This window comes from Triticum urartu, chromosome 1, assembly GCF_003073215.2.
Source record: "Triticum urartu cultivar G1812 chromosome 1, Tu2.1, whole genome shotgun sequence".
Lineage (NCBI taxonomy): Eukaryota > Viridiplantae > Streptophyta > Magnoliopsida > Poales > Poaceae > Triticum > Triticum urartu.
In genome coordinates this window covers 547,911,303-547,983,391 of record NC_053022.1, presented here as the reverse complement: position 1 = coordinate 547,983,391, position 72,089 = coordinate 547,911,303, and the positions used below count along the sequence as shown (strand labels likewise).

At 44.9% G+C, this 72,089-nt stretch overlaps 3 protein-coding genes across 3 annotated transcripts; all 3 read right to left on the bottom strand.

The window, feature by feature from the left end:
- Positions 1 to 5,991: 5,991 nt before the first annotated feature.
- On the bottom strand, positions 5,992 to 9,362 carry LOC125528820 (ubiquitin-conjugating enzyme E2 36-like). Its single transcript, XM_048693259.1, has 8 exons — positions 9,203 to 9,362; positions 9,066 to 9,093; positions 8,887 to 8,973; positions 7,745 to 7,803; positions 6,867 to 6,908; positions 6,719 to 6,792; positions 6,386 to 6,483; positions 5,992 to 6,239 (listed from the first exon to the last, which is right to left on the bottom strand). Exons 1-8 carry the CDS (start codon positions 9,236 to 9,238, stop codon positions 6,202 to 6,204), a joined length of 462 nt encoding a protein of 153 aa, XP_048549216.1. The 5' UTR covers positions 9,239 to 9,362; the 3' UTR covers positions 5,992 to 6,201.
- Positions 9,363 to 26,281: 16,919 nt separating this feature from the next.
- LOC125533109 (trihelix transcription factor ASIL2-like) lies at positions 26,282 to 27,473 on the bottom strand. Its single transcript, XM_048696880.1, has one exon. The coding sequence runs from the start codon at positions 27,471 to 27,473 to the stop codon at positions 26,547 to 26,549; it is 927 nt and encodes a 308-aa protein (XP_048552837.1). The 3' UTR covers positions 26,282 to 26,546.
- Positions 27,474 to 29,033: 1,560 nt separating this feature from the next.
- LOC125528809 (trihelix transcription factor ASIL2-like) lies at positions 29,034 to 30,924 on the bottom strand. Its single transcript, XM_048693249.1, has one exon. The coding sequence runs from the start codon at positions 30,328 to 30,330 to the stop codon at positions 29,278 to 29,280; it is 1,053 nt and encodes a 350-aa protein (XP_048549206.1). The 5' UTR covers positions 30,331 to 30,924; the 3' UTR covers positions 29,034 to 29,277.
- Positions 30,925 to 72,089: the final 41,165 nt, after the last annotated feature.

The following is a 72,089-nucleotide window of genomic DNA, read 5'->3' as shown; positions in this document are numbered from 1 at the left end:
TATGGTGTTAAGGGATGAGAGAGGTGCCATCATCTTCTCTTCCTGTAGGCAATTGTTTCACTGTCGAGACGCGCTCGAAGCTGAGCTATGTGCATGCATGAAAGGTCTATCATTTTCTATCCAGAGAAGCGACTTGCCAGTGCAGGTTGAGATGGACTCCCTAATAACAGTAAAATTAATTCAAGCTTCAGATATTGATAGATCGGTCTACTCGTCCATCATCAAGGAGATTAGATATCTTTTGTTCCTTCGTGATTTTTGTATTACTCATGTTAATACTCCCTCCGTCCCGAAAAACATGTCGCAGTGACATTTTTACGAAAACCCCCTCTGCGAATTCCCGACACAACCCGCGGTCCCTGGTCGTCTCCCTCGCAGCCTCACTCGTCTCCCCTGTGCGCCGGAGCCCTCCCTCTCGGCTCCCCCCGCGCTGGAGCTCCCCTGCTCGGCTCCCCTGCGCATCGCCGGAGCGTTGCTTCCCTCTCCTTGTTCCCTTGCTCGTTCCCCATGGTGAACCACGGGAAGGAGAAGGCTCGATTTTTTTTTCTTGATCTGCTCTCCGACGGCGGCGGCCTTCCCCGAGCTTGGCCAGCTGGAGCTGTCCCTTCCCGTCGTCAATCTGCTCTCCGCGACGCCTCCTGCTTTCCCGGACCATCCACTCTCGCTCAGCCGCGACTCCCTCCCTGGAGCAGCCGTTCCCGCCCAACCCAAAGCCGCCGGTCGGAGCTACGCCGCAGCACGCTCCCTCCCCCCTCTTCTTGGGGACCGGATTGTGGCCGAGGAGGAGCTTGTCCTTGTCGCCCAGCAGCTCCCGCTCCAACGGGCTCGTTCACAAGTCCGGCAGCACCAGCCGCTCTTCCCTCTTCCGGTCCGCCCTCCTCCCTCCCCTCCCCTCCCGTGGCATGCTCTATTCTGTTATCTTCCTTCTTTCTTTGTCCTGATGATTTTTACTGACGGAGTTGTACACATAGGCGACCCAAATCCAACATTTTAGTAAGATTTGTACTGTCTCAAAATTCATCCATGAACTCTGACTCTGAAATTAGTACTGTCTCAAAGTTCAATAAGATTTGCTCATTGTTGCGCAGTACTGAATCATGGATTATATTGTGGCTCTGCAGGTCTAGCCCATCGACGACGACGGCTCCTCCTCATGCTCATCGGACTCGTGCACAAGTGCTCTGCAAGTCTGCATTGGGTAAAGTCTGAATTTTTCATTTTTACTACCGTCAAAATTCAGTTGTCAAAGAAAGTGCCATCAACATGTCAATGGCCATGCTAGACAGAGTTCTTATTCATGTCTAGGCAGAGTTCTTATTTATAACAAAACTGGATGTCTAGACAGAGTTCTTATTCATGTCTAATTGTGTTGACAGAGTTCAATGTACTCTGTCAATAGAATCAAAACTGATTTATTACCTTCCCATATGAACTTTACTGAAAAAATCAGTCACCATTCTGAATTTTGACAGTACTCTACAAACTGCTTCTGGGCAGGAAGCAGATACAGTTTTTCTTGGTGGGCGTGGTTTTGGAACAGCCATGTCTTCTCTAATTTTGACAGTGCTTGAGTTTAGAGTATGGTTATACTTTTGCTTAGGGTAAGTTAACACGTCTCTTTCTACAATTTTTAAATGCTTCTTGTCAGGAAGGGAATTATGTTTGTAAGGATAGTGTATTTTGCAAAGGCTTTTGTACTTGCTGTTTTGCTTGACTCCATCAATCCTCAAAGATTTCTTGTTTCTTTGGAGTTTCAGATACTAGATGTCTGTCTTGTTAGTGCATGCAGTTTCAGATAATAGATGAACTGAGAGAGAGAGAGAGCATAGGTGATCTTTAATAATAACAGTAAAAAAGGAAAATCTATCTTCTGCAATGTGTGTAAGCTGGTTATTGCCGGCCGGTGATATTTGTTGAAGAATAGAACGTGAGAGGTCATTCCCAACACGGGTCGATATCAAGGAGGGGCTATCTCCATCTATCTGTGGAGCTGGATACAGATGGGAGATGGCAAAATCATTTTGGTTAGGCGTCAAGTCAACATCGGTAATGTCGTTGGATGAATGCAGAGCAGAACAGTGTAGACATGCACGCACATATTCAGTTAAACTTGGACATGACTGCAGCCCATTTAAACTTGGACTACAGATATTGGATGGATCCATTTAAATTGATAGAAAACTGAATATTCACTGTAGTCTCAGTTAACTGAATTTTCTGAAGCCATTTTCCTGCTCACAAGTTGACAGAAAACTGTTTGAAACAAATTTTGACAGTAGCAATAACCTATCTTTGGAGTAAGTCATTTTATTTAGTAAAGTATAGAAAGTATTATTTCTTGCAAATTATTGTGTGATTATTCTGGAGATGGTCTTTAAGTGTTCCTATCTAGACTTCTTATTTTAGGCTTTAAGCTGATCCATTCCATGAGATATGCTAGATTTTAGCATCTGTATTGATGAACCTTTGATGAAACTAAGAAAAACTGGAAGTGTCCTTGATAGCATGAAATGGACCTCTTAACTAAATAAAACCAATTATTGACACGTAGTATTTAGGACAATCCATGAGGTTTTCTTAGATGCAAAAAAGTTCTGTTTGTTGTGTGCATCACAAATTTAGTTTTAGTTCCAGTGAAGTTTCCTGTCCTTTAGGTTTATTCTTATCAGAAACAAATTCAACTAACCAAATTAGCTGTTGCCTATCATTTTGGTATTGCCTAGGTGACTGGGTATATAATGGAAATAAACTGAAAAAGAAGAAAAAAAATGCATTCTTCTTATAAATGAGTGTAGCTGCAAATGTTAGACATACTCCGCCAAGTACAGTAGTGTGCATATGTTTGAAACATCTTGGAAAATATGCAGAGTAGCTGTTGATGTTGATCTCCAGCATGTATGCAGAGTAGTTGTTTACTGAATTTTAGGAGTAAACTGACTGAAGCAAATTTTAGAATAACTGAATTTTCAGCCAAGTTTGTTTCTGAACAGTACTGACATGGAGCGGTGTAGTGGCCATGTATAGTAGTGTAGTGGCCCTGCAGTGATCAAAATTTTCAGATTATTCTGATTAATTCAAATTAATCCAAATAAATTCCAACAAGGAGTTTATATACAAGGATTAGACAAGGCATACAACATGCATTTGTGTAACCAACATGCATGCATTTGAATTTGAATGATTCAAATAACTGAATTTATATGTACTCCACTTTATACCCAAGCTTTCATTAAGTAATTTATGTTTGTTTATTTTTGTTTTTTCTCTGCAGGAAATACTTTGGCATGGAGTACATTGTGGCTCTGAAATCATTTCTGAAGCAGTGAGATCTGAAGTTTATGCTAGAATTGAAGTGTTTGTTTCCTAACTATAGGTATGCTCATCCAGAGAAGTGTTTTCAGAAACTTGTCCATATTCTCCTTTTTCAGTTAGTTTTTCCCACAATTTGGGAAGGAGCAACAGTCAGCAGTCTTAACGTTTTAATATGTCTGAAACAATTACTCCCAAAGGAAACAAACACTTCAATTTATCATCATTTTGGAAAGAACCATGGTAAATGTTTGATCATGCTTTTTTCCGTTAGTTTTTCCCACATTTTGGAAAGAACCATGCACAAAGGAAACAAACACTTCATTTGATCATCATTGGAGTATTTGCAAACAAGGCAATTGCATAAATTTACTCAAGGCCTTGCTATTAATTGAAAGCTTTTAGTTAACAGTAAATCAATTTCACAAATTGTCAGGTAGCAGTACTCTGATGGAGTACCTTCTTCAGAGTGCAAATAGCACCAGCAGCAGCAGTCACGGCGGGAGTCAACAGCAACAACAGCAACACGGCACGGATCAGCAACAGAAGCACAGGCAAAGGAGCAGTAGCATCAACACGGGAAGAGGAGCAGCAGCACGGGTTAGCTCCACCGGCGGCAGGGGAGAAACAGAGGAGAAACAAGATGCAGCAGCACGGGCTAGCACCACCGGCGGGCACGCAGGCAGAGAAGGAGCACCACGGCGACGCGTGGGAGCTCGACGAGGACTCGCGGGAGACCACGGAGGACGCGCGCGAGCTCCTGTCCACCGGATCGTGGAGGCCGGCTCCGACAATGCCCGTAGGTGGATCACGGCGGGAGGGATCGCGGTGGCGCATGGGAGGCAGCTCAAGGTGGACTCGCAGGAGCACGAGGAGGACTCGCGGGAGCTCGAGGACGATGAGAGGGAGCTCCTGCTCCACCGGATCGTGGTTGAAATTCCAGCGACGCCCGCAGGTAATCGCCGCGGGATGGGATCGTGGCGGGCGGTGGCGAAGTAAGTACTTGGCGACAGCGGCGGCGTTGAAGGTACGTGGCGACGGAGGCGGAACACTTCCTGGTGGGCTGCAAATCGCGCAGCTTGGCGGCGCCGGCCCCTGGAGACACACGGGCGACGGCGGAGGAAGAAGACAGGGTGGAGAGGCTTGTTTGTAATTGTTTTGAAACTACGAGGGCTTTTTTATAAAACTGGCAATGAACTACACCTGCGACGTGTTTTTCAGGACGGAGGGAGTAGTAGCTAAAATAAAGTTAGTGATAGTTTAGCATATTTTGCTCGTAGCGAGGGTAGAACCATGACTTGGCTTAGTTCGGGACCTCCAAATGCTTTGGAGTTGGCTGCGATGGATTGTAAGGACTTGATGCTTTGAGTAATACAAATTTCTACCCGCAAAAAAAAAAACTGTCCATTAGGAAGCATATGCACCCAAGAGCCAAAACGACCCTCCCCTCCGTTTGTTTTTCCTTAGACTTGCATCCTTGTTTGCTGAAGTTTCAGTAGCAATAACTACATATTCAATAATATTAAAACCCAACCTATATATACATATGCCAATCAAACAGGGTGCGTCCGACTAGGCTGGCCCGTATAGTGAACATACTATAGACTTGTTTTTCTTTTTTCTCTGTATATTTTGTTTTTTATTTTCTTTCAACAATGCTTTTTCAAAAATTGAGAAGTATTTGTGAAATACTTTCAAGAAAAGAACATGTTCTAAAACTGTGAACACTATTTAAACCTATTGTGATTATCTTTTAAAAAATCTGAACATTTTGGTATGAAGTCCAAATAGTTTTTTTAATCGATTTTCCTAAGAAACCCAGATTTATTTTAAATTTATGGATATTTATTGATAAAATAAAAACATCCTAATATATTTTAGTAATAAATGGGGTCTTTATCAATGAAGAATAAAGCCCATTTGAAGAATGAACCAATATATTTTAGTAATTTTCACTCCTTTATAGCTGTTTTTCTTTTTCAAGGGCTACCCCAGGCTTGACCTTTGTACAAAACTGTTTAAGTAAATAGAAAAAATATACTATTAGGAAGAAACTCCAAATGTTTCCGGTCAAAAAAGATATGCACATTGCATAAACAATGTTTGCTCCTTACTTAGAAAAACTCAAATGACAAGTGTCACACGTGTGGCACAGAGCAATCCCGCCCTGACATTTTTTTACAACTAAAGTTGCTTTCCAAAAGGACAAAACAAACCCAAAAAAACCTGTTCGGAATTGCCATGTGTTCATGCCACACGTGTGGCACTTCCTAGAAAAATAATATTGTTTGCAACAGATATGCTTTTTCTTTTCGCATATGATGTCTTACCTGGGTTTGATCTACAATCTTCATAAGAACGTGCAAAAAGTATGACAGGGACACCACTCCCCACCTTACCTAATTCAGAACCAATCTTACTCATTGAGATTCATACATTAACCATTTGATTTGGAAAATCATAAGTATGTGCAGTTCAACACACCAAAAAGGAAAGGAAAAAAAAAAGCAACCAAAGCAACTGGAGATTGAAAAAAAATGAACATTGCTAAAAAAATCCAAAAGAAAACCAAATCATCAAAGGTTTGGGGGAGAAATGCAAACAGAGAGCCACTATTATCATTTGGAGAGATTACATAATCGGATCATAACAGATATTTTTAATTGGAGAAACAATTGAAGATGAACGAGAAACAGAGCGTGTTCTATAAGCAGCAAGTTATGAAGCGTGCCAGAACACGCACCACAAATACAACCACCAACTAGAAATGATGCCGCTCTGGATACATTCGTCCATCGCAAATCATTTCAAGTGTGTTTTTATCAAGCAAATGGTTTTCGATTAGGCCCAACTATGACACGGTGTTATTACATCCATAACAGCGTTAGCTTGTCATGCGCCACTGGCATACATACGAGTCCATTCCTTCGCTGCAAAGTGCAGAAATGATATGTTAAGATATCACGAAAATCAGAAATGGAGGAAAACGGCATGTCAGGTGGGTATCAAGAAAATGGATAGTGGAGCATAAAACACAGTTTCAGCGTGTAGCTTTATTGACAGCGTCTCCACGTACCTGTCTCAACAGCTTCAGCTTCATTGGATTTCCAGTGTTTTGCGACGTTTTCTGAGAGAGGATCATCTGGGTTTGGGGCGCTCAGCAGTGCCTGAATGCTGCAGACGAAATATTGTCAAGTGGCAGTGAAGTAGTACACTAACATCGTCGACAATAGAAATACCAGAAACATCCCTCTGGAAATACGATAGTATGATATTTACCATGAAGGCATGATATGTCAACTACCACAAAACTGCTCCCTCCGTCCCATAATGTAAGATGTTTTTTGACACACATCATGGGACGGATGGAGTACTTGGCAAAGGTGCAATGGAAGTCAGCAGTGGTTACCTAAGAAGAACAGTGCGTATCTGAAGAGCTGGACTCCACTTGTCCTTTAGGATGTCGAGGCATATTCTACCAAGCTGCAGTTTACATCCATCAGAAATGAGATGCTCTTTTTCAAAATGGTGTTCCGCTAATAATATCAGTTGCATACCTTGTCAATGTTGGGATGGTATATTTTTGTGAGAAACCTAACCTGCATCAGGAACAACCAAAGAATGATGTCCATCAGAAAGCCTCACACAACAGTGACAACAAATAGAAAAGATTGCAGAAAAGAGACAATACTTCGCAAACCACAACTAGATTCTCAGCTACACGGGTACCTCTTATTTAACATGATAGCAACTGGCATTCTGAGATGTTACTCGTTATATTACGATTCACATGTACAGAGAGTTCCATATAACACTGCCAAATAAGTAAAGTGATGAACACTGTACAGAGGATGAACGAAGTGAACAGAAAGACAAATTTACTGGTATTGAAATTACAAGAATTAGCAGGATGCTACTACTGACTATCGCCGTATTCCTGGTCACCATGATGGTGTGCAAGTCAAAGAATAGAACATCTCAAGAACAAGCAATGGCACCACGCAACAGATGTAAATAACATACATGAATGAAACAAGATAGAAACATAGCAGGAAGATTCGCATAGTGATGTCACATTCCAACTTCATTGTGTATTATGGTTGTTGGAATAACTATGCAGCATAGTTCTTTACTACAACAGAAACAATTTTCTCAGTTCAGTTAGCCACGGGCATAAGTACGAAGGAGACCAGGCAAAGGAGAAGGAGATGGCAGCCCATTCCTATTATCGAATTTTAGTGCCATACAAACTTTGCCAAGATCACCGTGATAGAATTCGAAAATAGTGATTCGCGATGACGACTATGAAACAACCGAAATTTACATCAAGAACTTCACCAAGACAAGCACATCCATGATCCATCACAGTACTATAAGTTTCAACTAATAGCTCTTTAAACCAAAACTAACTTATTCTCGATAAATAAAAGTTTACTTTAGGAGCAGCCATCGGATATTCCTCGGGTAAGAAAAGTTCAAGCTTGAAGACTCCACCTGTCCAAGACATGGCAGAAGAAACAAAATCAGGACACCAGATATAGACGAATAAGGAAAAGAAATGTTTGCCCTAATAAAAATGTCTAACATAATCAGATATGACATACCAAGTGGCAAGACAAGTGAACTAAGGACATGTTTTCAAGACTAGTTTTGCCACAGCTAAGCTTAGACAATTTGTGGCTTGCCATAAAAGTGTCACCATTAAAATTAGAGTGCACCATAAGCTTAAGCAGTTAAGTGACAAATGGTACTCTCCATCCAACAATAGAACACAAGGTGTTATTTCTGCCATTTATTAATTACACACGCAACATTTATGATACCAATATATGGTCAATTTGCATGGGCCAATTGATTAATATGACATTGTCATAGATCTAGCATGAAAGAATCAAAACTTGTCCCACATATCATGAGTACACTTATAGCAGGCGTAAATGCAAACGGTGATGTTCCTATGTGGCATAACTTGTACAAGTCGAAAGCAGGTTCAATACAGCTCCTGCAGTCCTATGTGACGACCGTCCAGAATGGACATGTAAAGCAATTTTGGTGTATAACAAACAAAGCGCAAGCTCAATATGTATATGTAATAACAGTTCTTACAACGGATATGTAAACTTGTCTTACAAGGACACTAGGAGCACGACAACCACCAGGATGAACCAAAACAAAATGGAAATAAGGCAGCACATGATGGTGACACTACCAATCTAAGCTATTCAGTACTCAGACAACATAGGTTTACAGGTGTAGAGCTGCGGCATCACTAGAGCAACGGCGCTATGTGATCAATTACCATCTATGCTGGTTTACAACACATCTGCAGAAATTTTTACAAGCAGAAGATAGCACATAGAAAGGCCACAAACAGATACAACATAATAATAATACAAGTAATCAGAATACAGCAACAACAATTGCAGTCGAGGAAGGACACCGACACCATACATCCGTGTACCCCCATAGCATTGCAGGATAGAAAGCACATAGATGATACTGGGAGACACGCTATTTCAGCAGGGGAAACAAACGATATATTATATTATGGAGAAAAAAGGCATATATCTATCTTGCCTTCGTAGGGCGACTGCGCGGGGCCAAGGACCATGACATTGAAGTAGCGCATGTTCTCCTCCGACGGCGAGGCGCTGATCCCCGGCGCTGCACGGATCGACACACGCACGAATCAGAACAACAAACACCGGGGAGGCGCCGAAATCGACCAGAATTCTCTGTGTGCGAGAAGGACAAACCTGGCTCGCTGAGCAGCCGCTGCGTCTCCTGCAGGCGCAGATCCAAATTCGGAAAGGGTTAGGCGCGCGGCGCGGACAGATTACAAGCGAAACGGGGGACAGATCTGGCGGGAGGGGGCGATCGGAATCGCACGCACCTTGATGATCCGGCGGGGGAGGTTGCTGTTGGCCATGGAATCCACCAACCAGGGGGCGGGGGCGGGGGCGCCTGGAGCTTGGCGCGGCGACGCAGGCGGGGCGGGGCGGGGCGGGGGAGGGACAGCGCGAGAGGTCAAAGGAGTCGTCAAAATCGGTCGGGGGGGGAGGGAGGATGAGAGGGTGGGGTGGGGTGGGCGACGAACGAGCCGGAGATGGTCGATGCTTGTACTGTTCCCCTCCGCTTATATATAACGCAACTCGTTCGTGCCAGCGGCCCACCAGCTGACGCTCGCTCGCTCGCTCCTGATATTTTCTCCCTGCACGGAATGGAGAGAAAGAAATCTGAAAAAACAGTAGCACAGTGCTACCGAACGCAGGGCGGTGCGTCTGTGCGTGCGGAACAGAATTGGGTTTGCCTGCCCAACTCGGGCAACCAAACCTGGTTCGTGCCCAGCGAGAGCGAATCGGGCGGGCGAAAAGGAAAGCGAGCGAGCGCCGGGATTCCTCCCAGCTTCACTCCTACGCTAGCCAACAAACGTGGACCGAAAGGGGAAGGTTTCCATTCTTCTTCCTTGCCCTGCCTGCCTGCCTTTGCTACGTCGACATGGACGGAGCGATGGGAACCACCGGTTCCAGAGCCATGTTCTAGAGCCTTAGAAAAATGGAAACGAATGTGCAAACTGTTTTTTAAAATTATAAACCGTCTTGTACCTGCGACCATGATCCTTCCAAGTTTTTACTAGGTACCCTCGCAAACCGTGCAAAAACATTGCTTAGTAAGGTTATTAATAAAGCTAGCCATGATGGTCTTTTCTTAAAAACTGACTTTTTTACTATGTGTTTTCTCTTGTGCGGAGCAGGGTCGAATATCCCATTTTTAAATCATCACATCCATATTTATTATTATTACACGTGAAACCTAATCTAAACGGACCTCGTGCAGCTCCGTCGTGCGCATGTCCGGCAGCCGTCTGCGCCGCTCGAAGTGTTGCTCCGGTCGCAAGCAAAGGTAGAATAGGACATGGGACACGTACCGGCTCACGGAACTCGAGTCACCGCCATCTCCCATGCCCTGCTCTTCCTCGTCGGAACCCGTCGCCTGCACTTAGACGGTGGATGAGACATCGATGATAGATCCGTCGAGGTCGGAGCCGGCCACGCCCATCACGACGCAGTTGAGGCACCTGTGGTGGCCGTGAACCATATGCGGCGTCGGAGAGTGTGACTCACCTCGCCAATGTCCACCGGGAGGGCTGCCGGCGCCTCCCACACCTGCTGCCTTTTACGGCAGACACGACATGCCATACTTGCCCCGGCGCGCCAAATGAAGTGGTTGCACATCCGCCACCGCGTTCGGACGCTAAAAGGACTGCACTGCCTTCGGTGAGGCAGCGGCGGCACGCCTCGCGCAAGATCCATGCGCCATTTGGGTGGACGCAATGGATTCCTGTCGGAAGGAGTTCGACCGCTGATGTCGGCCAGCCTCCTCCCGGGAGCAGCGCAGAGCAAGGCAGAAGGCAATCTCCTCCTAGGGGCCACGTGGGACGAGCTCTGGGTCAACGGATCTGGAGGTGTAGGACTCGCATCCGATGCCGCCATGCCAAAGAAGGTGGGAGATCGCTGGACGGGAGTTTGTGGCCGGAGGGGAGGGGCGGGGAGGGGAGTGGAGTGGAGTGGAATGCGGCTAAGGTTCGTCCGGAGTGCGGATAGGATCCAATTTATATGAGGTCGGATAGGCCAGAGTGGGTCGAATCCAACATGGTGGGTGCGTCCGAGCATCCCTATATCTGCCCCACATATTGGCTGAATATGGGGTTGTCGGTCAGTCCAGACGTTTGGACCAAATACGGGGCGCCCAGTTGGGTGACAATTTCTCATCTAGATAGTGACCAGGCAGGCGAGCATTTGTGGCGGATACGGGGTGTGGTTGTAGATGCTCTAAGCAGGCCACAATGAAATTTTTCCCGCCCTTTATTATGGTAGTGGAAAGTGGAAACAACATTATACTACATTTTAGGTAATGTAGTTTACACTTTTCTTAACCAAAAAAAATGTGTAAACTACATTTCCGAGACGCTCCTAGGTCCTCCGGCCTCTTCATGCGAAAACAAAAATTGGGATCTAAGCACTTCTAGTCTTTAATCTTACATATGTCATCCACCTGAAAAATACTCCTCCCACTGGTTTGGTTTAGGGCATCTCCAGCCGTTCGGCCCCCAGGGCGCCTAAATAGAGCGGCCTGGGGGCATGCCGGCGCTAGTTCGGCCCCTGAGGGCGACCTAGCTCCCAGTCACGCCCCCAAGCGCCGGCCCCAGGATGCGGAAAATTTAAACTTGATCGTTCCCGCTCTCAAAAGACGTCACAAATCCGGCGATCGGACATAGTCTGGCGTTACAAAAAACAGAGCGCCGCACGCCGCAAGTTCGCGTGCGCAATGATTCACTCGGCGGGGTCGGCTCCAGGCGTTGGCGGAGTCGGCGTGCGCGGGCTCGGCGGTGTCGGAGCTGCTTCGGTGCTGGGCTGTGTCGGCGCGGCTTCGGCACTGCTAGGCGGCGATGTAGAGGCGTCGTTCGGGCTTGGCGTCCGTGTGGTCGTGGGCGCGGGAGCTTGCGTCGTCGGCGTCGTCGGCGTTGCCGTCTGCATCTGGTTCAGGATGAGGCCGCGCTCCGCCATGTGTTGGAAATATGAGCAAATTACTACGAGATTTAATCCGAATAAACAGAAGATAAATCATGACCACAGCAGCAGAGATTAAACTAATCATGCGAACTAGCATAGCAGATGAACATATCACATCTAGGGCACATACTAGAAGCATGAATTCTACCACGATCTCGAACAGGAAGGATAGAATCACATACGGTGCAGCGGGTGCAGCACCGCCGGCGTTGACGTTGTCGCCCATGTCGTCGAGGACGAGGTTGCCGAGGTCGGGGAAGAAGTCGTCGTTCGCGAAGTTGTCGCTGCCAGCAGTCGCGCAAGTGCGCTCCCCAAAAAGCTGATCGCCCCTCTCCCGTACAGGATCACGAGAGGCGGGATTCCGGAGGCCTGCTGTCCCTTCTCGCGGTGCACGCCGGAAGGAGGGATGGAGAATACTTGCTTGGCGGCGCAATGATCTGGAACGGTGATGAGAAACCATACGAAGCGGCGGCGGCTAGGGTAGACGTCTGCCTGACTATATAGTGCGGGCCGGGTAGGTCGTGGGAGTAAACCCCACGTCCGAGTCGTCATGATCCAAAAGAATCGGAAATGGTTCAGTAATTAACGCGTCTGTTAATTATTAATTAATGACTCATTAATTTCCCCATGCAGCAAAAATATAGACAACGTGCATAGCTCTGTCCTCGGCTCGGCTCAATCCCGCAACCCGCGGCGCGTCGTGATGAGGCGTGGCGTGGCGAGGCGAGCGAGGAGGAGGAGCGCGCGTGTAGGTCTCCTCTTCTCATGCTCATACAAGTGGTAGAAGAGCTCACCTTATAAAGAGGTGCAACTCTCTCTCAACTTCTGGGGTGGGACTAAACTTTAGCCCCACTCACTCCACTCATATGTGTGCATGAATGGGCCAAGAGAATTTCAGAATTTTAGTTGGGCTTTGGGCCAAAGCCCTACTAGAAAAATTTCAACAATCTCCCACAAAGTCTCATTGACACATCTCATCATTTAGTTCCAAAACATTGTTTTATATATGGTGCTTAGTGGAGACTGTGAAGTTGAACTTCCACTTAGAAATTTATGCTACACTAGATCACAACTTGAATAGTGGACTATGCCTTGAACTACAAGTTTTCTGTGAAACTAGTTTCACACAAATTCTTGACCGATACCGGGCTGCCGCAAGGCTTCCCCGCGGGTGGAGCATATACGTCATACTCCAGGGCCTTTCATGAATTTATTAGAGAACGCCCAATTCTCACAGACTGCGATGTTAACAGTCAAATTCATATAGGTGTGTTCCTCAGAAGATGTTCTGCAGGACAACATCTCTGCTTACCCGAATAAGCCACTTGGAACACATTAAGATAAGTATCAACCTGCCATGCAGATCAGGAGAGTATTGCACTTCACGGAGTGGGATAATTAATATAGGGATACTCTCCTCCCAGCTGACCAACAACTTGTCTCCCACTTCTACTTCACGGGATCTCCGATCACATAGAGTGGGTTACCACTATGGACAACTCATGCGGTGGGTCTCAAACCCATCTCCATCGATGCATTATCTATCACATTACGTGATAGACCCTTTGTGAAGGGATCTGCCAAGTTTTTCGACGTTTGGATATAATCCAACGTAATAACTCCGGAGTTCCTCAATTTTCTGACAGATTTTAGTCTCCTCTTCACATGCCTTGAGGACTTCATATTGTCCTTAGAACTGTTTATCTTGACGATCACAGTTTGATTATCACAGTTCATCAGGATAGGGGGTATTGGTTTTTCAACCATAGGTAAGTCCATCAAGAGTTCACAAAGCCACTCTGCTTCAACAGTGGCAGTGTCTAATGCTGTGGGTTCTGCTTTCATAGTTGACCTCGTTAAGATGGTCTGCTTGCAAGACTTCCAGGAAACAGCGCCACCACCAAGTGTAAAAACATAACCACTTGTGGCCTTAATCTCATCAGCATCAGATATCCAGTTTGAGTCACTATAACCCTCTAGTACCCTTGGATACCCGGTGTAGTGAATCCCATAGCTCGCGGTGCCTTTCAAATAGCGCATAACTCTCTCAAGCGCATGCCAATGATCATCTCCCGGTTTTGACACAAACCGACTCAGCTTGCTCACAGCAAAAGAGATGTCAGGCCTCGTGGCACTCGCCAAATACATAAGCGAGCCAATAATCTGAGAATACCTCAGTTGATCTCTAGCAATTCGTCGATTCTTTCGAAGCAACACACTAGCATCATATGGAGTTGGAGAAGGCGTGCAGTCGCTATACCCAAAACGACTCAAGACCTTTTCCACATAATGAGACTGAAGCAGTGTGATCCCACCATTCTCATCTCTCAACAGCTTGATGTTTAAGATAACATCGGCTACTCCTAGATCCTTCATCTCAAAACAGCGAGAGAAGAAATCCTTAACCTCCTTGATTAAATTAAGTTTGGTTCCAAAGATCAATATGTCGTCGACATACAGACAAAGAATAACTCCTTCGCCCCCACCATAGCGATAGTACACGCACTTGTGACCATCGTTTACCACAAAGCCGGCAGCAGTTAATGTTCTTTCGAACTTCTCATGCCACTCCTTAGGAGCTTGTTTAAGGCCATATAAAGACTTTAATAACTTGCACACCTTCCCATCCTGACCAGGTACTACAAAACCATCTGGCTGATCCATGTAAATTTCCTCCTTCAAGTCTCCATTGAGGAAAGCCGTCTTAACGTCCATTTGATGAACGAGAAAACCATGTGAGGCAGCCAGTGATAGTAGCACCCGAATTGTGGTCAGTCCAGCCACGGGTGAGTAAGTATCAAAGAAGTCTTCACCTTCTTTCTGGGTATAACCCTTGGCCACAAGCCGTGCCTTGTACTTTTCAATCGTACCATCAGGTCTAAGCTTCTTCTTGAACACCCACTTACATCCTATAGGTTTGCACCCATAAGGACGGTCAGTGATCTCCCAGGTACCGTTAGCTAAGATGGAATCCATCTCGCTACGTACAACTTCCTTCCAGTAGTCAGCATCAGGAGATGCATAGGCTTCTGAAATAGTCCTGGGTGTGTCATCCACGAGGTACACAATGAAATCATCACCAAAAGACTTTGCAGTCCTCTGTCTCTTACTCCTCATAGGATTTCCATTGTTACCATCAATAGGATTCTCAACGTGTTCCATCGCAATGGTGGGTTCAGGAATTACAGTGAATTCCTCACTAGATGGAGTAGGTATCTCCTGATTTGATGAACTCGACATATCCTTCATAGGAAATATGTCCTCAAAGAAAGTTGCATCATTTGATTCCATAATCGTACCAACATGCATGTCGGATACCTCAGATTTTATTATCAAAAATCTATAGCCGATGCTATGAAAAGCATAGCCCAGAAGAACACAATCCACGGTTTTTGGTCCAAGCTTGCGCTTCTTGGGAATTGGTATATTGACTTTCGCCAAACAACCCCAACTACGTAGGTAAGAGAGTTTCAACCTTTTCCTTTCCCATTCCTCAAATGGAGTCATGGTCTTATGCTTTGTGGGAACTCGGTTTAGGACATGACACACAGTCATTAGCGCCTCCCCCCACCATTCCTTGGATAGACTCGAAGTGTCTAACATGGTGTTAATCATATCAGTTAGAGTTTGGTTCTTTCTTTCGGCTACCCCATTTGACTAGGGTGAGTAGGGAGGCGTCCTCTCATGGATTATACCATGTTCCGCACAAAACAGATCAAATTCATTGGAAAAATACTCTCCATCACGATCGGACCTAAGCCGTTTAATTTTTCGATCAAGTTGGTTCTCTGCCTCAGCTTTATAGTTTTTAAAGAAAGTCAAAGCCTCATCTTTTGATTTCAGAAGATACACATAACAATATCTAGTGGATTCGTCAATCAACGTCATGAAGTATCTCTTTCCACCTTTTGTCAACATGCCATTCATCTCACAAAGATCAGAATGTATAAGCTCTAGTGGCGCCAAGTCTCTTGCCTCTGCAGTCTTATGGGACTTGCGAGGTTGCTTAGCTTGCACACATACTTGGCACTTGGAGCCTTTGACAGTAGAGATTTTCGGAATTAAATTCATATTGGCTAACCGCGTCATGCAACCAAAGTTAATATGACAGAGTCGTGAATGCCAAATATCAGACTCATTATTGTGGCAAACATTATTAATAACTTTAGTGCAAATATCTGACAAAGATAGGCGGAATAAGCCTCCGCACTCATAGCCTTTTCCAACAAATTGTCCAAACTTAGAAATTACAACTTTATTGGATTCGAAAACCAACTTAAAACCATCTCGACATAAACGGGAACCGCTAACGAGATTTTTATTGATGGACGGCACATGATGAACCTTCTTCAGACACACAGTCTTCCCTGAAGTAAACTTCAGATCGACCGTACCAACACCTCGAACGATGGCATGTGACCCGTTCCCCATCAGCACGGGTGAAGTCCTGTTGCCTGGTAAGAAGAAAACATGGAGGCGTCAGCACAAACATGTACATTGGCACCGGTGTCAATTAACCAATCAGGGGATTGAAATACTGAAAGGATGGTAGGAAAAATACCGTACCCTGATTCCTTCATATCAGTATCACCGATGACAACATTAGCGGACTTGCCGCTCTTCTCATGTTCGCGCTCCTCAAAGCGGTTAGGACACTTCGGAGCCCAGTGATTAGGATCACCGCAGACATGGCAAAGTCCCTTCCCCTTCTTATGAGAATTCTTCTTGAAGTTGGTAGAATGTGATGGCTTGTTCTTTGTATCAAACTTGCCTTTGCCCTGAGTTTTGTTCTTATTGTTTTTGAACTTGTTGGGCTGGGAGTTCTTCTTCTGTACCATGTGGGCACTAGAACCTCCCTCAGCAACTCGAGCACGTGTGTCCTTTGCTCTCACCTTCTCTTCAACATCAAGAGTACCAATGAGATCCGCAACGGAAAACTCCTGTCTCTTGTGTTTCAGGGAAGTAGCAAAATTGTTTCACGAAGGTGGAAGCTTGGCAATGATGCCTCTGGCAACACATACTTGAAGTACTCAAGTTCTTTTGCGAGCGACTGTATCTCATGAGCCTGCTGTACAACAGGGCGCTCATCAGTCATCTTGTAGTCATAGAACTGCTCCATGACGTACAACTCGCTGCCGGCGTCCGAGGCACCAAACTTGGCCTCGAGCGCAGCCCGCATGTCCTTGCCGTTGTCAAACGACATATACGAATCCACAATGGAGTCATCAAGAACACTCAAAAGAGCACCTTTAAAGAGGGTATCGATCTTCTCAAAAGCTTCCAGCTGTGCTGGATTAAGATCGCCCTCAGGCTTGCCCTTGGTGGCATCATAGCAGCCCATGGTCTGAAACTAGTAGACTGCTCTTGTGCACCACCTCTTATATTGCGCCCCCTTAAAGGCAGGCGGCTTCAGATGCGCAGCAAAACCACTCGGAGTAAATTGCCTATAATCAGGTTTTTGGATTGTTGGAAATATGAGCAAATTACTACGAGATTTAATCCGAATAAACAGAAGATAAATCATGACCACAGCAGCAGAGATTAAACTAATCATGCGAACTAGCATAGCAGATGAACATATCACATCTAGGGCACATACTAGAAGCATGAATTCTACCACGATCTCGAACAGGAAGGATAGAATCACATGCGGTGCAGCGGGTGCAGCACCGCCGGCGTTGACGTTGTCACCCATGTCGTCGAGGACGAGGTTACCGAGGTCGGGGAAGAAGTCGTCGTTCGCGAAGTCGTCGCTGCCAGCAGTCACGCGAGTGCGCTCCCCAAAAACCTGATCGCCCCTCTCCCGTACAGGATCACGAGAGGCGGGGTTCCGGAGGCCTGCTGTCCCTTCTCGCGGTGCACGCCGGAAGGAGGGATGGAGAAGACTTGCTTGGCGGCGCAATGATCTGGAACGGTGGTGAGAAACCATACGAAGCGGCGACGGCTAGGGTAGACGTCTGCCTGACTATATAGTGCGGGCCGGGTAGGTCGTGAGAGTAAACCCCACGTCCGAGTCGTCATGATCCAAGAGAATCGGAAACGGTTCAGTAATTAACGCGTCCGTTAATTATTAATTAATGACTCATTAATTTTCCCATGCAGCAAAAATATAGACAACATGCATAGCTCTGTCCTTGGCTCGGCTCAATCCCGCAACCCGCGGCGCGTCGTGATGAGGCGTGGCGTGGCGAGGCGAGCGAGGAGGAGGAGCGCGCGTGTAGGTCTCCTCTTCTCATGCTCATACAAGTGGTAGAAGAGCTCACCTTATAAAGAGGTGCAACTCTCTCTCAACTTCCGGGGTGGGACTAAACTTTAGCCTCACTCACTCCACTCACATGTGTGCATGAATGGGCCAAGAGAATTTCAGAATTTTAGTTGGGCTTTGGGCCAAAGGCCTGCTAGCAAAATTCCAACACCATGTACCACGCCCTGAGCTGCTCGTCTTTGATCTGGAGCATGTCCGCCCCGCCCATCAGAAAAGCCATGTCGGTGTTCCTCTTCTTCGCGGCAACGTTCGTCCGGAGTAGGTCGAGCTTGATGGCGCTGTTCTTCATCAGCGACGACCACCGTGCCTCGGTCTTCTCTTCACGTAGGACGGCCCGGGCCTGGGCGTCGGCGAGGCAATGTTCGATGAACTCCTGCACTTGCGCGGTTGCCGCGTCGGCGTTTTTCCCCTTCTTTGCCAATTTGTGGCCGTCCGGCCGCCCCTCTGACGCGCCCGGAGTCGTCGCGTCCGGCTTGTATGTCTCCCTGGCCTTGTCGAGGGTACGTCGGACTTCCGCCCATTTCTCGCACTTGTCAATGCGCTTGTAGACGTGGAGGTGCTTGAAGTCGGCGTCTTGGTTGTCGCGCCGATACATGGTGAACATACGCAGCAGCTGCGCGGAGGAACAAACAGTTGGCGGACGGCAGGCGTTGACGACGAAGAGATATGGGCGAACGGTGTGCGTACCTGATCCTCGACCTCCTCAACGATTCCATCATGCTACATCAAGCCACAAAAAATGTTTAAACTACACTTCCGAGAAGCTCCTAGCCCCTCCGGCCTTTTCATGGCAAAACAAAAACTCGGATGTAAACATTTCTAGTCTTTAATCTTACATTTGTCATCCACCAAATCTTTGCCTTCTTGCGGGTGGCGAGTGGGAATGGACTCACATGGGGGAATGGCTACTTGGGTATGTGTGGCATCCCCATCCTACTTTTCCCATGACAACTTCGTCGTCCCCCACACACTGGTCCAACCGCGAGAGATGATGGCCAAATCCCGAATATAACATCCTACGAGTGGTGCTACTTTGGCTCGTCGAGCTTCGAGGTGGGTAACCTCAGGCCATTACAAGGTCACTAATGATGCCATCGTATGCCAGTGAGGGCGGCTCACGGATAAGATGGCAGCAATACCAACAAAAATTTCACCAAATTAGATCAAAATTGAGAATCTCCCCCCTTGGCTTTGATTCCAAACAAGCATTTATTTTTTACGTATTTATTTCACATATTGCTATAAACCTTGTTCAGTCTCTAGCTTCCAAAACCACTTTGCCATCAAAGCTTTGCTCATAAACTCCAAATTCAAAACCCCCAAAGCTCCCTATTCTTTTGGTCTACAAACATATTTCCAATTAACCAGGTGATATTCTTCTTATCTGCATCTCCTTGTCAAACAAATCTATATCTAAAGAAATAAGCTCTCTTCATACCCCAACAGGAATGGGATAGAATGACATCATGTATAATGGTATATTACTCAAGCTAGCTTGCACCAACATCAGCCTCCCAACAATACTAAACAATTTCCCCTTGCAAACGGGCACAATATCTTCTCTATTTTATTTCCTACCTCTTTCCAGTGTTTGTTCCTTATCCTCACATCAGAGGTAGGAATGCCCCGATATTTCAAAGGCACCTCAACCAATTTGCAAGTAAATATATCCTGGTAGATTTCAACTTTATTAGTGGCTTCTGCAAATAGGTAAAGCTTACTTGTCTAGAAACTTATTGTAAGCCATGTCATTTGCTCAAAGGCACATAAGATAAATTTCACTTTTTGCATTCAATTCATCATCTCGAGGCAAAACAATCATATCATCTACATATTGTAATGTTACAACATATTCCAAAGTTAGTTATAGAACCCCTTTAACTACCCTATGTTGTTGGCTCTATCCATTATATTTTTTTTACAAAAAGGGGTTTTCCCTAGCATCATTTTATTAAAACAAGGCAAAACAACGACCAGTTCTTGTTCACAGCGCTCAACCAACAGCTAGAGTAGTTGAACCAAACATAGCTACAAGTTCAACGAAAGTGCTAAGAGAGCTGGCATAGGCGCCGGAATAGTTAGGCAGGAGGTTCAACAAGACTAGAAGACTACCATAAGACGCACACCCCTAGTGAGAATGAGCCCTCATATAGAAGCCTAGCTTGTCATGTCCCGCGTCCCATTTATTTCCCCTCGCCAGGCAATCCTTAGGATCTCACCTCTTTTTTTGTCCACACGTTGCTTCATCACCTATGTTTGTTCCTCCGGGCACAGAATGAACCAGCGAAGTAGTAGCTTGCTGATTTCCCCTAGAATAATCCGGGTACCCCACCAGACAGCTCCCTGAAAATAGATATCACTATAAGTTGTCCATAAGCTCCACATGGTAGTCATAACTATAATGCCAATATAATACTCTTTTTATTATTATTGTAGTCCCATAGGGGAGGAAATTCAGTAACATGGATATGAACCGTGAAATCAAATACTTCAGATACAGTTTGCCAGATGTTTTTGCTACAATGCACTCACATAGCAAATGGTTAACAGTTTCTGATTAATTACAAAATAAGCTAGAGGCATCCTCTACATTTTTCCTTTTACTCAGGTTGTCCCTGGTTAAAATTTTGTTATGTATTACTAACCATGCAAAGACCAAATATCTATGACGCACTTCGATTTTCCAAAACTTTTCCCAAATGGGAGTAGTAACTCCGTCCCAATTGATTTTTTTTATAAAAAAAGACTTAGTACAATAATTGCCAGAAACTTCTAGAATCCAAACAGGTTCATCCAATTCATCAGAGAGGTGAGTACAGTGAAGGATGGAAAGTAGGCATTCCACTGTTCCAAAAAGAAAACATTAACACACTCCTAAAAGTCTTTTTCAAAGTATGCCCATCCAACACCTGTTACACAGTATAGTTTTGTTGTTGGCACAAATAAAAACATTCTAGAATTGGGTTTTCAAGGAAATGTCTCCAACCCAGACATCATGCCAAAAGTAAATTTTACTCACATTTCCCAGTTTCCATTTATAAAATGGTCTAACTCCAACTATAGCCGAAGAAAAACCTTTCCAAGAGGGGGACCCAACACCCTCTATAGACCAGAGGATACCTCCTCTTCCACATTGATAGTCAACAAATCACTTTTTAAAAATTAATCTTCATCCGAGATAAACCCTCAAAGAAAGATAGAAACCATTTAACATTTATAGCATTTTAAATACTAGGGTCAAAAAATAACAAGGTTTCATCAGCATATTGTAGGCTAATGATCCCACCATAAACAACATGTGGGATAACCGTAGAATTAATGTTATTCAAAGAGGCTTTTAGTAACATTATGGAAAAAACATGAGCTGCCAAATTGAAAAGAATGGGGGGAAGATGATCCCCTTGTTTAAGGCCTATACCACTAACAAAAAGAGAGCCAACTTGATCATTCACTCTAACACAACAAGAACAATTCTAAATAGTACTGGTCACCCAACTAATCCATTTGTTCCCAAAACCCCTTGAATAAAGCATCTCTACTAAGAAACCCCAATTTACTCTGTCATAGGCTTTTTCATGGTCTAATTTGAGGACAATCCCAGAAAGTTTAGACTATTATAGTTCATGAATTGTTTCATGGGCAGTAACAACACTTTCAAGAATATATCTCCCTTTGACAAAAGAATGTTGGCGGTAAGATAGTTCTCTATCACTAATTGGGGAAACCCTACTAGTTAAAAAACCCTAGTAGTCAAAGCTTTGCCTAAAATATTAATGGAGAAATTACTCAAGCTAACCGATCTAAAAAATTCATCACTTTTGCATGTACTTCCTTAGGAATTAAGGTGATAATGACATAATTCGGGTGAGCCAAGTCTAAGCAACCATTTTCAAAATCCCTCACAACAGCCATGAAATCATACTTGATAATATCCAAAAGTTTTGGTAGAATAAGATAAACCATCTAGCCCTAGTGCCCCACAAGCATAGGAACCCATTATAGCACTTTTAATTTCATCCTTAGTAAAAGGTTTTTCCAACTCCTCAGAATTAATTTGATCTTCCTCGGACCAAAAGGCCTCCCCCGAATGTATACCACATTTACGTTCAAAATCAAAAGGTTTTGTATAAAAGCTGGTAGCTACTTGTAGCATATCAGTATCAATTGTTACAGGACCATCTTCACCTATTAACAAGGCAAGATGGTTTTTTCTCTCTCTCTCTTTGATTTGCAACAACATGAAAATAGGTTGTATTTTGGTCTCCTTCAAGGATTTTTCTATCCCTAGATCTCTTCCACATGGCAATATCCAAATATCCCTTAGTTCATCCTGAATTTCTTTCATTCTGTTAAGATCCTATTTTGACTTTTGAGACAAGATTTTGTTCAGAAAACACATCAAGAATATCAAATTTAGTAGGCAACTCTTTTTTCTTTTTCTTGATAGCTGCATCAATATTGATGCTCCATCCTTTAACTTTCTTTCTAAAGAGTTTGGTTTTAAAAATCTAGGTATCAGTAGCTATAGAAAAAGGGGAGTGAGTTGCCCAAATTTGAGCAACCAACTCACTAAAACCTGGTTGGGACAACCACCACTTTTCAAATCAAATGGTCCATTTAACTTGTTATTATTGTACCTATAATCCAACAAAAGGGGGGCATGATCACTCCCCACTCATGTAAGGTGGTCAAAGAAAAGTGCGCATCACAAGAAGTGGATGAGAAAACCCTATCAATAGCAGCAAAGATGGGATTTCTTTGATTTTTATCCATTATAATTGCTAAAGCATTTCTTTCTAAATCAAAAAGGAGAGGAGACAAGGAGTCTCCTTGTCTCAACCCTTTGTGAGCTTTGAAATAAGGGCAAATATCATCATTTACCATCACCCCTACTTGACCACCTCTCATAGTACTAATGATCCAATCATATCATTTATCAAGGAATCCTTTTAGTTTTAACATTTGGTCTACAAAGGGCCAATATATTTTACAACAGACTTTTTTTTTCAAAATCTACTCTGAAAGGGAGAGCATTATGTTTTTGTATGATGAATCATATCAACTACCACATGCAGCACTACTGCTACCTCCATAATATACCTAACCCTAATAAAGGAAGTTCGTCTAGGTGAGATGATTGGATCAACCACCTTGCTCAACCTATTCATCAACACTTCTGATAATGATTTTAAAACTAACATTTATAAGAAAAGATGGACCTGCATTTTTGTATTTGTTTAGCATCTTTTATTTTAGGCACCAAAATGATAATGTGATATTTATTCCTTCAAATGCTAATGTGTCCCTCATGGAAATCATCAAGCAAAGCCTTGAGATCCCATCTAATTAATTCCCAGAAGTTTTGGAATTCAATAAATAAACCATTAGGCCCATAACGTTTATGTCTTTCCATCTGGAAAACCACATAATATAGCTCCTCCATAGATAATAAACTACAAAAAAGCCCTGGAGAAGAGGAAATTAGATGGATAGAGAGATCAAAAGAACATATTAGATGTTGGAGGTGCTTTGACTTCTTTATGGAAAAAGTTAGTGTCAGGTGTAGACGTATTATATTGTTTCGCAGAAGCATAATAAAGATGTAACTGAGGGTGATAGGGAGTTATTGTTACATGCTACAGACTTTGACAAGAACTTATTTGGTCATGTTGCTTTAGCTGCTGAAATTTATCGGGATTTGCCAGTTCCAAGTGCGTTAGATGATGCTAATAGAGAGATGCTTATAAATAATTTCAATCCATAGAAATTAAAAGTGCTTTGTGCCAAATGAAAAAAAACTTCTGGTCCTGATGGGTTGCCTGCAAATTTTTACCAGCATTAATGGAAGTTGACAAAGTATTGTGTTTATAGTTGTTAGTTCATTTTCTCATGGTAGATTAGATGTTAGTAGGTTGAATTATGCTATTGATTCTTTTTTACATAAAACCCTAGAAGCTGACAAAATTCAGATGTTGAGGCCCATATGCTTGATTAATGTGTTGTTCAAGTGGTTGACTAGGCTGGTTAACAATAGAACAGTTAGCTTGGCATCTAAAATAATAGCTCCATTGCAGAATGCTTTCATTGAAGGACATTTCCATATTGAATGGAGTGGTTCTTGAAACATTACATGAGGTTTATAGGGGGATAAAGTGCATTGATGTTTAAGGTAGATTTTGAGAAAGCTTATGATAAAATAAGTTGTCAAGTCCTTTTCTCCGTTCTTAGTATGAAAGGTTTTCCAGAGAAGTACATATGTTGGATTAATAAAATTGTTCGGGGGGGGGGGGGGAATTTTTGAAACAATTGGGGGGGGGGGGGGGGGGGGGTAATGTTGCAACCAATGTTTATGGACAGATAGGTCCATATTCCAAAACATGAAAGGTGTTGAGGCAGGGGTTCCTCTCTCACCCATTCTTTTCAATTGTTACCCCTCTCATCCATTCTTTTCAATTTTTTGCGGTAGATGTGCTACAGGAACTCATACAAAGAGCTAAACAAGCTATTTGATTAGAGGTGTAGTGTCACATTTAGTTGAAGGTGGAATCCGCACATGACAGTATGTTGATGACACAACTTTGTGATAAAAAGATCTTGTCATTTCCGAAGGAACCGGGGCTACATTTCTTTTCAATTTCAATTCAAGAGCTAGTGGTGAAGATGCTACAAACTTGAAGAGTGTCTTATGTATTATGAACATTGTCTCGGCTAAAAAACAATTTATAGGGAGATTTTTATTTGTGCTGCTGGAGTTCTTTCTATGTCTCACGATGGAATACCAGCGGATAATGTCAAACTAAGAAATAGGGACTAGAAGATGGTAGAGGATAGGATGGAGGTAAATTGAGGACTTGGCAGGATGGATGGTGTTTTATGGGGCTAAATTGGTTTTACTACGTTTTTGCTTAAGCAATGTACCTTATATCTCATGATGCCTATGTTTATTATTCCAAAAGGGCCTGCACAGAGTAAATGAATATCTGCTTAATTAGCAAGTGGTTGTGGAAGCTGAAAATTGAGTATGGAATATGGCATGATCTAGTTAGAAAAAAATATTGCAGGAAATATGTTGGTTCATGTTAAAAGTAATCCAGTGCAGTCCCATTATTTCATGGAGTTTTGAGTTGGAATAATTTTTACAAGTTTACAAAGATAAAAGTGGGTAATTGTAGATTCTAATAGGACAAAAGGTTAGAAGGTACCGCTCTGTGCATTCAATTACGTAGATTATATAGTGTAAATGTAAGTTTTAATATTACTGTAGCAAGAGTGTTTGAGGGATGGGGTAGTATTCATTTCAGGAGCTTGAGAGGAGATTTAGCCGTGGCTTGTCAACAATTACAATATTTGCGTGTTGGGATAGTTTTAACTGATGATACTATGATAGAGGTAGATGTATATGGACTTCAACATCTTGTAGTATGTTTTCTGCTAAGTCCCTGTATTTAAAGCTTTAAAAGTTAAATGACCACTTATGGTTTGTAAGATTTCCTTTGGATAATAAAAGTTTTTCTCTGGCTCATGTTTAAGAACAGTAATCGAACTAAGGACAACTTGTTAAATGGGGCTTTGGGTGGGTAGGTAAATGCAGGTTCTATGATCATGAGGAAACAATTGAGCATTTGTTTACACTTTGCTCGTTGACATTGCATGGGGCGTGGTTAGTTGTGCTTTTGGATATAAAGACAAAGGCGGTACCAATGATGCAGTGGATTGTGCATTTTAGTCTCCTAGAGTGGCTTTTGTGTGATGTTATAAGAGTGTTTAGAACACTAAATATTGTAAAGAAATATAAGAGTGTTTAGAACACTAAATATAAGAGCATTTATTTAGTGTTCTAAACACTCTTATATTTCTCTACGGAGGGAGTACATCACAATGCATTATCAGGACATCAGTATCTCATCAGAAAAATGTGAAACAAACTAGTACACCCTCTGTTCCTGAATATAAGATGTTTTGGCAGATCAATCTTAACTGTCAAAACGTCTTATATTTAAGGTAGTATATCACAATACATTATCAGGACATCAGCACTTCCAAGCAAACTGAAAGTTCCCCTAATCCACGACAATATAAGCATGAAGTAACAGATTCAGAACACAAGACAAATAAAGTACCAACCTTCTCACTCTTAAGGCCAAAACTCAGGAGTAAACCAAAATGTCATTGTATATGGGTTTCACATTTAAAATTACGCCTCTACATACTTCAAGGATACAAATTCCTAAACATTAATGAACAACATCCTCATGCCACATATTGGTTAACATTAGCACATCAACACTGATATTACAAACTTTGCGGTAGCCACAGATCAAGGAAACAAACAATAACCTAGAGCAATGTTCATCTAAACTGAAATGACCAATCAACTTTACCTAGAGGCTTCCTCAACATTAGAGGTATGCAGGGTTGGAGAGGAAAGGCAGCGCAGCCATGGAGGAAGCCAACTCGACTCCAATGGTACCATTGGCTGCATAACCTCCGTTCTTCTTGGCATGCTTCATTCTTGCGAGCTTCACATGTGCATCGACGAAGTTCTCCATGCGCTTCACCTCCAGCTGCTTCATGAAGGCAATCCTTTCTCGCTCCATCTCCAGGGACTGCTTCTGCTTGGCACTCTCGACGCGCTCGTACATCTCTGCAAATGCCTCGATCGCTCTCGCTAGCTCGCCGACACCACCATCGCCACCACCGCTGCTTTCGCTACTGCGGCGGCGCTTGTTGTTACCCCCGGAGTGCGATGAAACGAAGTGGGACGGTGACTGATGTGAGTTGTTGTTGTTATTGTCACCGAGATCACTAGAGTCGTCTGAATCAGAAATCGCGGCAGCGGCGGTGGCAGCCTGCTGGATAAACGCGGTGGCAAGGAGAGGTGCCCTGTGGCGGTAGTTGGACAGCGGCAGAGCCATGGGCGGAGGCGGGGATGGCGAAGACGAGGGCGACGGGTGCCTCCTTGCGGCGGAAGGATGGAGTGGCAGGGCGAAGTGAGGGGCCGGCAGCCCGAAGGAGGGGTGCTTCTTGGTGGCGGCGGAGGCGGAGAGGGTGGGGCCGACGAGGCGGTCGAGCTCGCCGTAGAAGTTCCAGGCGGAGGGCCCACCGCGGGCGCGCTCGGCCTTGTACTTCTTCTTGAGCGTGTCGACGCGATTCTTGCACTGGATGTCGGTGCGCGGCCGCCGACGGCGCGCGGTGGCCCCGCGGCGCGAGTTGAAGGTAGAGGATAAGATGGAGGTAAATTGGGGACTTGGCAGGAAGGATGATGTCTTATGGGGATAAATTGGTTTTACTACGTTTTTGCTTAAGTAATGTACCTTATATCTCATGATGCCTATGTTTATTATTCCAAAAGGGCATTTGCACAAAGTAAATGAATATCTGCTTAATTAGCAAGTGGTTGTGGAAGCTGAAAATTGAGTATGGATTATGGCAGGATTTAGTTAGAAAAAAATATTGTAGTAAATATGTTGGTTCATGTTAAAAGTAATCCAGTGGGGTCCCATTCATGGAGTTTTGAGTTGGAATATTTTTTACAAGTTTGTAAAGATAAAAGTGGGTAATTGTAGATTTTGATAGGACAAAAGTTAGGAGGTACTGCTCTGTGCATTAAATTCCGTAGTTTATATAGTGTAAATGTAAGTTTTAATATTACTGTAGCAAGAATGATTGAGGAGGGATTGGGCAGTATTCATTTCAGAAGGAGCTTGAGAGGAGATTTAGCTGTGGCTTGTCAACAATTACAATATTTGTGTGTTGGGATAGTTTTAACTGATGATACTATGATAGAGGTAGATGTATATGGACTTTAACATCTTCTAGTATGTTTTCTACTAAGTCCCTGTATTTATTGCTTAAAGCTTTACAGGTGAAATGACCCTTTATGAACTTATGGTTTGTAAAAGCTCCTTTGGATAATATTTTTTTCTCTGCCTCATGTTTAAGAACAGTAATCTAACCAGGGACAACTTGTTTTGGCGTGTGGGGGGGGGGGGGGGGGGGGGGGGGGTCTATGATCATGAGGGAACAATTGAACATTGTTTACACTTTGCATGGGGCGTGTTTAGTTGTGCTTTTGGAATATAAAGACAAAGGCGGTACCAGTGATGCAGTGGACTGTGCATTTTAGTCTCCTGGAGTGGCTTTTGTTTGATGTAATAAGAGAAGTTTCACTCTGTTTTAGCTGTTGAGGCATGTGTGCATGTAGGTCTAGCGCAGATGCTGCTGTTGAAGTTTTATGTTCTTGTTTGCTATGTAAGGAACTTGATCGAACCTTGGAGGTCGATCTCGCAGCAGCTGTATTATCAGCTTTCATGATGAATGAAAATTGGGAGCTATGCTCTTCAATTCGAAGAAAAAAAATGTACAATGCAGGGGAGACAATGACTAGTGACAAAAGAAACAGAAGTCGATTGACTACACCACCTAATGCATCAGTATCCCAGCAGAAAAATATGAAAAAACTACTCCCTCTATAAAGAAATATAAGAGTGTTTAGAACACTAAATACTGTACAGAAATATAAGTGTTTAGAACACTAAATATAAGAGTGTTTAATTTAGTGTTCTAAACACTCTTATATTTCTTTACAGAGGGAGTACATCACAATGCATTATCAGGACATCAGTATCCCAACAGAAAAATGTGAAACAAACTATTACACTCAGTTCCTAAATATAAGATGTTTTGGCAGTTCAATCTTAACTGTCAAAACGTCTTGTATTCAGAAAACAGAGGTAGTATATCACAACACATTATCAGGACATCAGCACTTCCAAGCAAACTGAAAGTTCCCCTAATCCACAAAAATATAAGCACGAAGTAACAGATTCAGAACACAAGACAAATAAAGTACCAACCTTCTCACTCTTATGGACAAAACTCAGGACTAAATCAAAATGTCATTGTATATGGGTTTCACATTTAAAATTACGCCTCTACATACTTCAAGGATAACAATTCCCAAACATTAACGAACAGCATCCTCATGCCACATATTGGTTAAGACTAGCACATCAACACTGATTTACAAACTTTGCAGTAGCCACAGATCAAGGAAACGAACAATAACCTAGAGCAATGTTCATCTAAACTGAAATGACCAATCAACTTCACCTAGAGGCTTCCTCAACATCAGAGGTATGCAGGGTTGGAGAGGAAAGGCAGCGCAGCCACGGAGGAAGCCAGCTCCACTCCAATGGTACCATTGGCTGCAGAACCTCCATTCTTCTTGGCATGCTTCATTCTTGCGAGCTTCACATGTGCATCGACGAAGTTCTCCATGCGCTTCACCTCCAGCTGCTTCATGAAGTTGATCCTTTCTCGCTCCATCTCCAGGGACTGCTTCTGCTTGGCACTCTCGACGCGCTCGTACATCTCTGCAAATGCCTCAATCGCCCTCGCCAGCTCGCCGACACCACCATCGCCACCACTGCTGCTTTCGCTGCGGCGGCGGCGCTTGTTGTTACCACCGGAGTGCGATGAAACGGAGCGGGACGGTGACCGCCGCGAGTTGTTGCTGTTGTTGTCACCGAGATCACCGGAGTCGTCTGAATCAGAAATCGCGGCAGCGGCGGCGGCGGCCTGCTGGATAAACGCGGCGGCAGGGAGCGGCGCCCCGCGGCGGTAGTTGGGCAGCGGCAGAGCCATGGGCGGAGGCGGGGACGGCGAAGAGGAGGGCGACGGGTGCCTCCTGGCGGCGGAAGGGTGGAGAGGCAGGGCGAAGTGAGGGCCCGGCGGCCCGGAGGAGGGGTGCTTCTTGGTGGCGGCGGCGGCGGCGAGGGTGGGGCCGACGAGGCGGTCGAGCTCGCCGTAGAAGTTCCAGGCGGAGGGCCCGCCGCGGGCGCGCTCCGCTTTGTACTTCTTCTTGAGCGTGTCGACGCGGTTCTTGCACTGGACGTCGGTGCGCGGCGGGCGGCGGCGCGCGGCGGCCCCGCGGCGCGAGTTGACGGCGCCGGCGACCTCCTGCCACTGCTTCTGGCGCAGGTTGCCGCGGTTGAGGTCGACGTAGCGGCTGCCCCAGGCGCCGACGAGCGCCGCCGTCTCGCCCTCGCTCCAGCAGTCCTCGCGGTAGGGCAGGTTGGGGTTGGGCGGCGGCAGCCTGCCGCCCCCGCCCCCGCCGCCTCCTCCTCCTCCTCCCGCCGACGCAGCCGCCGCCGCCGCCGCGGCCATCTCCCTCAGCTCCATCGCTCAGATCTGGCGACGAACCCTAACCCTAGGGGAAGAAAGTCGCGGGGTGCGCGTGACGGACGGACGGACGGTGGGGTGAATTGGGAACGGGCGGTGAGGGTCGGGTGGGGGGCGTTGGAATAAAAGGGCACGCGGGGGGCGGGGGTGGGGCGCCGGCCGAGGGGGCCACGCGCGCGGCACGTGACAGACGGCGAGGTGGGATAAGCAGGCATGGCCGGGCCGGATCGGAGCCGCGCGTGCCGCCGTGCCGCGTGATGGGTTTGACCGGGTAACCGGCGATTACTTCCGTGTTACGGACGGACGGGGAGAGGTTGCGTGGATAATGACAGCCAGGCGCGGCGACCGACAGCCAGCCGGGGTCGGTCCGGAGACCGGACGGGGTACGGTGGCGGCGGGAAATTACCGCGGTGCCCTCGGGGGGGGGGCCCGGGGGGGGGGGGGGGGGCGGGGTTTGGGGGGGGGGGGGGGGGGGGGGCGGCGGGCGTGGTCGCCGTTGGTCGGCTCGGCTTGCGTTTTGAGGTGAGGAGGAGAGAGTGAGAGTGAGGGCGAGGGAAACGCGCCGACGAGGGGAGGGAAGACTGCGCTGCTGGAGTGATGAGGGCGGGTTTGCGGTGGGTGAGAATGGGGTGCGGGGTGGTGGGCCCGCGCTGGTTTGGAGGCGCGCAATACTCCCGCCATTTTATAATGTTGTGCATATACTCCCTCGCTTCTTAAATATAAGTCTTTTTAAAAATCTCATTATGGACTATATACGAAACAAAATAAGTGAATCTACACTCTAAACTATTTCCTCCGTCTCGTAATGAATGTCTAGTGTGAAAAACGTTTTACATTATGAAACGGAGGGACTACATCTATATACATCTATGTGCGGTTCATATTGAAAATCTTTTAAAAGACTTATATTAAGAAACAAAGGGAGTACATTTTTCGAAAAATTGAATCAAACATTAGATACTTTAACCAAGCTTGTGGACAAAGATATTTATATCTAGAATGCCAAACATATATTGTTAGATTCACAGTAAGATCTAGTTTTATCTCTCATATATTTAGTTTTTTTATATATAAATATTTTATCTATAAACTTGATCAAAATTTATAAAATATGACTTTTTAATAAAATCTACACGCACTACATTTTAAAATGAAGAGAGTAATGTCGCCTCTGGACGTGCCGTGACGTGATGACCACCCTCGAAAAGAGGACGGGTGGACGCACGGACGGACACGGCGTGGGCGGATCGGCGGCAGCAGCTGCTGCAGGCCGGCATCGCTTGTCCTTGGGTGATTTGAGCTGGGGATCCACTCGCTCACTAATCGTCTTGTTCCATGCCAAATCCAAGATTAAAAATGATACGGTCGTCTGTTCTCTTCTTGTTCTTCACCTTTCAACTCATTCAACATCGCCGTCAGGCTCAAAACAATAAGGCCAACTACAATGAGACCCAAACTTGTCTGTTTGGGTCTCCGAGCGGACAGACGAACGCGGACAGACAGCCAAACACGGGCGATGCACCCAAACGGTGCTGCCCATTTGGTGAGATGTCCGTCTCCATCATTTCGTCAAACACCTCGCAGGGGCGGCCGCCGCTGGCGGGGCGTCGACAACGAGCACGCAACCTGGCGTCACGAGTATGCAGTTACCGAGGGCGGATGTACATGACGTCGTCATGAGCACCGTGCACATGTAGCTGCCGTCACGAGCAGCACGGAAGAGGGCACGGCCTGCTCATTGGATCGAAGGTGAGGCTCTCTTGAAGCGGAGCACGGAAGGCTTGTCGGCGAGCACGACCTGCACGATGCAGACTGATCGTACCATGTTGTTGTCCTCTCTTTTAGAAGATGGCGCTGCCCATGTAGTGGCCAAGGCAGAACGCCGCTCATGCTCCCGGTGACGGCCTAGTCATGCTATGAAGAACACGACAGAGGCCAACTCCACCTCCTGGTCGCACCTACTCGCAATCGAGCGGGAACAAGCAGTTGCAAGGTGCACGAGAGATGCGTCAATTATCTCCACCGGCCCCATGTGCTGGTTGAGTTGTCGTGCGCATCCACCCCGGATCTCCAACGGCTCCACGTGCTGGTCGAGGAGGACCTCGCATCCTGACCCGCAAGCCTCGTGGATGTGGGGAAATGTTTAGAATTGAGTTTGAGTTAGAGCTGCTGGTGGAACTAGGGTGGTATAAAAAAGATAAAAGAAAGGAGTTGAGCAACAATGAGCTGGAAGACAAGGAAGAAGTGAGTGAAGCTAGGAAAAAAGCTACTCCCTCCTTCCATCTATATAGGGCCTAATGCGTTTTCTAAGACCTCCTTTGACTATTGACAAGATTAATAATACATGACATGCACAATGTGAAAATTATATCATTGAAAGCTCCTTTCACACACGAATTTAACGGTGTGCTTTGTGTAAGTTGCATGTCATATATTATTGCTCTAATATTTGGTCAAAGTTAGCCTTGAAAAATGCATTAGGCCCTATATAGATGGAAGGAGGGAGTAGAATGGATGAGAATAATAGAAATCAGATATATGTGGTAAGCTTGTCTCTGGCTCAAATTGAAAATCAATGAGAAATGAGTTGGTTAAATTTTTTGTTGAAAACACAATGGGAGCTATGGCAAAGGAGGCAACAACTGAGAGGCCCAAGATGTAGAAGGATATCCATGTACAGGAAAAAACCAAACTATTGAGGAGGAAAAAAAAGTAGTCATACTGCTTTATGGGCCAGAGAAGAAAAAAGGGTTGCTGAGATTGAGGCTGATAAGTTGCAGTTGAAAGAAGAATTAGCCAAACAATATGGTGCATTACACCAGTTAGTCCAGTAGGTTGCCAATAGAGAACAGTGTGAACTGGAGTTGGCTAATATGTAGTTGGAGGAGATTGAAAAAAAAGGAAAGAGAGCAAAAAGAGTGGATCTGAGACAGGACGCTACATTGAACCTACTGATTACAATGCTAGTCAATAGTTAGAAAACTTTGCAGAAAGGATGACAACTATCCATGGAGAGAAAATGATTGAAGGGAATGAGGAAGACAGAGAGGAAGAACTTAGAAGAATCTTTTGATACAAAGGAAAATAATACCAAAAGGTTGAAGACCTTGCTAGGACTAGAGCTGAAGAAAGAGATAATTATGATAAGAATGTTGACCCTTATGCAGTTAATAGTTCTTTGCTTCACATGACTTCTCCGGTGGGGATTGATTTATGATGTTCTATTTAGATGTTCGATAAGAATTTGGAAGTTATTCAGGAAATGGGATTTTCCTGAAAAGAGTTTTATCTAAAAAAATTAGCCAGACAAACTAAAGCTTCTGATACAGTTCCCAGCACACCAACGTATATTGATACTAGAGATACTACTTTAGAGGAACTGTGCTCTGATTTGGAGCATTCAGATGTTGAATTAGAAGAGGATGAATTTGAGCAATTAAGGGGGGAATTTGGGGGGGGGGGGAATAGAGATTGCTCACAAGTTCCGAACTGTATGAAGCACTCTGTGTCTCTTGGTCCTTTGAAAAGAAGGGGGAGAAAGAAAAAAAAATCTCCTAATTAGTGAGACTTCCCTCTTTGTTTCTATTTTATCTGCTAAAAACTTATTTTGTTTTTTTTGTGACAAAATGAAAGGAGTTTTCTGGAATGCTAGAGGTATGGGAAAAGATCCCAAGAAAAGATACAATAGAGAAATGGTCATGGATCATATTGGGATTTTATTGGGATTTTGGAGTCTATTAAACAAAATTTCACTAAGAATGAGTTGTACAATTTGTGTAATGGTAAGAATTTTGATTTTGTATTGGAACCTTCCAAGAGGTCACTTTGGTGGGATTCTGGTTGTGGTTAATAAAGACTATTTTGATGTGTTACATAATGAACATGGGTAATACTTTAATAGAATAGTTGTTTTTGATAAAAATCCATGTTCAAGAATTCATCCGATTAACCAGTTAACTTGCCGATTAATCCCTACTCATAGGGTCACCGAGTAGCCGATAAACCGAAAAATCATCCGATTAATTGATTAGATGGCCGATTAACTTGCCGATTAGCCGATTAATCCCCTACTCGCTAGCCAACCGAGTAGCTACCAGTTAACGATTTTCTCAACAATGATAAAAATTCTAAGTTCCATTGGAATTTGATTGCTGAACATGGAGATGCCCAATCTGACAGAAAAGTTGGTTTCCTAGCAGAATTGGCTAGGGTTTTATAATGATAATAATATCCCTTTTTTAGTGGGGGTGATTTCAACATAATTCGGAAAGAGGCTAAAAAAACAAACCAGTGAGTAATGAACATTGAAGTTTTGTGTTCAATGCTATTATAGAAAATGTTGGGCTTAGGGAATTCCCTCTAAGTGGGAGAAAAATTACTTTGGCAAATAACTTGCCTGACCCTACATATAAGAAATTAGATAGATTGTTGTGTTATCCCGATTGGGAAGAAAAATATCCTCTTACTATTGTACAGGCTTTTCCTAGGGAAATTTCTGATCATACCCCTATGTTCATTGATTCTAGGGAACATAGTAGAAGCGAGCCCTTTTTTAGATATGAAAACTATTGGAATATGAGAGAAGGTTTCAGGGATTTTGTTTATAAAATTTGGAATGCACAATACAAATGGGGGTCATTTGGGGAGATGGAAACTTAGATTTATGAATTTTAGGAAGAAGGCTAAAGGGTGGAACAAGAATGTAGATGCTTGGTATAGAAAAATTCAGATTGAGATTATTGAAAACTTGATGGGATTGATAAGATGGCATAAAGACAAGGGCTCATTGCTTGTGATATACATGATCAAAAAGATCTTGGAGAAAAATTGGATAGGCTCCTGAAACAAGGAGAAGTTAAATGGCTTCAGAGATATAAAGACAAAGAAATTACTGACGGGGATGGGAATACTAGATGTTATCATGCTAAAGTAAATGGGATAAGAAGAAAAATATAATTACCTCTTTAGAACAAGAAGAAGGGATTATAAAGGGAGAGGAACAATTAATGAATTACAACACTGATTTTTATAAAAATCTCTTTGGTCATCCTGATATGACCAACATTTCGTTGACTGAGCAGAATCTTACTAAAATTTCTGAAGAGGATGTTAAAAAGCTTACTAAGCCTTTTTCATTTCAAGAAATTAAGGAAGTGGTATTAGGAATGAGAATAAATAAGAGCCCATGCCCAGATGGTTTCCCTGCTGATTTTCATCATGATCTCTAGGATCTGGTCAAATGGTACCTGAAGTCTTTGATTGATGATTTTGCCAAAGAAACCCTAGATAGTTCTACATTAAACTATGGAATTATTACTTTGGTTCCTAAAACTGTTGATGCTAAACAAATACAGAAATTCAGGCTCATTTGTTTGTTGAATGTTAGTTTTAAAATTATTTCTAGGGTCCTCACGAATAGATTAAGCAATTGTGTGTCCCTAGTGATTTCTCCCACCCAAACAACTTTTGTGAAGGGATGATATATCATGGAGGAATTGGTTGTTTTGCATGAAGCTTTAAATTCTATTCAGTTAAAAAACATACCGCACTCATCTTAAAAGTAGATTTTGAGAAGGCATATGACAAAGTTAAGTGGCCTTTTCTAATCAAAATGTTAAAACTGAAGGGAAGCCCTAACAAATGGTGTGACTGGGTGATGATGACCATGAGAGGTGGACAAGTAGGGGTCAAAGTAAATGATATGATTGGGCCTTACTTTAAAGAGCAGTTTTAGCATGCTCTCTCTTACCCCCTCTTTTCACATGAGAGGTAAGAGTATGTAGTAGATTTGAGCTGCTGATCACATTAATTAGTGGTCAGATTAACTCTTACCTTCTTATCTCATAAGTAAAAAGAGGGGATAAGAGGGAGCATGTTAAAATTTGCCTACTTTAAAACCTATAATGGAATTATACTTGGAGATGCTATGCCCCTTGTACTATTTGATTTAGCAGATGATGTTCTTGCTGTTATTATGAACAATTCCAGAGAAAATGACATAGTTAAAGGAATGTTGGGAAACAATAGTACTAAAGGGATTAATATGTTGCATTATGCTGAAGACACCGTTTTTGTTGCAAGATGATGTTGAGAGTGCAAAAAAATCTTAAATTCGTTTTATGTGCTTTTGAACAAATGTCAGGGCTGAAAATTAATTTTCATAAAAGTGAGCTACGTCTTTTTGGGAGAGCTACTAAGAAAAAGGACATATATCAGAAAATTTTCACATGTAAGATGCGAGAGTTGCCCATGAAATATTTGGGTATGCTTGTTTCTGACATTAGGATCACAAATAAGCACTAGAAAGGGGTGGTGGAGAAAACTGAGAAAAGATATAGCTGCTGGTAGGGGAGACTTTTGGGATCCATTGATGGGAGGATAACTTTGGTGGAAGCTTGCTTGACCAACATACCTCTCTTTATGATGTCTTTCTATCCCATGCCAGTGGGTACAATGAAAAAACACAATTTTTTTAGGGCTAGGCTGGTTTGGCAAGAAGATGAAGATAAAAAGAAATACCATTTAGTTAATTGGAAGCAATGTTGCCTTCCTAAAGATTTTGGGGGGTTTGGGAATCTTAATCTAGATACTATGAACAAAACTCTGTTAGTTGATGGTTTTGGAAAATGGAAACTGAGGAAGGGCTTTTGTAATCTATCTTATTAGGGAAATATGTACCCGATGGCTGAATTTCTACAGTTAAAGAAGGACTGGAGATTCCCAGTTTTGGTCTAGTTTATTGAATGCTAAGAAAAACTTGGGCGATGGAAAAAACACTAGATTTTGGGAAGATGTTTGGGTGGATGATAAGACATTGAAAGATAAGTATCATAGGCTATATGATTTGTGTTTTGATCATGACATTATAGTAGCTGAGGCTATCCAGAAAAGGTGGCTGGGTTTCAGATTCAGAAGAACTTTGCAGGGGGAAACCTGGAGTTGTGGAATAGTCCAAAAAACATATGTGAAGAGATTGAAATGGGAAGTGATAAGGATAAGGTGGAGTGGGTTTTAACTGGAGATGGAAAATTTTCCAGTAAAATCCTTATATAAGAAAATGATCACCAAGGACTATAATTTCCCACAAAATTCCTTTGGAAGATGAAAATACCTGCCAAAATAAAAGTGTTTTTGTGGTTGGTTAAGGAAAAGTATCCTAACCAAAGATTTCACTGATGAAAAGGGGCTGGATAGGTCCCAAGGAATGTGTGTCGTGTGGCAAAGATGAAACTGTCGATCATTTATTTTTCTCTTGTTTTGCCGCTTCATTGATCTGGAGCTTACTTAAATGTACCTTTGGTTTAAGACCTATCCCCTCTTCCATTAAAGATTGCTTTGGGAGATGGATTAAAACCTTTAGAAAGGTGTACAAAAAGTTAGTCCTGATTAGGGTGGCTGCTATGTTTTGGACTATTTGAAAATGTAGAAATGGGATTATTTTTTATAACAAAGCGTACAATGATCCAATGACACTGATTAAACTGATGAACTATCAGATGATGGCTTGGTCTATTTTGCAGACAAAGAAACAAAACAAAATCGTGTTGGAGTTGGGAACAAGGCTACTAGAACATGTAGCAAGTGATGTGTATAAAGCTTCACATGGGTGGAGGTACAACGTGCCAAGGCTGGGAGGGTGAGGATCTCGAAGGCCTCGTGTGATGCTAGCTGTGGGAGATGGCGTGCTTCTTCTCTAGTAGTAGTGGTCTAGGTTACGTCGAGTGCCTTTGTTTGGTTCATGTTCCTGTTTTTTTTTTTTTTTTTTTTTTTTTTTTTTTTTCCCATATGTTACTCTTGTGCGTGTGTGCTGCCTGAGAGTAGGGGGAGTGAGATGTTTGGGAGTTTGGTTGTGGTTCTGCTTGTAGCTCATATTATTGGTTTCCCTTAATGGACATCGGAAGGAGGAAACCCTTCTTTCCTTTCAAAAGAAAAACTCGAGGTGGCGGCAGATCTCCAGGTTAGACATGGCAGGGCGACTCTGCAGAGGCAAGTGACGGCGTAGAGAGAACGGCGGCGTTGCGTGTGCTCCGACGAGGAGGCGCGGTGGACGGCATTGCAAGGTTGGAGGCACTCGGTTTCGGCGGTGGCGTGAGGTTGGAGGAGGTCGCTCATGACGGCAGTGCATGGGAGAGAGAGAGAGTGAGAGAGAAAAGTTGGACATGGGTGATTTATTTGGTTTTCATGTGGGTCAACGGTGGACACGGACGGACATAGCAGATAGAATGGACATCCAGTTTGTGTCCACTTCGGACCTAAAACTCAAAGTTAGGAAAAAATGAGTCATAAACAGACATAAACGACGAAACTGGTCACATCATTTGGTGCTGGCTTTTGTCTGCGCGAACCTAAACGAACACACTCGGACTGTGTTGGGTGCTCTTTTTCGTCTGCGCGAATCTAGACGAACACAACACACGTGGACAAAATGGTCCGGGCGTTGGATTTTTTTTTAGCATTAGTACAGAGACAAGCGCTCATATACACGCGCATACACTCATCCCTATGAACGCACACACGCACATCCTATCCCTATGAGCATCTCCGAGAGACTGAGCCGGCATATCATCTTGAGATTTACGAAGTCACCTTAGGCGCCTCGTCGTCGACGGGAACGTCTCCTCTCACTGAAAGCGCATCGCCGGAAATCCTGAAATAAATTCAGGAATAATACGAGCATCAGAATTTGAATCCTGGTGGGTTGAAGATACCACTGTCCATCTAACCATCTCAACCACAGATTGATTCGCGGTCCGGGCGTTGGAATTGGAACGTGGTCGTCAGTGCGTAGCCAAGTTCGCTGCGAGAAAATACGGTTGAAGTGGCGGAGGAGCGGCCACCACCGTGCACATCGCGGAAACAGTACGTGCTCGCCTCCAATCCACGACCGATGGACCCGTGCGCCGGTGGGTGCAACCGCGCGCCCCGGCTTTCGCGTAGTGCGTGGTCCTCTCCATCTGCCTCGTGCCACCGGCGGCCATCGGGGAGGAAACGCGAGCCGTCCGTCCACATCGAGCCGGAGCGCGCGTAGCCCACAGGCGAGGTCACGCTGTCACGCGCTCGGCCGGCCGGACCTCGGAACCACCGGGCGCGCACGTACCGGCGCAGGGTCGCCTCTATCGGACAAGGGTGAGCTGCCGGCCGGCGCACCGACGGCTCGATTGAATTTGGGGACCCACACACTCACTGATCATCTCGTTGTTGGATTCCAACGTCATCTGTTTATCTGTTCGTCTTCCAGCGTCGCCGTCGGCGCACGATTTCACCGAGAAATAAACCGTTTAAGCAGCGACCGCGCAGAGACAGTACGTCCGTGCTTACGTGCTCGCGTCGAGTCCACGATCGACGGAGCCGTGCGCCGGTGGGTGGGAGAATACGGATACCTACTCTACTGCGGTCCATAAATCCCTCGCGCGCTGCCGTGCGTGGCGTGCCTGGAGGTCAGTCGGAGCGTCGAGTCGCGTCGAGTCCAGGACCGACGGAGCAGTGCGCCGGTGGCGGTGGGTGAGGTGAAACGCCTGCTCCGATCTCGCGCGCGGCCGGGCCGTCCGGTCCGGCTTTCACGTGCGTGCGTGGTCCTCTCCTCTCCGTCCGTCTGCGTCGCGCCACCGGCGGCACACCAGCGAGCAAGCAAAGGACGTGGCGTAGTGCCTCTACGGGGTCAGGCTGGCTGTCTGTCACGCACTCGCCCGGCCGGCGGACTTTGGAACCACTGATGAGCACTCGGAGCCTCGGACCGCGTCCCACGCCGCGGGTAGCGCTCGCTGCTGCATGCTAGCTTGTACCCAACCCTACCCTACTAGCGCGGGTCCCGCGCATCAATTCCTGGCCGGTCGGCGCGGCTTGGCAGTCGACGCGGCGCCCGCCGGATCGCCGTGGCGTTTTCTGGGCTTATCCCTCGCTTACAGCCGGGCTTGTGCAATTGTTATGCAACGTTTCAGAGAAATTACCCGCCCGCCTGGACTTGTGCGTCGTTTGCCGGATTCACCATCGACAGGTAATTGAGACGTGAAGCAGGAGGACCTAGGCGGGGGATAGTACGTATATGTTGCAATTGCTTTCGTGCGTTAGCTGGCAACGCGGTTCGTCTGGTGAGAGCGGGTATGAGGGCTAAGCTTCCAGGTTCTGCTTGCGTCTCGCCGCTTTTTCTTTGGGTCGCACGATAGGACGCCGGGCGTCCGCTAAAGTTTCGGCCGGACACGTACCGTTGGATTGCGAGCGTGTAGCCGTTAGATCCAGTCAAAATAACCCTGCTCGCCTGGTGTATCTCTCCCCCGCTAGGAGTGCGTGGCGCCGATGTCTCCTGTCCTCATTCGGTGGCCGTCCTCGTCGCCGGTCCCTATCCCTCGTCGGTATGTCATTGGTGCGTCCTCGTCGTCCGATCTTACCTGCGGTGTCTCGTAGTCGCCAGTACAACCTCCGCACGCCGGATGTTTCTGGTGCACCGCCTGACAGTGAATCAGCTGCTGGCAGTTGCAGTTTCCAGCAGGATGAGTGTAGATCGGAAGCGCGCACGACACTGCCATTGATGCCCTACACGGAACAGTCAGTCACCGCCGTTGAATGGACGTAACAAAACACATCACCGGTCAGAGCAAAAAAAGACAGTGGATGCAGCAAATCGTTGTCGCTGTCGTCGCGAGGTCGCAACTCCGCCTGGTGGATGTAGCAAAAGACTTCGCCGTTAGTAGCAAAATCCAACTATAAATGAATCTTCATTATCAACGTTTGAAGCTTTTTTGTGGTCGGTTGAACTTTTTGTGATGGCGGTTGAAACTTTTTGCAACACCGTTCGAAGCTTTTCGTTGCGGCAGTGGCCGGTTCTAGCATCTGTTGTCGTTGTTTGAAGCGTTTTTGCCACATCGTTGTAGCTTCCAAGAACGTGGATTGCAACATCAGCGGTTTGTCCCTTGAAGCATTTCGTCGTTGTCCCGCCCCGATGGAGGTCGTCACCCATGGTCGAGGTCGCCGACGTGGTTATAGCTCGCTGCGTAGCCGATGCCAGCAAAATCCAAGGCCGGTTGCTTGCAGGAAAAATGGTGCTCTGGGGAAAGCAGGGGTGCGGGATGGAGCACATGAGGTGTGGGGACGACGCACGGCTATGAGGGTGGCCGTCGGCGGTGAAGGCGCGGGGTGGTGGAACCTGCAAGGCGGGGACGGCGTGCGGCCATGGGATGACCTGCGGCAGGATGCGCGCGGGCGTAGGATGACCTGCGACAGAATGTGCCCGACCCACGATTCAGTTGAACCGAGCGGCCAGCGCGCCAGGTATAAATGTTTCCCTTTTTCTTTTGGCCGAAAGAGCCGTAGCAATTCCAGGGTCCAAATGGCGCCAACATCCGGATTGGCATGGAGTGAGCAGGGATCGGAAACGAGTACGCATGCATCAGCTGCTTGTGGCGTCCTGACTCCCAAGAGCACGGTATTATTTACAGTAGAAGGCATTAAAAACACCTTTGAAAGACCAGAAAATGTCTTTAAAAGTGTCACGGGGCGTTTATAAGAGACCACGGGCCAATGGGATATACAACTAGTTGAGTAGACTTTTTGGTCAGTGGATGTGATTCGTATACTTTCTATCCCGCTACCATCATATGATATGGAAGATTTTGTGGCTTGGAACTTGACCAAAACCGGAGCTTTTTCAGTTAGGTCGGATTACTATGCGTTCTGAAAGGATAAATATGGATCAAGGGTTGCAACAGATTGTCCTAGTGCGGCGAATATAAACCCAATTTGGGATGTTGTGTGGAAATTGGGTTGCCCGGCCAAGGTTAAAATTTTCCTTTGGAGAGCTCTTCATGATACCTTGCCATGTCGTGTAACCCTAGCTGATTGACATATGAAAGTAAGTACAAAATGCCCAGCATGCGAGTTGCCTAAGAGCGTCAAACATACACTTTTCCAATGTCAGAAAGCAAGACAGGCCTGGTTGAGGTTTGGGTTGGAAGATGTCATTGAGCGAGCTTGTAAAGTAGACCATGCGAGCGAGGCGGTGCTTGAATATCTCCTCCGTCTTCCTGTAAACGAAACATGTGTCCTCGGGCAAGTTAGATCAGACCATCTGATGCCTGTTGTGGTCTGGTACTTATGGTGGGAAAGAAGAAAGATGGTTCATGGCGAGCAAACGCAACAACCTACACAAATAATTTCTGCTATCCGAGCTTTCATGGAAAAAATTTCAGCAGCATATCAGCTTACGACGAAGGTGAAAAGGATCCTATGGACTCACACTAGTGTTGGCTTTGTAAAACTTAACGTGGATGTTGCTTATGGTAGTGATCCACTTCAAGCCACTGTAGGTGCTGTATTACTATACATGATGGTTCAGGGATGTTCTTAGTCATAGGGAATAATGTTGCAGGGGGCTATGTGTATCCTCTTATGGCTTAAGCTACTGTTCTTCGCTCTGGTCTGAATCTTGCCCAGTCATTCGGATGCTCCAGGTTAATCATCAATTATGATGTGATCGCTGCAATGCAAGATGGTGGTACTTTCTCGGGATTGGCTGCTGCTATTTTCGACGATTGTTATCATATGGCTCGCGATCTATCACAAATCTACTAAGAGCATTGTCATAGAGAAGGAAATTCTGTAGCGCATGAACTGGTGAGGATTGCTAGATTTTCTCCACCTGGTACTTGGTTTGATTAGGCACCTAGTGCCATTGCCCCTATGCTTGTAAATGATGCTACTTTGATTACCACTTAATAAAAGGGGTTTGATTTTTTTTTTAAAGAGACGCTATAGATATTCGCGAAGGGAAAGGCCTCTGGGAACTCCTATTTGGCACCACGAAACGCAACAAACGCTCGCGGTAGCGTATTCTAGGCCGAACCATAAATGCGCATCGCAACGCTAATAAACACCGCATAAAATGGTAACTCACGAGGACTCGATCTCATGCTGTCGACCTCCAGTAGCACGAGGCTAACTAAAAAGACTATTTACATCGTGGACCTTTTAAGAACAATAGCATACGCGCTATTTATTGCGCAAAAAATGTTTTTTAAATGTGAACCAAAAATTTGATAGTTCACAGATTTCAAACATGCAAAAAAAGTTCATACTTAAAAAATTCACAAACTCGAAAGAATTCATGAAATTTTTGAAAAAACAAAACAAATTGGAAAAAGTTCGTGAGTTTGAAAAATGTTCATCAATTTTGAAAAGAAGTTCATCAATTTTGAAAAAAAATCACAAATTTGCAATAAGTCCATTGATTTTTGTAATAAATTCATTGAATTTGAATAAAAGTACATTGATTGTGAAAAAATGTTCATCAATTATGCAATTTTTTTAGAAATTTAAAAAATTCATTGATTTTAAAAAATGTTCTTCGAATTTTAAAAAAAGTTCAACGATTATGAAAAATTTCGCCGGATTTGACAAATAGTTCATCAGTTCTGAAAAGTTCACAAATTTGAAGCAAGTTCATTGATTTTGGAAAAATGATCAAGAAATTTAATAAAAGAAAAAGAAAAATATGAGAAGAGGAAAAAGAAAAGGAAACGAAAAAAAGGAAAAAGAAAAAGAAAATAAAAAGAAGCGAAACGGGCCGGCCCACATCATGTCAGGCTTTGTGGTCGGGTGGTTTGTGCTGATTATCGGGTACGTGAGATCCCGGGTTCGATTCTCCTGTGACGGGGACCTGAAATGCCAAATAGGAGATGCCAAGGGGAGTAACTAACTAAAAAGCGCTCGTTCTCAACCCCCCAAGGGTCATTTGGGGATGGACTGAGAGTGCGTCACCATCGCCATGCGTCGCTCTCTGGGCGCTTTGTCTGAATTTTGTTTTCTTTATTTTTTCCTCACGCATTTTTGTCTCTTTAAATGTTTTTTTTCGGGTTTTCGGCTTTTCACCGGTCTTCTTTAGCTTTTGGACCAAAACATTTTTATTTTTTTACACGAAAAAACACGTTTTCTTTTCTTTTTTTTTTTTCATGAGAGGCATGATTTTGCTTCCGTGAGAGACACGGCCCTGCCTCTCGAAACGAAAAAACATATTTTTTTTTCTTCCACGAGAGTCACGATTTTGCTTCTGCGAGAGGTAAGGTTTTGCTTCCGCGAGAGGCAGACACGGAAGCGAAAAAAATGCCTTTTGGTTTGCTTCCGCGAGAGGCACCGTCGTACCTCTCGGAAATAAAAAAACATATTTTTTTCTTCCGCAAGAAGCATGATTTTGCTTCCGCAAGAGGCACGAGCATACCTCTCGGAAACCGCTTTTGAAAAAAAACATGCTCCCAATTTGATTCTTTCGTCCATCTTTTTTCTTAAAAAAAGTTCGTCAAAACCTATCTAGTTTTGAAGATCTCGACGTGAGGAATCCAACGATAAAAACGATTCGAGATTTAGAGGCACGGTATAAGAGATAACACGTTTTGAATAAAAGAATCTACGAAAAATAGGAAAACTCACATATTACGACGAGTGACATATATACAGCGCGTCACTTTTTGTAATCGGGAAGATGGATCAATTAGTGATTTCGGATGCCAAGTTATCCGATGCTCAGTTCGTGGAGGCGATTTTTGAAAACGGCTCCAAAACTGCACCCAAGCATAATTTGCAAATCAAGGCCCGTCATACTCCACACTTGATAGGTTTCAATCTCAAGCATGTGATTTTTTTTGAGACAACTCAAGCATGTGATGTATTGTAATGCTCGACAATATGGGCCAGGACTAACTTGGATCGCACGCGTCGTATTTCAAAGTGAATCTCAGCAATTTCCCACAAGATTTCCTAAAGAAAAACAATTTCCTACAAGATGTAGTATGATAGAGCTCTCGTTTCTTTCTTTCTTTTTTACCAAAAAAAAAAGCTCTCCTTTTTTTTGCGGGGATACAGCTCTCCTTTTGAACTGGAGAAACTTCATTTCGCTAAGCGGCACGGGACTAAATAAACTGCTTCGAGCGTTGAACGTTAACGCATAAAGAAACAAAAACATGCACCATATGATTCGATCCAGCGATCTAACGTTTCACTTAACGCACTACCGATCAGGATCAGAAGGGTTCCAAAGGTGGAAGGTCCTAAACAAAATATTTCATACGTTTCGTAAATCTTATTGAGAAATTGAGGCATTTTTCCTCTAGAGCGCCTTCATATGCCTGCTGCTGACAGTTTATAAAATGCCTCCTATGCTTTTATATATTACGGGCGTCTGAAGCGCCAAATAGGAGATGCCAAGGGGAGTATAACTAACTAAAGAGCACTCGTTCCCAACCCCCCCCCCCCCCCCCCCCCCCCCAGGGTCACTTGGGGATGGGCAGAGCGTTTCGTCCGAATTTTGTTTTCTTTATTTTTTGCATGTGTTTTTGGCTTTTTAAATGGTTTTCTCGGCTTTTCGGCTTTTCACCGATCTTCCTTAGCTTTCGGACCAATTTTTTATTTTTTTATATGAAAAAACACATTTTCTTTTCTTTTTTTCTTTTCATTAGAGGCATGATTTTGCTTCCACGAGAGACACGGCCGTGCCTCTCGGGAATGAAAAAACACGTTTTCTCTTTCCTTTTTTCTTTCGCGAGATGCACGGTTTGCTTCTGCGAGAGGCATGGTTTTACTTCCGCGAGACCTCAAAACCTGTTAGTAGACTCATAAAAGCTTTATGCAATCCACTTTCGGCGGACGAGATTCTCTCCATCACCGTATTCATCAGCACACAGTGTTCATCTGAGATGGCCGCTCGCCCCACCAACTCCCTCAGAACATCCGACCGTACACTAGACGGTGCCGGACTCGTTTGCCTGCTCTCTTCGGGAGCCGGACACGGGAAGCTTTGGGGGTCGAGGGAATTATCTTCTGGCCTCGCCAGACCCGGAGAGGCCCTCCGCGACGACACTTCAGGATCGCCCGCTTCCGGAGCGGAGGAATCCGGAGGAGGCGTTTCGCTCTCCATCATCTCCAGAAGAAGATCCCCCGAAGACGAGCTCATCTGAGAGGGGCTAAGGCCCGAACTGCAAAGATATATGCAGTGGTTATTTTCTCAGAAGAAAAGACGGCATATCTGTACTATTAAAGTACTTTGGGTCACTTACGACTCGAGGGAGAATTGATCCCCCCCGGACTTTGTGCAGCAACCGCACCCCCCGTGGTAGGACCCTCTGTGGGAGACTTCTTCTCCCATTTGGAAGCTTCGGCTTCCGAATCCCCGGACGCAATCATTTTCCTCTTCTGATCATCTTCCTTCATGGAGACGCTCGCTCCCTCGGCTACAGCGGCCAACGCTGGGGGCCCGCGACCGCCCGCATTTTCCTTCAAGGGCTCCGGGCAGGGTGCGGTCTGGAGCATCTTTTCCAATATCGGATTTTTCAAACCCTCAGGGAGGGGGGCCGAGCACCGAATCAACTTCGCCTTCGTTAGCCAGTCCTGGTCAAAAAGCGAACTCTCAGAAATAACTTCGCATCAAAGGAGAGGTAGTGCGCTCGGTCGGAAGTCGCCTTACCTGTTCGGCGGCGCGGTTGCTACTCAGGCCCGCGTCCTCGGTGATTTCGGGACACTCCACTTGAGGTCCGAAGAATGACTTGTACATCTCCTCGTGCGTTAGGCCAAGGAAATTTTGAATGGCGCGCGGTCCCTCGGGATTGAACTCCCACAAGCGAAGAGGCCGGCGTTTGCAAGGCTGGACTTGACGAACCAGCATAACTTGTGTTACCGCAACCAAACTGAAATCTCCATTAAAGAGATCTTGAATGCGGCTTTGCAGTATAGGCACGTCCTTGGCCGGACCCCAGCTCAATCCTCTGCTAATCCATGACATCAGCGGTGGTGGAGGGCCCGGGCGGAAGACAGGGGCAGCCGCCCACTTGGCACTTCTAGGAGCCGTGATGTAGAACCACTCCTGTTGCCATAATTCGGACACCTCCGGAATGAAACCTTTGGGCCATGCAGCTCCCGTCATCTTGTGTATTGAGGCGCCTCCACACTCCGCATGTTGCCCCTTGATCATCTTCGGTTTTACTTCAAAGGTCTTGAGCCATAGGCCAAAGTGAGGGGTAACCCGGAGGAAGGCCTCACACACAACAATAAATGTCGTGATATGAAGAAAGGAGTCCGGAGCTAGATCATGGAAATCTAGCCCGTAGTAAAACATCAAGCCCTTGACAAAAGGATCCAATGCAAGGCCTAGATCTCGGAGGAAGTGGGAGACGAACACGACGCTCTCGTTGGGTTCGGGAGAGGGGACGGCCTGCCCCCGGGGAGGCAGCCGATGCAGAATCTCGGCGGTCAGATATCTGGCCTCCCTCAACTTTTTGACGTCTTCTTCCATGACGGAAGAAGGCACCCATTGGCCTTGAAGGCTAGATCCGGACATGACTGAAGGTTCGGAGCACCTGACCTGAACTTTGGGCGTTTGAGCTTGAGGTGGGGGAAGGATTCGGTTGAGCACGGGAGGGAAAAATAAAAGGCCTCGTCCCTTTATAAAGAGGGTGGATATCGAGCGTCCTCTCCGTGTCCGTTTGGACTTGCCTATGATCTAGGAGTCCTAGAAGCGGTTGGGTTACCCACGCCCGTATTGATGAGAATCCCGGAATAAGGGGACACAATCTCTTCTTTGACAAGACGTGCCAAGGAAACCACCTCGCATAACGCGCTGAGGTGGGATAATGAAACGACTCGGATAAAGGCTTGGCCGTGGTGTGTCACGCTACGGAATACGTCAGCAGATTAGATTTGTGTAAATATTGTTCTCTCTATGGCAATATGTGGAAAACTTATTTTGCAGAGCCGGACACTATCTTTGTGTTTAAAATCTTCTATAAAGTACTTGGAGGAGGAACCCGCCTTGCAATGCTGAAGACAATCTGCGCGCCGGACTCGTCGTCATTGAAGCCTGGTTCAGGGGCTACTGAGGGAGTCTTGGATTAGGGGGTGTCCGGATGGCCGGACTATACCTTCAGCCGGACTCCTGGACTATGAAGATACAAGATTGAAGACTCCGTCCCGTGTCCGGAAGGGACTTTCCTTGGCGTGGAAGGAAAGCTTGGCGATACGGATGTTCAGATCTCCTACCATTGTAACCGACTCTATGTAACCCTAACCCTCTCCGGTGTCTATATAAACCGGGGGGTTTTAGTCCGTAGGACAACATACACATCAACAATCATACCATAGGCTAGCTTCTAGGGTTTAGCCTCTCTGATCTCGTGGTAGATCTACTCTTGTACTACCCATATCATCAATATTAATCAAGCAGGACGTAGGGTTTTACCTCCATCGAGAGGGACCGAACCTGGGTAAAACTTCGTGTCCCTTGCCTCCTGTTACCATCCGGCCTAGACGCACAGTTCGGGACCCCCTACCTGAGATCCGCCGGTTTTGACACCGACATTGAGCTTCTTGCTTGCCATACTCCGGATACATTTCTGGAGTCCATCCAGCTCCACCGATGAACCCCACGACAAGCCCTTCTCTTTCCAAGAAGTGAGCCGTGTAGGGAATCCGGATCGAAACTCGGGGGCCGCCGCCCATTTGGTGTCGCGCGACTCGGTGATGTAGAACCAGGCCGATTGCCACCCCTTTATGGTCTCCAGGAAGGAGCCCTCAAGCCATGTGACATTGGGCATCTTGCCCACCATGGCTCCGCCGCATTCTTCTTGTTGGCCTCCCACCACCTTCGGCTTGATGTTAAAGGTCTTCAGCCATAGGCCGAAGTGGGGCCGGACACGGAGGAAAGCCTCACAGACGGCGATGAACGCTGAATGTTGAGGATGAAGTTCGGGGCCAGATCATGAAAGTCCAGCCCGTAGTAGAAGATGAGACCACGGACGAATGGATGAAGGGGAAACCCCAGTCCACGGAGGAAGTGGTGGAGGAAAACTACCCTCTCATGAGGTTCCAGGGTAGGAACGATCTGCCCCGCAGCGGGCAGCCGATGCGCGATATTCGCGGCTAAGTATCCGGCACCGCACAGCCTTTTGATGTGCCCCTCCGTAACGGAGGAAGCCATCCATTTGCCCCCCCGCTCCGGTCATGTTTGGAGAAGGTTGAGGGGAAGGATGTGGACTTGGGCGTTGGAGCTCGAGTGCGCAAGAACGGATAAGCAAGGAGGAAGAAGGCGTGGGTAGAAAAAGGTTAAACCTTATCCCTTTATAAGGGCGGCCGAAGCCATGCGGCCCCACTAGCCTAGTAAAACTCGCTTATTCCCCAAGCGCCGTAATCGATGGCGCGGTTGGGTTACCCACGCCCGTATTGATGAGAATCCTGTAATAAGGGGGACACGATCCCTGCTTTGACATGACGTGTCAAGAAACCGTCTCGCGTTATGTGTGGAGCTGGTCGAAGAAAAACGGTTCGAATAATCACCGAGTCATGGCCTGATGTCATGTTGCCGAAGTGTGTCAGCAGATTAAGATTTGTGGAAATATTATTCTCTCTACGGTGGTATGTGGAATTTATTTTGCAGGGCCGGACACTATCCTGGTATTCAAACTCTTTTGTGATGTGTTCGGAGGAGGAACCCGCCTTGCAATGCCGAAGACAACACTGCGCGCCGGACTCATCGTCATTGAAGCCTGGTTCAGGGGCTACTGAGGGAGTCCTGGATTAGGGGGTCTCCAGACAGCCGGACTATATCCTTTGGCCGGACTATTGGACTATGAAGATACACGATTGAAGACTTCGTCTCGTGTCCGGATGGGACTCTACTTGGCGTGGAAGACAAGTTAGGCAGTACGGATATGGATATCTCCTCCTTTGTAACCGACCTTGTGTAACACTAACCCTCTCTGGTGTCTATATAAACCTGAGGGTTTTAGTCCGTAGGACAACAACAATCATACCATAGGCTAGCTTCTAGGGTTTAGCCTCTCCGATCTCGTGGTAGATCAACTCTTGTAATACTCATATCATGAAGAATAAATCAAGCAGGACGTAGGGTTTTACCTCCATCAAGAGGGGCCGAACCTGGGTAAAACATCGTGTTCCCTGCCTCCTGTTACCATCCACCTTAGACGCACAGTTCAGGACCCCCTACCCGAGATCCGCCGGTTTTGACACCGACAGCGTCCCCATCGTCGGCCACCGCTCCCCCCACCGGCGCCCGCGACCCGCTCCCCGACGCTCGCCCGCGCCGTTCCCCGGCGCCGCCCCGCCGTGCCCTCGCCGCCGCCGGGAACAGCCCCGACTGGCCGGCCTCGCCTCCCCCTCGATGCCCGCGTGCGTCCCGCCGCGGCTCCCGGCCGGCTGGCACCCAGCCTCGACTGGCACCCGCGCCCGATAACCGCCCGGTGGCTCCGGGCCACTGCCCAGGGGCCCCACGCCCCTGTCCAAAAAAAAGAAAAAGACGTTTTAAAATATATTAATAAAAATAATTAATTAATTAACAAATTAATTAGTTATTAATTAATTATTTAACGTAATTAACTCCGTTTAACTACCCTAATTAACTAGGTTAACTAACTAGATCTGTTTAATTAAGTTGGGGCAATGACAGGTGGACCCTAGTCAAACATTTTAACCGGTCAACAGTTAACTGATGACTGCTGACTCAGCAGTCAACAGGGCCCACTGCCAGCCTCTGTACTACTCTACTGTGTACACTTTGTTTGTGCATGTAGCAATTTAGTCTTTATTTTCGAATTAAATGTAATTTCAAAATATTGCTAAAACTTTAGAAAATCATATAAAATAATCCGTAATTCAGATGAAAAAGTTTTGTACATGAAAGTTGCTCAGAACGACGAGACGAATCCGTATACGCAATCCGTTTGTCAGCCACACGTCCCCAGCATAGCGAACATGCAACTTTCCTCCTCCGGTTCATCTATCCAAAAACGTGTAACACTGGGAATACTTTCCCGGATGTTTCCTCCCTTCGCCGGTATCACCTATCCCTGCGTTAGATCACCCCTGGCACCACATATTACCTCGTTATGTTTTGTGATGCTTTGTTTGCTCCGTATTTACTGTTTCTTCCCCCTTTTCTTCTCCGGTAGACCCCGAGACCATTGCTGATGGCACTGAGTACGACTACGTCACCGACGACCCTTCTTCCTGTACAAAAAAGCTTCCAGGCAAGCCCCCCCTTGATCACCAGATATCACCTACTCTTCTCTATACTGCTTGCATTAGAGTAGTGTAGCATGTTACTGCTTTCCGTTAATCCTATCCTGATGCATAGCCTGTCCTTGCTACTACTGTTGTTACCTTTACCTGCAATCCTAATGCTTAGTATAGGATGCTAGTTTGTCATCAGTGGCCATACATTCTTGTCCGTCTGCCATGCTATACTATCGGGCCGTGATCACTCGGGAGGTGATCATGGGTATATACTATATACTTTATACACGATACATGTGATGACTAAAGTCGGGTTGGCTCGAGGAGTACCCGCGGTTGATTCACGAATTGGGGGCTGGAAGGACATACTTTCTCGACAGCCCTCTGTGTGGATCTTTGTGGCGAAGCGACATGGCAGGTTGAGACCACCTAGGAGAGAGGTGGGCCTGGCCTTGGTCGGCGTTCGCGGTTATTTCAAGATAACACGTTTAACGAGATCTTGGTATTTGATCTGAGTCTGGCCACTGGCCTATACGCACTAACCATCTACGATGGGACAGTTATGGGCACTCGACGTCGTGGTATCAGCCGAAGCCTTCGTGACGTCAGCGACTGAGCGGCGCGCGCCGGGTTGGACTGGAACGCCTACTCTTGTATAAGGAAGGCTAGGTCTGCTCACCGGCCGCGTACGCAACGTGCAGGTGTGCAATGGGCGATGGGCCCAGACCCCTGCGCCATAGGATTTAGACCGGCGTGCTAACCTCTCTGTTGTGCCTAGGTAGGGCTGCGACGTGTTGATCTTCGAGGCTGGGCATGACCCAGAAAAGTGTGTTCGTACAAAGGGGATCGAGCGTGTTGGGAAATGTGGTGCACCCCTGCAGGGAAGTTAATCTATTCGAATAGCCGTGATCTTCGGTAACAGGACGACTTGGAGTTGTACCTTGACCTTATGACAACTAGAACCGGATACTTAATAAAACACACCCTTCCAAGTGCCAGATACAACCGGTGACCGCTCTCTCACAGGGCGACGAGGGGAGGATCATGGGTTAGGATTATGCTACACGATGCTACTTGGTGAACTTACCATCTACTCTCTTCTCCTGCTGCAAGATGGAGGTTACCAGAAGCGTAGTCTTCGAAAGGACTAGCTATCCCCCTCTTATTCCGGCATTCTGCAGTTCAGTCCACATATGATACCCTTATTCCATTTGATACCAATGCATACATATGTAGTGTAGCTCCTTGCTTGCGAGTACTTTGGATGAGTACTCACGGTTGCTTTGCTCCCTCTTTTCCCCCTTTCTGTACCCGATTGCTGTGACCAGACGTTGGAGCCCAGGAGTGAGACGCCACCGTCGACGACGACTACTACTACTCGGGAGGTGCCTACTACTACGTGCAGCCCGCTGACGACGACCAGGAGTAGTTTAGGAGGATCCCAGGCAGGAGGCCTGCGCCTCTTTCGATCTGTATCCCAGTTTGTGCTAGCCTTCTTAAGGCAAACTTGTTTGGCTTATGTCTGTACTCAGATATTGTTGCTTCCGCTGACTCGTCTACGATCGAGCTCTTGTATTCGAGCCCTCGAGGCCCCTGGCTTGTAATATGATGCTTGTATGACTTATTTTATTTGTAGAGTTGTGTTGTGATATCTTCCCGTGAGTCCCTGATCTTGATCGTACACGTTTGCGTGTATGATTAGTGTACAATTGAATCGGGGGCATCACAGGCGGGCTCCGCCTCATCACCGCAGAAGGTGACGACGTCGAGCGGCGCAGTCCATCCCGATGCCCCCGTTGCGCTGCCTGCCGTGGAGGAGTAGGTATTTGCATTTTCTTAGCTTGTAGAGTTAGTTTGATTGTGATTCGTACAATAGTTCAGATGGTTAGAGTAGTTGGTTTGACGGATGGGCCGGGTTTTTTTGTATGGGTTGTGTGTGTGTGTGTGGGGGGGGGGGGTTGGACTAGGGTTTGTTGGATAAATTCGTTGCAAAAATGCTAGCTAGATGTTGTGAACTATGATTTTAGGTGCTGCAATGATTGGGGTTTTTAGATTTGTTTTTAGATTTGCCGAGCATGCGAGTTGCCTGAGAGCGTCAAACATACGGTTTTAGCAATGGCAGAAAGCAAGACATGCCTGGTTGAGGTTTGGGTTGAAAGATGTCATTGAGCGACCTTATAAAGTGGACCATGCGAGCGAGGCGGTGCTCGAATATCTCCTTCGTCTTCCTGTAAACGAAACATGTGTCCTCGGGCAAGTTAGATCAGACCATCTGATGCCTGTTGTGGTCTGGTACTTATGGTGGGAAAGAAGAAAGATGGTGCATGGCGAGCAAACACAACAACCTACACAAATAATTTCTGCTATCGGAGCTCTGATAGAAAAAATTTCAGTAGCCTATCAGCCTACGACAAAGGTGAAAAGGATCCTATGGACTCACCCTAGTGCTGGCTATAAAACCTAACGTGGATGTTGCTTATGATAGTGATTCACTTCAAGCCACTGTGGGTGCTGTATTACTATATGTGACGATTCAGGGATGTTCTTAGTCGTAGGGAATAATGTTGCCGGGGCTATGTGGATCCTCTTATGGCTTAAGCTACCGCTCTTCGCTTTGGTCTGAATCTTGCCCAGTCATTCGGATGCTCCAGGTTAATCATCAATTCTGATGTGATCGCTGCAATGCAAGATGGTGGTGTTTTCTCGGGATTGGCTGCTGCTATTTTCGATGATTGTTATCATATGGCTCGCGATCTATCACAAATCCACTAAGAGCACTGTCATAGAGAAGGAAATTCTGTAGCGCATGAACTGATGAGGATTGCTAGATTTTCTCCACCTGGTACTTGGTTTGATGAGGCACCTAGTGCCATTGCCCCTATGCTTGTAAATGATGCTACTTTGATTACCACTTAATAAAGGGGTTTGATTTTCTTTAAAGGAGATGCTATAGATAGCCTCGAGGAACTCCTATTTGGCGCCAAGAAACACAACGGGCGCTCGCGACAGCGTCTTCTAGGCCGAACCATCAATGCGCATTGCAACGCTAATAAACACCGCATAAAATGGTAACTCACGAGGACTCGATCTCACGCCGTCGACCTCCAGTAGCGCCAGGCGAACTAAAAAGACTATTTACATCGTGGACCTTTTAAGAACAATAGCATACGCGCTATTTATTGCGCAAAACATGTTTTTTTAAATGTGAACCAAAATTTTGATAGTTCACAGATTTCAAAAGCAGAGTTCACAAACATGCAAAAAAGTTCATACTTAAAAAAAATCACAAACTCAAAAAAATTCATGAAATTTTGAAAAAGCAAAACAAATTGGAAAAAGTTCATTAGTTTGAAAAATGTTCATCGGTTTTGAAAAGAAGTTCATCAATTTTGAAAAAAAATCACAAATTTGCAATAAGTCCATTCTTTTTGTAAAAAAGTTCATTGAATTTGAATAAAAGTACATTGATTGTGAAAAAATGTTCATCAATTATGCGAAAAATTTAGGAATTTTTAAAAATTCATTTATTTTAAAAAATGTCCTTTGAATTTCAAAAAGAGTTCAATGATTATGAAAAATTTCACCAGATTTGAAAAATAGTTCATCAGTTCTGAAAAGTTCACAAATTTGAAGAAAGTTCATAGACTTAAAAAAATGATCACGAAATTTAAGAAAAGAAAAATAAAAAGAAAAAGTTGAGAAGAGGAAAAAGAAAAGGAAACGAAAAAAGGAAAAAGAAAAAGAAAATAAAAAGAAGCAACACGGGCCGGCCCACATCATGTCAGGCTTTGTGGTCGGGTGGTTTGTGCTGATTATCGGGTACGTGAGAACCCGGGTTCGATTCTCCTGGTCGCGCTCACTTTTTACATTTTAAACTGAAAAAAAGGCGAAACTGGCCAGCCCACATCGTAGTAGGGGAGGTGTGCTTTACGCGCCCGTTTGCTAAATGACCTGTAAACGGGCGCCTAGAAGATGCCAAGGGGAGTAACTGAGTAAAGAGCGCTCGTTCCCAACCCCCCTCCCCCCCTCAAGGGACACTTGGGATGGGCTGAGGGCGCGTCACCGTCGTCATGTGTCGCGTTTTGGACGTTTCGTTTGAATTTTGTTTTCTTTATTTTTTTCGCATGTGTTTTTGGCCTTTTAAATGGTTTTTTTTTCAGATTTTCGGCTTTTCACCAAAAAATGTTCTAATTTTTTACGCGAAAAAACACGTTTTCTTTTTTTTCTTCTTTTCATGAGAGGCATGATTTTTTTTTCCGTGAGAGACACGGCCGTGTTTCTTGGGAATGAAAAAAACATATTTTTTTTCCTTCCGCAAGAGGCACGATTTTTCTTCCGCGAGAGGCAGGTACGGCCGTGTCTCTCGGAAACAAAAAAAATGCCTTTTCTCTTGTTTTTGCTTCCGCGAGAGGCACGGCCATGCCTATCCGAAACAAAAAAACCCGCGTTTTTCTATTTTTTTTTCTTTTCATAAGGAGCACGATTTTGCTTCCACGAGAGACATGGTTTTACTTCTGCGAGAGGCACCGTCGTGCCTCTCGAAAATAAAAAAATACATATTTTCTTTCGCAAGAAGCACGATTTTGCTTCCGCAAGAGGCACAGCTGTGTCTCTCGGAAACCGCTTTCGGAAAAGAAAAAAACATGCTCCTAGTCTGATTTTTTCGTGAAAAAAAATTCGTCAAAACCTATCTAGTTTTGAAGATCTTGACGCGAAGAATCCAACAATGAAAACGGTTCGAGATTTAGATGCACGGTATAAAGATAACACGTTTTGAATAAATGAATCTACGAAAAAAAGGGAAAACTCACATGTTGCGATAAGTGGCACACATACAACGCGCCACTTTTTACAACCTGGGAAGGTGGATCAATTAGTGATTTCGGACGCCAAGTCATCCGATGCTCAGATCGTGGAGGCGATTTTTGAAAACGGCTCCAAAACTGCACCCAAGCATAATTTGCAAATCAAGGCCCGTCATACTCCACACTTGATGGGTTTCAATCTCATGTGATGTATTGTAAAATTGTAATGCTCGACAATATGGGCCAGGACCAGTTCGGACTAAGTTGGACGCATGCGTCATACTTCAAAGTGAATCTCAGCAATTTCCCACAAGATTTCCTAAAGAAAAACAATTTCCTACAAGATGTATGACAGAGCTCTCCTTTTTTTCTTTTATTTTTTACCTCAAGAAAAAAGCTTGCGGGGATACAGCTCTCCTTTTGAACTGGAGAAACTTCAGTTCGCTAAGCGGCACGGGACTAAATAAAACTGCTTCGAGCGTTGAACGTTTTTTTTGAGCATGAGTACAAACACAAGTGCTCATATACACGCGCATACACTCATCCCTATGAACGCACACATGCACACCCTACCCCTATGAGCACCTTCGAGAGACTGAGCCGGCATATCATTTTGAGATTTACGAAGACACCGTAGGCGCCTCGTCGTCGACGGGAACGTCTCCTCCCACTGAAAGCGCATCGCCAGAAATCCTGAAATAAATCCAGGAATAATACGAGCACCAGGATTTGAACCCTGGTGGGTTGGGAATACCACTGTCCACTTAACCAACTCAACCACAGATTGATTCGCTCGAGCGTTGAACGTTAACGCAAAAAGAAACAAAAACGTGCACCATATGATTCGATCCAGCGATCTAACGTTTCACTTAACGCATTCTCAATCAGGATCAGATGGGTTCCAAAGGTGGAAGGTTCTAAACAAAATATTTCATACATTTTGTAAATCTTATTATTGAGAAATCGAGGCATTTTTCCTCCGGAGGGCCTTCATATGCCTGCTGACAGTTTATAAAACGCCCCCTATGCTTTTATATATTACGGCATTTATTAAAAACGCTTCTAAATCTCGAATATCCATTTCTGAGCCTAGACTCATCTGCACTGGGTGAAGAGAAAATTCACAAAATGCACTATTTTTTTTTAAAAATCTGATTTATTTTGCCTGGAAAATAATTTGGTGCATGAGGTGCGTCTCAAATTTCAGATCATTTGAACATATGAGTAGATGTCAGCAAAAAAAGACAAACTAGGCCAGAACAATACATAAACAGTAAACTTTTTCACAAACCCAAATTTGTCTTTTTTGTCGAGAGATACTCAGATGTTCAAATGATCTGAAATTTGAAACGCACCTCACACCCCAAATTATCTTCCATGCAAAAAATAATCAGATTTTTTGTTTTTTTCATCTTTTTTTCTTCTGATTTTTCTGTTCATCGCGGGTGCAGCTGAGACTGGGCATCGAATCACCTCGTTCTCTAAAAGTTGTACTACTCCCTCCGTCCCATAACGTAAGGTGTTTTTTAACACTAGTGTAGTGTCAGAAAACGTCTTACATTATGAGAATCAAAAAACGTCTTACATTATAAGACAAAGGGAGTAGCATTTTACAAAATGCCCCGTGTATGCCGTTACTTGAGCCTGTTTCCCGCTTTACGGGGCATGGGCTATTTTTCTGGCCTGAATTGATCTCGGAAAACTGACCATCCCATAATTTTTTTGGGATCCTGCATACTCTGCACTATTTCCATCATATCCACGGGAGACGCCCCTCTTTTTGCCAGATCCCCTTTACTTGACGCGAATGCCATTTCCGCCTGCTTCCATTCCCGTCTCACTCCCCGCCGTCACCGCCGCCACATCTCTCCGTCTTGGTTCCCCCGGCTGCACCGCGCCGTCAATTAGCTCTGCCGCCCCATGCCACATCTATTCCACCAAATTTGGAGGCCGGGGGTGTCCATTTGTGTCCATGGGCTAGCCTCCGCCGGTGGCCCCATGGATCCACCCGGGAGCTTGGCAGGCGACCTTGTAGCCGGTTGTTTCCAATGCCGGTGAGCCTCGGAATTGCTCGAGGGACAACCGTGCGCGCCAGAGGAAGGGGTTTTAGCTGGCTTTACTTTGGCCGCAGGGGGAGAAGAAAGGGCGACCGGCTTTCCTTCAGCCAACAGGGGAGAAGAAAGGGGCAGCCGACTTTGCTTCGGTGCAAGGTTTGTTCACTTCCCACTGACTATTTGGATTCAATTTCGAGCGGTGAGATTCGGGAGAAATTCATGGGCATGCATTATTTTAGATGGATTGGATTTCATCATCGTCGTCTTCGTCAGATGATTCAGCCATAGAAGAGATGATCCTAGATGACGACGTCGACAACCTATTGTCATTGCATCTTGTGGAAGAATTTGAGAAGGGCCCGAAGAAAAAGCACCGCGGATCCATGGTTTGCCGGTTGTGCATTCCCCGCAACCGAGCTCTCGGTGACAAGATGCTCATGATGGAATACTTCACCGAGGTACCGACATATCCGACTTACGTATTTCATAGGCGGTATCGAATGTGTCGGTAGCTTTTCATGCGCATTATTGAAGCTTACGAGTAGCGATGATAGTGATTGCATATGGTGTTCCCGCTGACTACGCAGATGAATATCTTCGCATTGGAGAAGATGCTACCATCAAATGCGCCCGGGTCTTTGCGAAGACAATGATCCGTGTTTTCGTCCAGGAGTACCTTCGAGCTCCAAATGAGGAAGACACATAGAATCTCATGGCAATGAACGAAGAAAGGGGATGGCCGGGCATGCTAGGTAGTATTGATTGGAGGTAGAAGAACTACCCGGTGACTTGGGCTGGGCAATACACCGGCCACAAACGTAAACCCACCATTGTGATTGAGGCCGTGGCTTCACATGATTTATGGATTTGGCATTGTTTCTTTGGTTTGCCGAGTGATTTTTACTACACAACTTTACTCTTGTAGACTTGGTTGGGATTCCAAGTGCAGAGTTTTGTAGGACAACAACAAATTTCTCTGAAGTGGATGACCTAAGATTTATCAATCCGTGGGGAGGTGTCGGATGAAGATGGTCCCTCTCAAACAACCCTGCAATCAAATACAAAAAATCTCTTGTTTTGCCAAGACACCGAATATAATGGTAAATTGTATGGGTGCACTATTTTGGCTAAGAGACGATGATACAAGTGTAGTATGTATAGTAGATATAGGTTATTGCAATATGAAATAATAAAAACAATAAGGTAGCAAGTGATAAAGTAAGCACAAACGGTATTGCAATGCTTGAAAATAAGGCATAGCATGCATACTTTCACTAGTGCAATTTCTCAACATTACTAACATAACTGAATCATATAATAATCCCTCAAAGTGCGCCAAAGAATCGCTCCAAACTTTCTATTCCAATCGGAAAAGTAGGATGAAATGGCGTAGGTAGTAAACCACCTCAAAGTTGTGTTTTCACTCAATCTAATGAACCACCCCAAAGTGTCAGGAATAGTTCTAGAGATCGTACTCCGACAACACCATATGATATGCATCAATCAACTCTAATGCCACATAGATACCCCAATGTCGCCACGAGTATCCGCGAGTGAGACATGCATCAAGTAATCTCAAGTCCAAAGTATTCAATCCAATAACAAAGAAACCTCAAAGAGCAAGATTCAATTCACCATAAAAGAGATAGAGGGAAAGAACACCATATGATCCAACTATATTAATAAAGCTCATGGTACATGAAGATCGTGTCCTATCTAGATCATGAGAGAGAGAGAGAGACAGAGAGATCAAACACATAACTACGGGTACATACCCTCACACCCGAGGGTGAACTACTCCCTCCTAGTCATGGAGGCAGCGGGGATGATGAATTTGGCCTTCGGTGATGGCTTCCCCCTCTGGCAGGGTGTCGGAACAGGGCTCCAGATGAGATCGCTTTGGAACAGAGGCTTGCGGCGGTGGAAAAGCTCATCTAGTTACTTTTTCGGAGGTTTCTGGATTTATAGGAATTTTTACCGTTCGAATCACGCCAAAAGGAGTTTTGAGGGCCCCACAAGCTTAGATGGCCCTCCCGACCCCTTGGGCGTGCCATGAGAACTTGTGGCATCCTCACGGGTCTTCCGTTCCTTCCCAGAAGCTTTGAGGTTCTCTTATGTTGCAGAAAATATCACCGTAAAGTTTCGTCGTGTTTGGATTTTGTTTGCTATGATTTTTCTGCAAAATAAAGAAATAGGAAAAAAAACAGGAACTGACACTGGGACGTGATTGACACTATGAATGTTGGTAGCCGTGTGAAGCCTTCCTGGGATGCAGAGGAGATCACAACATTTCTTGACACCTGCCAGAAGATCAAGAGTCGTGATTCACACTACCAACTCCAGCAAGATCTTCTTATGTATTTGTGTTATTTGAACAATTTGGTATTGTAAGAATTATTCAAATTTGAACATTTATTGTAATGGAAACAATTTTTGTACTGTGAATTGCTTTTCAGACCATTTATATTCATATGCTTAATTTATATTATGATTCTATTCGGTTCATATTGTTGAAAATCTAGAATTTACAAAGCTACGAAAAATTTGCGGTACTACGAGGCCTCTGGCGTAGAACAGATTCTGTAAATTCGTCCCACAAAACGTTTTCGGGACGGGTTTACGGGATCCGTTCCGCCGAAGGCCTCGTGGCATCGCAATTTTTTTTACAGGCCGCCTGTAAACGTATTTTGTTGGACACGAGTTTACCGGATCGGCTAGAGATGCTCTAAGGCATTTTCACCAGAACGCCCTCAATGATGCTAATCTAAGGCTTTTTTTAAAATGCCTTCATGACAATGCCTGTGTTTGCCTACCGTGTTGTAGTATTCTGCCGTAGATTACAGTGGCTGAGCTCGATGTAGTTGATAGCGTGCACGACCCGCTGCCATTGCTTATGGCATGGGTTGCCATGGTTGAGCTCGATGTAGATATTACCCTAGGCACCGACAAGCATCGTCGTCTTGCCCTCGCACTAGCTACCGTCGTGGTAGGACAAGTTGGGGTTGCGCAGCGACAAGCCACCCATCTCCCAACCACTCTTCCTCCCAACGCAACAACTGCCATCTCCCTTACACTAGCCATAGGGGGGAATAACTTAAAGTAAGAACATGCATATGTTACTAGTCTATATTATTATCTTCATAATGGGGAGTAACATATGTGTGATGTCATGGAACACTTTATTTATTAAGTTGTAGACTCATCTTGTCTTGGTATGTATAATGTTACTCACATTACTAGTAACTAGCTATATTACCACAACACTCCCTTTCTTCATTAGTTACTTGCCACATCATCTTTTCTATTTTGTCTAAATATGTGCGATGTTGCCATTTATATTACTCCCATCATGGGTAGTCTTAGCTTCATCCCCTTCCATCACGTCTCCGCTAGGTTTAGTTCTTGTAAATCATGGGTCCACTAACAGTACTGGTTCTAGTTCCACGAGCCAAACCAAAAAATCCCTTGAACTCCACATAACGCTGCAAGAATGGAAGAAACATTATTTTTTAGTGTAACATAGGAAACACAATTAAGATAAGGATACATTCCCCCATATAAAAAAAAGATAAATGTATGTTATTGCTTCTCATTAGTCATGAGAAAACAACACGCTGAAGCTCGATATAAAAAATCGCGAGACCTATAATGCAATAGTGACCTAAGAGTAGTTTGGTAGATTTGAGCCCACAACAATCCTAGGGGAACAGGAAGTAAAGACTAAAATAATGTAGGAAAATGTCTCGAACTCCCCATAATGCAGAAAATGGAAGAAACACTATCTAAGTGTGATGGAGGAAACACTACTAAGAAAAGGGTACATTGCCCTGCTAAAATAATAAGATAAGGATACATTAGTGTTTCTCATTACTCATGTGAAAGCAAACACATTAAATCTCAAGGTACAAAAATAACTCGTAACCCTATAGTGCAATAGTCACATAATATACAGTAGTCTAGTAGATTTGATTCGACATTTAACCTTGAGGAACTGAACATAAGAACAAGACATAAAGACTGAAATCATGTAGATATGGTAAAAATCCATCATCAGTGCATGAAACTCAAATGAAATTATAACACATTCGCCTAATAGTATCTTATGAAGGCACAAAACATGACAATATTCACAAATATATCAATTGATATATATCTCATTTGTGGACACCATAGCGCAATAGGCACACTAGGCTTGAATGTCACCATGTAATAGGGCCAGTACTACCAAAATAAGTCTTTCAACATCCGAGTTCTAATAAACTAGATGACCGGTTGCACCAATTGGAGCATAGGCCAACTGTTGGCTGAAAGTTAACCGAACTACTTGAAGGATTTTTTCCTGAACTGTATGCAAATGATTATGTTGGTATTGTGTTTTATTTTCATTGACAAGATCATTGCCAACACTTTTCTTATAGTGACATGCCAGGCAGATTGCCCACAACGACCCGTTGCGCCAATTGGTGCAAAGACCAACTATTTTGAAGGATTTTTCCTCAACTGTTTTCAGATGATTATGTTCATGCTACAGTTCTATTTGCCTCAAAAATCATTGATAGAAACGCAATGTTAACACCATGCTTCTTTTGTCTTGTTACGTTAGACGGTCATAAAAAATGGGTTTCACCGATGGTATCCCAAATTTATGCATGTTCAATTCATCCTTTCCCTATACAAATAAATTCTCATGCCTATGAGGGCTGAGATGACTGGCACCCTTGAAAAAATATTGACTCTTCTTGAAGAAAGTGGCATTGTACCGCTCTTCATTTTTGTCAATGAAACAGACACCCAACCACTTCTCCCTCCTAGTCATACTCACATGGATAGTTGGAGGACTTACTACTACAAATGAGAAGCTACAAGAAGGTCAACCATAAGGTAGATATTTGCTGGTGTTATTTGCTAACCTTGGTTTAGTGGGATATATGAGGAGAGGAACTCCCCTTACATAGAAGAAAAGTGTTGAACCTTAAATGTCGAGTTCACCCCTTATCCATTTGTTTGCATTAAGTATGATCTAAACATACATCCATTGTTAATTGTGTCGACTAATAACCATAAGTATTTGATATAGCACCAATATATTTAGTCAGCAAACTTGATCATTTATGGAGGCAATTATTTTTGGACAAATATGTCATATGTGAGTGCATCCTAATTTAAAACCATTATTCACCTCTCCGCCACCGATGTCACAATACCTTCAAGGGCACCACCTTCACTGCTACCACCATCTCCCCTTTTCTGAAGTGGTATATTCATCCTAAACCTATGTAGTTGAGGAGTCCAAAAATGCATCATGTTTTAGTGCCAGTTTTGTGTCGATAGTTGTAATTCATCAGAATTTAACTATGTTTGCGGAGCTCTTAATTGATTTTTACCGAGATCCTTAACACGAAGGAGTTCTTGAGGCAAAGGAAAGAAATGCAAGAATAATTCTATCAACATCTGAATTCTGATAAAGTAAACATAATATAGTCTAAAATGTACAATTCAGGGGGCGGCATGATGACTATTGGCGAAAAATAGAGTTATATTAGCTATCTAATGTGTCAGCATCTCAAAAATAATTTGAAACACACTTCTACAAATTAAGTTCACAATATTCTTAGCTTCATTAAATGTTGCACATAAATTGTTGTTGAGCACAATCAAGTTGAACTCACCTCAGTTTGTGGAAACCCATATTAGTAATAACACACACGCATCAATGCATCAACATGACATCAACACTTACCAAAGAAATGAAAGTTCACTTATTCTACAATAGCATAAGAAAAGTAAGAGACATAAAGTGGGGCCCTTCTCACTATTAAGGAGAACCACAATCTCACTATTTTAAGGACAGCCACGATCTCACTATTAAGGACAACCACATGAGCAAATCATAATGTCATCATATATGGGGTTGAAAATTAAAATTACACCTCTACATAGTTCAAGCATACAAATTCCTAAACATTAACGAAAACATATTAAATGCCACAAAAGGGTTAAGGTGATCACATCAACAATTATATCACAACCTTTGTAGTAGCCAAAATTAAATATAATGAACAATAACCTACAACAATGTTCATGTAAACTAAAATGGACAAATCAACTTTACCTAGTGGCTTTCCTCAACATCAGAGGCATGCATGGTTGGAACAAAAAGACACCATAGTGACAGAGAAATCCAACTCCATTCTGCTGGTAGCACTGGTTGTAGACCCTTTATTTTTCTTCTTGTGTTTCACTCTTGTGAGCTTGACTTGCGCATCGACATAGTTCTCCATGGGCTTCACCTCCATCTACTTCAAGAACTCAATTCCTCGCATTCCATCTTGAGTGAATGCTTATATTTGGCACGCCATGCGCTCATACATATGAGAAAAAGCGTCAATCGACATAGGCAGATCACTTTCACCACCATTATCACCTCTGCCAATTTGGCCGCAACGACGACATTTATTGTTGCCACCGAGAGTGATTAAATGAAGCGATGTGGTAATTTGTGTGAGTATAGCTATTGTTGTTATCACCAGGACCACCAGAGTTGTCCAAATAGGAAATTGCAGCAAAGGCAATGGTGGACCGATATATCTCCAACGTATCTATAATTTATGAAGTATTCATGCCATGTTCACAACCATTCTATATGGTTTTGCTATGATTTGAAGGAACTAACCCGGATTAACACAGTTTTCAGCAGAATTACCATGGTGTTGTTTTTGTGTGCAGAAATAAAAGTTCCCAAAATTAGGCGAAATGTTTTGGATAATTATTTTGGAATAAAAGAAAAATACTGGAGCAAAGACCCACAGGAAGGGACCCCTGGTGCCCACTAGGCACCAGGGCGCGCCACTCCCCTCTGGCACGTCCTGGTGGGTAGTGGGCCCCTCGAAGCCCATCTGAACAGAACGCCAAAAAATCCTATAAATATAGAAACCCCCAGAAATAACCCTAGATCGGAAGTTCCGCCGCCGCAAGCCTCTGTATCCACGAAAACTCAATCGGGAGCCCGTTCTGGTACCCTGCCGGAGGGGGAAATCATCACCGGAGGCCATCTTCATCATCGAGGCGGTCTCCATGATGATGAGGGAGTAGTTCACCGTCGGGGCTAAGGCAGGCTCTTGCCACTCCTTATTCCGTAGTCCATCAAAATTTTACTCAAAACTTGAAAACTTGAAAACACAAAACTCAACAGAAAACTCGCGAGATCCGTTAGTGAAACAAAGCAAATAACCACTTTTAGGTACTGTTTTAAACTCATTACAATTTTATATTGGTGTTATATCTACTATATTCTAACTTCTCCATAGTTCATACCCCCGATACTACCCATAGATTCATCAAAATAAGCAAAAAACACAACGAAAACAGAATTTGTAAAAAACAGAACAGTCTGTAGTAATCTGGACCTTAGCCAAACTTCCGTAACACAACAAATTCTGGAAAATTAGAGAACGTAGGCAATTTGTATATCAATATTGTGTAAAAAAATCAGAATTTTTCATCGCTTCTGTGAGTTTTAAAAATTCAGCTACTGTACGCAAAAGTTTCTGTTTTTCAGCAAAATCAAATCAACTATCACCATAAATCATCCCAAAGGTCTTACTTGGCACAAAAACTAATTAAAACACTAAAACACAATTATCACAGAAGTAATATTGCATAATTTCATAAGAACAGAAAATAAAAATATTGGTTTGTCTCCGAACAAGTGCTTTTCTTTAGATCCTTCTAGCCAGGCATTGATAATTTAATGATGCTCACATGGAAGACAAGAATTGAAGCACAAAGATAGCATCATATTGTGACGCCCAGGTAATTAAGCTACACTGATCCTCTACTAATGACGCCAGGTCACCTCGATTATAGTTGCTAATCTCGAGTTAGTTCGAAACCGATTCAAATTCAAATTTAAAATATAGGCAAACAACAAAAGTTTTCAAACAATAAAACTAAAATGTCCAGGTTGTTCCAAATAATGCGTAGGTAATTATGATGGAGAAACCACACATTTATAAAATATTTATAATACTATAAGATGAATAAAACTGTAGATAAAACAATTAAATTAAATGCCTTTTGTATTATGTAAAATACTAAACTGTTTTGTTTAGGGTAAATCTTTTTATGGCAGTGGGTTTAGTGCAATGCTAAATTTAGGAGTTGAAATTATATTTTTACAAAATTAAAATAAAACAGAAAAGAAAAAGAAATAAAAGAAAAGAGGTTACAAAAACAGAAAACCTAAACTAAAAAAAAGGGAAATAGCACCCCCACTGGGCTCCGGCCCAGCTGGCCTGCCCAACTAGGCCTTGGCCCAACTGGCCGAAACCAGTCAGACCGGCCCACCCGGTGCCCCCCCGTATAACCCCCCCCCCCCCCAAACCCTAACCTAACTCCCCCCCCACTCCCCACGATCCCCATTCCCCTCCCCGCGCGAGATCTGGATCGGGGGCGCTCCAGCGCACGCCGCCCCGATCCCGTCGCCCCCGAGCCCGACGTCGGCGCCCAACCTGACGCCGCCCCACCGTCGCCGGCCTGCCCCGCCCCACTGCTCCTTCACCACACGCCATCGGCCTCGTCGCCGTCACCCTCCCGCCTCGCCGCCACGCCTGGACGCCAACGCAGATCGCCGCTGCCGCCTGGACCTCGCCGGAGCCGCCTCGCCGGAGCGCTTCCTCGCCGGATCTCCTCCACACCGCACGTCTTCCCCGTCCTCCCCCACGAGCCGCTACCCCGAGCCTCGCCGCCCATGTGCCCCTGCAAACGCTGGTGAGGCCGCCGGCCCCCGCCTTCCCCTATCCCGCTTCTGTCGCCGACGACCCGCGCCACGTGCAGGCAGCGCCGCTCGCCCGCGCACACCACTGTCGCCCGCATCGCTCGACCCCGCCGGCAGCGCTAGGTCACCGACCTCGCCCTGCCACTACTCCCTCCTCCGCCTGCGCCGCTTGTCGCTGCTCACGGCCTCCTCGCCCCGCTCCCTCAACCATCCCACGCCCCGTGCCCCTGCTCCACGGCTGCTGCTGCCTCCTCTACTCACCGCACCCGCCGTGCCGCTACCTCCCCAGGTCACCGTGGCCTCGCCTGTGCTGCTTCCTCGCCGCCTCGGCCGCCTGGCCGGCGCCGTGGCCACCGGCCTCCCCCTGCACCGGCCCCCTTCCTCTCCCACTGGCCGCGTCGGGCGCCGGAGCCCACGCGCCCGCTCCGGCCCCATTCCGGCCTTGCCTCGTTACCGGGCAGGGCTGCGGCTTCGCCCGCACCCGCCTGCCCGTTAAGGCCCCTGTGCCTATGACCAGTGGACCCGGCCCCAGAATGTTTAAAGAAAAAAAAAGAGAAGGAATTAAAAAAATAAAATAAATAAATAATTTAATTAATTAATTAATTAAGGATTTAATTATGTTAATTAATCATATTTAGATTAATCTAATCAGTAATTAACCTAATATATTAAATAAACTAATTAAAACCTGATTAGCTAGTCTCAGACTATGACAAGTGGGTCCCACTGGACCCACCGGTCAGGTTTGACTCTGGTCAGCGGACCGTTGACCGCTGACGTCACCCTTACGTCATGCTGACATCATCAAACACTGTTTTGGATAATGTTGAACTAAATTAATTAAATAAATTCTAAAATTGATTTAAACCTTTTAAAAATCATATAAAATAAATCGTAACTCAGAGGGAAAAACTTTGTACATGAAAGTTGCTCAGAACGACGAGACGAATTCGGATACGCAGCCCGTTCGTCCGCCACGCGTCCCTAGCATAGTGAACCTGCAACATTTCACCTCCGGTTCATCTGTCCGAAAACGCGGAACCCCGGGGATACTTTCTCGGATGTTTCCCCCCTTCGCCGGTATCGCCTATCCCTACGTTAGGTCACCCCTAGCACAACGTATTGCCGCGTCTTGCTTTGTGTTACATTTGATTGCTCTGTTATTTATTTTGTTCCCCCTCCGTTACATCTTTCCGGTAGACTACGAGACTGACGCTGCTGCTGGTACCCCGATCGACTACGGTGTTGACGACCCCTCCTTGTCTGAGCAACCAGGCAAGCCCCCCCTTTTGATCACCAGATATCGCCTACTCTTCTCTATACTGCTTGCATTAGAGTAGTGTAGCATGTTACTGCTTTCCGTTATTCCTATCCTGATGCATAGCCTGTCCTTGCTACTACTATTGTTACCATTACCTGCTATCCTACTGCTTAGTATAGGATGCTAGTGTTCCATCAGTGGCCCTACACTCTTGTCCGTCTGCCATGCTTCTGGGCCGTGATCACTTCGGGAGGTGATCACGGGCATATACGATTTACTTTACACAGTTACATTACCTGTGATACTGTTCGGAGATGGGGGCTGAAGGGGCAGGTGGCTCCATCCCGGTAGAGGTGGGCCTGGGTTCCCGACGGCCCCCGACAGTTACTTTGAGGCGGCGCTGCAGGGCAGGTTCAGACCACCTAGGAGAGAGGTGGGCCTGGCCCTGGTCGGCGTTCGCGGATACTTAACACGTTTAACGAGATCTGGGTATTTGATCTGAGTCTGGCCATTTGGTCTATACGCACTAACCATCTACGTGGGAGTAGTTATGGGTATCCCGGCGTCGTGGTATCAGCCGAAGCCTTCGTGACGTCAGCAACGGAGCGGCGCGCGCCGGATTGGACTGGAACGCCACTAGGCTAGGTTTGCTTCCGGCCGCCCACGCAACGTGCAGGTGTGCTAAGGGCGATGGGCCCAGACCCCTGGGCGCTTAGGTTTAGACCGGCGTGCTGACCTCTCTGTTGGTCTAGGTGGGGCTGCGACGTGTTGATCTTCCGAGGCCGGGCATGACCCAGGAAAGTGTGTCCGGCCAAATGGGATCAAGCGTGTTGGGGTATGTGGTGCACCCCTGCAGGGAAGTTAATCTATTCGAATAGCCGTGATATTCGGTAACAGGACGACTTGGAGTTGTACCTTGACCTTATGACAACTAGAACCGGATACTTAATAAAACACACCCTTCCAAGTGCCAGATACAACCGGTGGTCGCTCTCTCACAGGGCGACGAGGGGAGGATCATCGGTTAGGGTTATGCTATGCAATGCTACTTGGAGGACTTCAGTCTACTCTCTTCTACATGCTGCAAGATGGAGGTGGCCAGAAGCGTAGTCTTCGACAGGATTAGCTATCCCCCTCTTATTCTGGCATTCTGCAGTTCAGTCCACATATGATACCCTTATTCCATTTGATACCCATGCATATGTAGTGTAGCTCCTTGCTTGCGAGTACTTTGGATGAGTACTCACGGTTGCTTTCTCCCCCTTTTTTCCCCTTTCCTTTCTTTCTGGTTGTCGCAACCAGATGCTGGAGTCCAGGAGCCAGACGCCACCGTTGATGACGACTACTACTATTCGGGAGGTGCCTACTACTACGTGCAGCCCGCTGACGGTGACCAGGAGTAGTTTAGGAGGATCCCAGGCAGGAGGCATGCGCCTCTTTCGATCCGTATCCCAGTTTGTGTTAGCCTTCTTAAGGCAAACTTGTTTAACTTATGTCTGTACTCAGATATTGTTGCTTCCGCTGACTCGTCTATGATCGAGCTCTTGTATTCGAGCCTTCGAGGCCCCTGGCTTGTAATATGATGCTTGTATGACTTATTTTATTTGTAGAGTTGTGTTGTGATATCTTCCCGTGAGTCCCTGATCTTGATCGTACACGTTTGCATGTATGATTAGTGTACGATTGAATCGGGGGCGTCACACATATAGCATGTGAAATTCACATTTAAGTCTAACATACTTCGTTTGCATAGGCATTTTATAACCAAAAAAATTATCAAGACAAGCAAAAAGTAGCATATGGAAGGAAGAAGAAAGAAACAATAGCAATCTCAACATAACGAGAGGTAATTTAGCCACATGAAAATTTCTACAACCATAATTCCCTCTCTCATAATAATTTCATGTGGGACCATATTCAAATTAAACAAAATAGCTATCACATAACATATTGTCTAATTTTTCCACATGCATGCAAAGTTGACACTCTTCCAAAATAGTGGGATTGTCATCAAATAAAGTCATGACCTCTCCAAGCCCACTTTTATCAAAAATTTCATAAGATTGATCATTATGCAAAGTAGTGGGATCATTATTTCCTAGAGTTTACATTATTACAAACCCACTTTCAATATTATTGCAAACACTATTATCAATATCATATTCATCACGAGGCTTAAATAAATTTTCAAGATCATAATATGAATCACCCCAATCATGATCATTACAATAAGTAGTGGACATAGCGAAATTAGCATCCCCAAGCTTAGGGTTTTGCATATTATTAGCACAATTGATAATAATAGAATTTATAATAACACCATTGCAATCATGCTTTTCATTCAAGGAGCCATCGTGAATCACTTCATAGGTTTCCTTTTTTAGCACTTCATCACAATTTTTAGATTCACAAATTTCAAGCAAAACTTCATAAAGATAATATAGTGCACTCAACTTACTAGTAATTGGTTCATCATAATTGGATCTTTTAAAAAGATTAGCAAGTGGGTGAGGATCCATAAACTTTTTGCTTTCTTATTTGGAATAAACATGCAATTCCACCAAGAAAACGAGCAAACAAACCAAGTAAGACATAAAGGCAAACAGAAAGAAGGCAAATAAAAAGGCAAATATTTTTGTGTTTTTTCTGAAAACGTCTTAGAAGTGGGGGAGAGGAAAATGAGAGGCAAATGGCAAGTAATGCAAGTGCAAGAGATGAGAGTTTCTGATAGGTACTTGGTAGGCTTGATGTAGATCCTCCCCGACAACGACGCTAGTAATTCTTCTTACTTCTTGAGCTTGCATTGATTTTTCCCTTAAAGAGGAAAGGGTGATGCAACAAAGTAGAGATAAGTATTTGCCTCAGTTAAGAACCAAGGTATCAATCCAGTTGGAGGAACACACAAGCCCCCAATAGATGCACCTGCACAACTAATAAACACTTGTACACAAGGTGAAAAAGGGGTTGTCAATCCCTTCACGGTCACTAGCAAGGGTGAGGTCTAATAGAGATTGATATAAAAGATAAATAAAAGTGTAAAATAAAGTAAATATAAATAAATTGAAGCAAGGTAGTTTTGGGTTTTTGGTTTTATAGATCTTAAAATAATATGATAAAAATAGACCCGGGGGGCATATGTTTCACTAGAGGCTTCTCTCCCAAAAGAAGCATACGATGGGTAAACAAATTACTGTTGAGCAATTGATAGAGAAGCGCATAGCTATGAAGATATCCAAGGAAATGATCATGAATATAGGCATCACGTCTGTAACAAGTAGACCGACTCCTGCCTGCATCTACTACTATTACTCCACAGATAGACCTCTATCCCACATGCATCTAGTGTATTAAATTAACATGAATGGAGTAACGCCTTAAGCAAGAGGACATGATGTCAATGGATTGATCCAATCAATATGGTAAAAACCCCATCTTTTTATCCTTAATGGCAACAATACATACATGCCTCGCTACCCTTTCTGTCACTGAGTGAGGACACCGCAAGATTGAACCCATCACAAAGCATATAACGCCCTCGATGCGGCTATAGCTCCCACATGTCGAGGCACGACTTAGAGACATAACCGCATTGAAAGCAATGTCGCAAGTTAGGAAATCATCACAACATCCCATGTAATATATATAATAAAAGGGGAGATACATAGTTGGCTTACACTCGCCACGTCACATCAGAGTACATAAATAACATCCATCATACAAACACTCATGGCCCGACTACGGTGCCAAAATAGAAGAAAACCCAACATGCGACAAGGCCCTGAATCAAACCCCAACTAGGCACCACTACTGATCATCGGGAAAGGAAACGTAATAACGCTGAGAGTCCTCATCGAACTCCCACT

Bases quoted from the DNA above. Each gene is read 5' to 3' on its own strand.
- LOC125528820 (XM_048693259.1), bottom strand. From the start codon at position 9,238: ATGGCCAACAGCAACCTCCCCCGCCGGATCATCAAG. The intron at 7,804-8,886 runs GCAAGATAGATA...TGTCTTGGACAG, and splicing joins CGCGCAGTCGCCCTACGAAG to GTGGAGTCTTCAAGCTTGAA. The intron at 6,793-6,866 runs GTATGCAACTGA...TGTAAACTGCAG, and splicing joins ACCATCCCAACATTGACAAG to CTTGGTAGAATATGCCTCGA.
- LOC125528809 (XM_048693249.1), bottom strand. From the start codon at position 30,330: ATGGAGCTGAGGGAGATGGCCGCGGCGGCGGCGGCGGCTGCGTCGGCG.
- LOC125533109 (XM_048696880.1), bottom strand. From the start codon at position 27,473: ATGAGATATAAGGTACATTACTTAAGCAAAAACGTAGTAAAACCAATT.